Consider the following 72089-nt stretch of genomic DNA (forward strand, 5'->3'; position numbering starts at 1 on the left):
TATTTCTTTACGAGAACTACAAAGTAATGGCAACGTATAAAAAAGTTACAGGAAGTATACTGTGATAGTAACCGCTAAGATTAAGATTGTAAAGATAATTTTTATTTTTTTGGCATTACAAGAAGCTTCTTGTTAATAGAATTATCGTAACCTTTATTCTATTAGTTGTAAATAAAACTAGAGTTCTCGTATATGTAATTCAAACAGAACTGTTTAGTGCATATTAATGTTTGCTTAGTTCTATTGAATTCAAAATATAGTAAACGTAACAATACAGTTGTTTTTATTACGAGATTGTAGTATCAGTTACGATAAATCTATTTTACTAAACGTTCTGGTAGTATTGTTAAAATATTTTTTTCCGTGTTGCCAATGCTCCTAAAATAATGATGCCACCCATACCTGGAGATACACCTCCTACTCAAGCACCGGCAAATGATCCAGAAAAAAACAAAACCGAAGAATCAATAATTGAAAACAGACCCAAGACACCTATGGCAACGCGCCTATTGAAAACGAATTCTGAACCCCCAATGCCAATTAAACACAATTTACCGTGTACAGTATTCCCACATAAGGGAAGTTACATCAGAAAACCAACATTTGTGATTAAAGAGAAAACTCGTTCACAGACGACAGCCGAACTAGAAACCCAAACCGAAAATTATTTTAAAACCGAAGAAGAGATTCATATACTAGACATAGTAAAAGACAGTGGTTTGTCGAGTGAAGAACTACAAAATCGCCTTGCCGATAACATGCAGGAGAAAGAAAAAAATAGCGATGATAAATCTATTACAACGATAGATTTAGAAGATGACTCTGAAGATGCAAATGATTTATATGCTAAAGTAATGAAACATAGCACTAACAACAAGTTAGTGTTGAATAAAATTGCTAAGATATTTCAGAAAAGCAAGCCCTCGTTACCTTCCTTCGACCCAAACCCACCTTCCACGTCCCCTACTGCAGAGCCCTGTAGAGCCCTGGTAGAGCGCCCTACAGCGAGTCCCATCTCTGCAGCTGGTGAGCTGGCAGATACATTAAAACCCACAATTGACGATTTACAAAAAGGTTTAGTATTCTCAGTGATGTTACAGCAGATGGGTTTTCGCCTTGTTCGAACAGAACCGCAGACCCAAGCAACTCAAACAGAAGAAAATAGAGGCAACATTAGAAAGCGACGGCGGGTGTTTGCGAAAGATGATAATCAATCAGTCAATGAATTGATGGGTCATTTTGAGCAGAATATCCAGCGCACGCCTGTGGCTCCTGTCCGACCGTCTCATGAGTTGTCAGCGTTGGCGCCTGAAGTGCAAGATGTGGCAGTGTTCCAGGCACACAACTCGCCGCGGCAGCAGCAGCCGCAACAGACTCCGCCGCACTACGTGTCCGAGCACGAGAGGCCGTCGCAGTACTACCCGCACATGTCTGCCTTGATGTCGCCGCAGGAGCAGCAGCGTGCACAGAATACAGCGCCGAGAAGTTCTCATTTGAGTTCAACAGCGGCACATAATCCCTTTGAGCAGAATCAAAACAACAATACATTCAGTACATCACAATCTGTAAGTATACTTTTCGAAACGTACATCTACAGTTTAAAGCGCACTTCTTAATTAGAGAGCTCTGTAGTATTATGTCCCTGAACGCCTGATGACTGTATTTAATATTATAAATAACAATCATAAAGTTACCTGTCTTCTATGTTACTTTTTCACGCTTAAACCACTAAATAATTGTAGCTGAAATGTGGTATAATGAGAGTTTGAGGTTCAGGTAAGGACATTTTACTAGTCAAGAAGGCTCTAAACTTTGAAATACCGCCTGAAATATATTTATTTACTGAAATTTTTTTCTTTGTTCACAGCCAGTCCAAATGCAGAACCAAGTCCAGCGGTACCCCAGTCAAAGACGGCAGAGCGTGCACGGGCCGCCGCACCTGTCCCGCGTGATGTCCACCCAAGAGGCCAACATGCACGGTTCACAGGCGCAGCAACCGAGCTGGGGCTACCCGCCTTATTACGAGCAGAATGTCTACTCTCAGAGACACCAGTAACTTTGTTCACAGCCACAAATGGGGTACCCCCATGCCCTAAAGACGGCGGAGCGCGCACTGACTGACGCACCTCTTACTTGATGTCCACCGTTATTGAGAAGGCCGAAGGCTGTGATCCACATAGGGCCAGTAAGTAGTCAAACACAGACTAATAGTAAGTGTTTATTGTCTCGTAAGGCCGAATTCCTGAATCTTCCAGGCTTCGTACTGTTGAATGTAAGAAAAAGGCCACGCCACGAGGCCAACATGCACAGCTCACAGACCCAGCAACTGAGTTGAGGCTACCCGCCTTATTACGAGTACGAACATAATGTCTGGCCTAAGAGACACCAGTTAACTTTCTTCACAGCCAGTCCAAATGAAGAATCAGACCCTGCAACCAGGCCCACCGAATAACTATAGTCAGAGAGACTTCATGGTCGATTCGGCCTTATGGTTCATTACGATGTTAACTGATTTCCGCAACATGTTATGTTGTAGGTATTATTTTAAGTGGGAAAGTAACTTATAAGTACTTACATGTTATAACAGTATTGCTACCGAAATATATATTTTTTATTTATTACGGACTGATCGGCGATTGACCCTAGTCACACCTGATGGGAAGTGAAGACAGAGTCTAAGATGGAGTTCACCGATTCAGTAATAGCCTATTCACTCTATTTACTATTCAATTATTATAATTAAACCAATTCTACCAAATAAAATCGCTAATTTGTCGCTTTGTAATTTAAGAATACTTTGCTCATATTTTGTCGTGATCGTGACTCGTGAGGCAATAGTTACATATAAATAAATAGTAGGTAAAGAAGGCACATATTAAGTGAAGATATTATTATGTCTGTTAAATCTTGTTGGCAAACAAATATCCTTGTGAAAAATTACATGATAAAAATTAGACCTAATTTTGAACTTTGCGTCAGCAGTTTAATGAAAAAATTGTACATACATATAATTAAGATAATTATAATATTCCCCAATAAGGGGGTTGGCAGAGCACATGAAACTGCTCAATCTTCAGTGCCACTCTTAGCAATTAAGGGGTTAAAATAAAATGAATTTGTGGTATTGCAGTGACAGGTTCCTTTCCTAGCCCATCGCCCACACCACTTCTACGATACCCGGGTGCTTTTAAAAAAAATCCTGAATATTGAATGTCACCAGATCTGGACATGTTTGGGATAATTCTTCTGAGAACCATGAGCCAATTCGATCTCGACGATAAAAAAAAATGTGTTTTAATTTTTTTTCCTTTACGTCACGATTTTAGTATTGTACTTACTGCGAGCGTGACGTATTGGAAACTCGAATTTTGTATGGAAAATTTGGGACACACACGTCCAGATCTGGTGAAGTTCAATATTCGGGTTTTTTTTTTTGAAAAACACCCACCCACGGTAGGAAAGGGGGTGGCGAAATTGTTAACCCGGGGAAATAATTAATAAAAATAAAATAATTACAATACTGTAATTCACTGTAATATGCTTTAAATAATGTACAATTTTCAATGTTGTGATGTAATACGGACATATTTTCAGAATTGACGGAAAATTCAATTTTCTGGTCACCTGTTCATAAATGAATATATTTGTTAGAATTAAGTACAGCTGCTAGATAGCTAATAAATGTTTATCTTCTTGTGTATTTTTCTCATTTAAGGTAACTTGAGGTAAATGCGTCTTTTAAAGATATCTCCTAAACAGAACTTTAAACTTCAATGTAGAGCTTTATTTACCTGTTGTTTTGCGTTTAGAATATATCTTTAAAAAGACGCATTTGCTCCATGTAACTCCTTTGCATCCAGTAGATCGAGGATATGGTGCAGGTGTATTCTACGGCAACGTGTTACCAAGACGTCGATTGAAACATGAGTGATTGTTTTGAAGTAAGCACTCACACCGCATCGTTTTCTGATATTGGTGATCATATCGTTTTCTGATATTGGTGCTGATTTATAACAATTACCTATAACAATATAATTGTTCGTATATACATCAATTTCAAGAGGAAAGGCCTGTGTGCTACCGGGTTGTTAAAACTGAAATAAAGTTTCTAAAGAACAAAACAATACCTGTCTATACGATGTTATATACTTATGTCTTTCCTAAAAGTAACCACGCGCTGGTCTCCAAACAGACGGCGGACTTTTAGTGCATCCCCGCTCTTCTCATGGAGAGAAAATCCAGCGTAGCTTGATCTCTGATTACGTCTTGATTTTACTTATATCGTGTTTCAATTTATACTGGTTTTTAAAGGATATATGTATGAGAGTAACAGTCTAGGATTATTGAGGGTGCCGCTGCATGAATGGATCGGATTACAGAGATGGAAATGTAATGGACGAACTAAACAAGGGACAGGTATTTATTTCATTTCATGGACGCTCCTGTGTGAATGTATGGAATGGAATATGGAATGAAAATATTCAATACGAGGCGATGTGTCCTTTGCATATTTTTACGAAGAGTAATTGAATTCTAATGAATAGGTGGTTTTGTTTTTGGTAGTTTGAATAAAATGTGTTCATACGTAATTACGTAAGTAATACATATATCGAACATTAGGGGATTAGTGAAGAAAATGATGAACTATACATTTTATGAAGTCATCCTACCCCTAAAATTACGATGTACGAAGGTAAGTGCTATAGAAATGGAAGTACTTATAAGATTTGTCTTATTTAATTAATACAAAACATTAAACAAGGACACAAAGTACCCGACCAAAAAGTCCCTAAAAACACCTTCAGTTTTCGGCTGAACCAAAGTATAGACTATATCCGCATTTTCTTAAATAGGTACTTACATAGAACATCTTTGCTCAATCACACAAATAAATGACCTATGAAATATGAATTAGGACTATAGATTTTTCAGGCATGGTTAAAAACGGTCGTCAATTCATTTCAAAACCCCTTGTTGCCCGGAGCAGTAATTTGCTCGGCCCCTGCGCTGGTAGCCAAATGCAGAAACGCTCATGATAATATCGCTTTCGTAGCTTAACTATCTCTATCTCTACCGCTCTTCCCTATTGGCGCGAAAGAGCGAGACTGCATTTCGATCGGCGTCTGGAATCAACGATTGCCATTTGTCTAAGCCGGCTGGTGGAGAATCGTAGACCATTGCAGGACTCGCACCCCTTTTCCGATGAACTGACCTATATCCAATTAACCTATGATATTACATAATAAAAGGAGAAATGAAAAGTGCACTGTTTCTGCGTGGTGAAGCTTTAACCTTCTAAAATATTGTATAATTGTTCTTAAAAAGTTAAGTTACTATAATCTATAAATATTGGGGACACCTTACACAGATCAACTTAGCCCCAAACTAAGCAAAGCTTGTACTATGGGTGCTAAGCGACGATATACATACTTAAATAGATAAATACATACTTCTATGTATATAATAGAAAACATCCATGACTCAGGAACAAATATCTGTGCTCATCACACAAATAAATGCCCTTTACCGGGATTCGAACCCAGGACCGCGGCTTGGCAGGCAGGAGCCAGACCGGTCGTCAATTGTGATTGACTGTCAGTTTTTTTAAAACGTTCAATATTTGAAAGGAAACAAATGACTGATCGATGACTGCCAATCGCAAATATGATTCATTCTTCTGGGTGGCTAGCCGAATGGCACAATCGCTCACGAAACGCTCACGAAACGAAGCGCTAGTAGATATCTATCTCTATCGCGCTTGCGTATTGGCGCGACAGAGCCAGCGGCGTATCGCTTTCGTTTGGCGTCGGAGAAATGCCATTCGGCTACGGGGCCTGAACAGATCGTTCTAAATTTGAATGTAACGATTTCGTAAAATTAAAATGTAGGTACTAGCAGGTACAGTGAGCTGCAAAACTGCATGGAGAAATTAAGAATAAATTCATGGATAAATTCGCCATGCACTTTTGCAGCTGATAGTACATCAGGCCCCGTAGCCGAATGGCATTTCTCCGACGTCAAACGAAAGCGATACGCCGCTGGCTCTGTCGCGCCAATACGCAAGCGCGATAGAGATAGATATCTACTAGCGCTTCGTTTCGTGAGCGTTTCGTGAGCGATTGTGCCATTCGGCTAGCCACCCAGATTTCCTAATATAGGCGTTTTACCTAACGCTCCTAAGCATATTATACAGGGACATTATAATACGAATGTAGATACCTACCTAAAGTGATTTAATATCACATGACATCTCCTTTCTCTCAATGTTTTAGGTACTATAGGCTAGTTTTCCTACTAGTCAAATCAGCATCTTTTTAAGAACTGTCAAAACGATTTGCTAATATGGAATTATTATGAAATACTCAGGAGTCAGGAGTGACGTAACGGTCAATTCATTTACTTTATATCTTTGATATCTTTCTCTTTGACTTATTAAATAGAAATTATGTTTAAACATAATTACGGTCCGCATTTTTCTTCTAATTATGTGGTGCTTTATTTCGTGCACTGCATAAAATATTTTATGTATGTATGTATGTATAAGCTTTATTGTACATAAAGGAAACAAAAGAGACACAGTTACAGAGTCAGTAATATACAATGTAGGCGGACTTATCCCTTAATGGGATCTCTTCCAGTCAACCTTTGAGGAAATGAGTAGAAGCGAATTAACGATGAGTGACGATTTTATTTTAAGTATCTATAGAAAACTAGCCTATTAAAGGTTAGATTTATAAAATCTGCATGTCGTGAATGGCACGCCAAATATTTACAGGATTACAATAGTTCGTGACTTTACAAGCGTCCCAGATCTTATCAAATGGCTAGTTTACGCTGCAAGCTGCAATCTGTTTATTTCATTCCGTATTGTTGTTTGCATTAATTATTTTCCTAGGTTGCATCAAAAGCAACGTCAAAGGACAAATAATATTGGACGACTAAGGACTGGAAAGCATTCCTAAAATCGGGTAGAATTTCGTTTCGGTATTGTTTTATTGGTTTTATCAAGGACGATGTAATTAATAGGCTTAAATTTAGGCGGCTGTTTCTCAGCCTGGAAGTGGCCAAAATCATATTTTCCCCAAATATGTTTGCGTGTTTTTATTTTTTATAAGAACAAGTGACATGCTTCTTTATTTCAATATCATGATATCACGTCAATACACATTTTGAAAAAAAAAAAATTGTAGGCATCATCAGTGTAGTTATGATAGTATTTAATAGGTGGCGCTAAAAATCGAGGTACGATTCTTACGCCGTGGCTTGCGTGGGCGACGGTCGCGCGACGGCGATGCGACGCATACGAAATCAAACCTTATCGATATGGAACTATCATAACTACACTGATGATGCCTAAAAATTTATTTTTTTCAAAATGTGTATAGACGTGTTATCACAATATTAAAATAAGTACGCAATTGTGCATGTCTACTACATTGAGGTTCATTGCTCCGCACGTGGCCACGCGAAGGTGGTCACCACTGGATGGGCCGCGAATGCACGGCCGTCGGCATGTGCGAGTACTTGTAGAACGGCGAAATAATCACGGTGTGAGCCGGCGAAAAAGTCTCATGCTCAACAATTTTTAGCTAATATTACAATAGTATTAATCAGTACTCTGTTTTCAATTCCTTCTGCTTGTAATATAAGTTGTAAACTGTTTTAATATTACATTTTTGGCAGACGCAACACTCTTGGCAGTCGCACCTAGTGTCGATTAGTGGTACTAATAATTTACGCTATTATTGATTATTGATTGACGCTAGATGTCACTACAAATAACTTGCGTTTACTGATGTATGGAGTTACAACTCTTCCCTTACTTATTCCTCTATGCTACAAGCAAACAGTGCAAACACTCATCTAAGTCCATATTTGTGACGTTATCTGGGAAAAGGGACCTTATTGTCGATGGCGCTTACGTCTTATTTGTACACGAGCATCGCTCATAACGCCGTAAGCGCCATCGACAATAAGGTCCCTTTACTCAGATAATGTCACATTTAATTCCAGTAAACACGAACACTTCATTGTGCAACCTGTTGAAAGCCGTCTGCCTTGTTCCACGGGAAAAACGCTGTAAGGGCCACTTGCACCAACAAAAATGGAGAGCTAACCCGAGAGTTAAGCCACCATTTAATATGGAATTTGACAGTTCACAGCCCACTAACCCTGAGTTAAGTGGTTGGTGCAAAGTGGGCCTAAGCGACATTCGAAGACATCCAACATTTTAAAGGTATGGTTAGCAATGCACGGTCGAGAAGTTTCCAAAGTTGCAGAACATTCCTCATGAGAATTTTCGGTAACTTCTGAGAATGTTCTCGAGAACGAGAATTTATCAGAATACTTAGTAACTTCGTAGTTTATATACCATAATTTCGTCGAACTTAGCAAGTCAAGACGTAGTCCCGTGGTAGTGCGCTGGCTTCGTATGCCGATGTTCTCAGGTTCGATCCTGACATCTTTTTTTTTGTTTTTTTTTTGTATATACATATATTGGCATGACCAAAAACAGGCATCAAGAAATAATAGTTCGGTACCAAATTTAAAAAAGTCAGGACTAAAACTGTGAAGTCTGAAAGTTGAAATGTTCCCTGAAGTATAGTGAGAATTTAAGCAACTTATAGTGAGAATTTAGGTAACTTATCACTTATCAACAAAATAGCTAACTGTAATAGACAATATTATACCTATAATAACATATAGCTTTATATTATGCCCATTTAAACATTATTTCAAGTATATTTTCTTGTTTAAATAATAAATTGCATGTTGCGGGAATATCCTGCGAACATTCTCAAGAATTGCAATTTCTACATTACTAGGTATGGTGCAAAAGCGCTGGTGGCCTAGCGGTGAGAACGTGCGATTTTAACCCTTTATAGGGTACTTGGTATATAAAAATCATCCTGTAAGATTATCTGTTTTAGGGTTCCGTATCAAAATGGTACTAAAAGGAACCCTTATGGCGTGGCGCGACTCTGTCCGTCTGTCTGTCTGTCACATTCCTAAATATCTCGAGAACTACTTATGTTATCGACTTGAAATTTGGCATTGAACATTTGTAACCTCTACACATAGAAAGTACTAAGTTTTTTTTTTCTTGCACAGGATGGCGATGAGATTTTTTGAGTCTTGCCTGTTATAGGATTAATCCGGAGGGCGCGGGTTCGAACCCTGGCCTGGCTCGTTTTCGGAACTTGTGCCAAATGTCGTTTGATATTTTGCCAGTCACTTTTCAGTGAAGGAAAACTTCGTGAGGAAACAGGACTAATCCCAATAAGGCCTAATTACCATTAGGCTCCCATGAGCCGGCCGTGGCTAACGCCTGGATAACGCCAGGAGGATGATTCTAGTGCAATCTGGGGGGTTACCATGACGTGCTAAAGCCGTTCAGTTTAAGTTGAGAGAGAGGGACGGAGCTATGTAACTGCTATAGCTGTGTCCCTTTCTCTCAACCTAAACTGAACGTCTTTAGTACGTCATGGTAACCCCCCAGATGTAAGTTTTCTTGAGGGCCTACCGCAAATCACGTTTGACGTGCTGCCTCTCTGTCGCACTTGTATATTTTTAAGTGTGACAGGCAGACAACTCGTTAAACGTGGATCGCAGTAGGCACTTACGACTTTCATGATTGGCGGAGTAAATTTTGCAGACGCCGCATCCATGTTTGAAAGCTCTTCAAAGTTGTTGGCGTAAGTAGCTAAGTGTGTGTGATGGTCGGTCGTTTCTCATTTGTCTTCGTAAACCTGAATTAACTAATAATGGTTTGTCATTATCTGTCATGTTGACTTATGTATTTTTGAGAAAGGGACAAAACACTTCTTATCTAATCGGTTCAGTAACTTTTTTAAGAATAAGGTAACCCAAATGAGATTCGGTTTTTGGCATATGTCACACATATGCGGCAGTTATATGTTACAAACAATCGAAGTGGCTTATTATTGCCAATTAGGTATTGTGATGGAACTATTTTATAAGAAAATGCAGTAAGCTTCTTAGAGGCTCTTCAACTGATACTGCTGTCTAACTTTGTTACGTTGTAAAGTTTTCGCTGAGTATAAGTACTCTCTCGATGTTCGATAGCAGTAATCTGTTCAACAGAGCCTCTTGTGTTCAGAATTGGCTGGTTTCCTGCTAGTCAAATCAGTGTGCGTAATAGCCGAATGCACAAACGCTCACGAAACGCTCACGATAATATCGCTATCGCTCTTGCGTGTTGGCGCGACAGAGCCAGACTACATTTCTGCGGCGTTTCGGTGGCGTTTCGCGTCGCAGTAATGCCATTCGGCTACGGGGTCTGATTCTTTTTAAGAACTGTCAAATTTATGAATTTATTATGCACACTATTGGCGCTTTGTAAATAATTTTTAATTATTCAAAACTACTTATTTTCATTCATAAAATATTGTATTGTGTAGTTACTAAATAGTCATAAGTTTAGCATTTCAATATGTGCAATTATTTACTTTTATGTTTAACATAGTAATTGTTATACCTGTACTTAATTGTGTCTTCTGTTGTATGTTTTATTAAATATTGTATGTTTGAGCTGATGGCCAAGTTGCCAATGCTCCCAATATATTAAAAAAAAATTAAGAACTGTCAAACAGCTGTCAATGTCAACTCATTTGGCCGCTGTACACACATGGCCAACAGTTCCACCAACCCCCTTGGCCATGTGTGTAGAGGGCTACTTGGCCGTAAGTTTGCAGTTGGCGCTTGCGCTTGCCGGCCAACCGATTGGTGTCGGTTTTTTGTCCACACATCAAAGGATCTTGGCGCCAATGGCCAACTGCGTTTACACGTTGGCGCTTCATTCAGTTGGTCGTCAGCCGTCAGAGAGGACGGTAGTGAAATATTTACGAAAATAATAAGTTTGTCTATGTCAATAATAGTGTAGATTTTAGGAAATAAAATAACCTTGCAAATGTTTAATGTATTTCCTAAAAAAGATAAATGTTCTTATCAGAATATTCAAAAAATTGTTAATATTTCAAATAATTTAATTTTACTACGGGGTTATTATTTTTTAATCAAATTTTTCTGACAACATCTATGACCTAGAATTTCCTAGACTTTTCCATTCCACGTCCATCTTCCATGAAGAGCCAATGCCAAGTGATTGGTTCGCCAATGTGTAAACAGCGGCTCTAAAGCTAGGTTTAGACGAAGCCAGTAACGCTAGCGCCAGTCCTCAGACAAGCCAGCGCTGGCCTGGCCCGTGTTGTTTAGATGAGGCCAGTGAGTTCATTTTATTACTGGTGGCTTTCTTGTGGTGAGCACACGTCTGTTTTTTGTAAAATGAATTCGGGACTGCGGCGGCGCTTGAAAAAACAATGTATAAAAAATATCTCCGCACTATTAAGAGAGGAGTTGATCACTTTATTAGAAGAAGAAGTCGGAAAAGGAAAAAGGATTTGGACGAGAAAATGGCTACGCGACAGATCCGTAACTGGAGCTTCTGCTTTATTGCTACAACAACTAAGATTAGAAGATCCTTCTGAGTACAGAATGGCATTGCGAGTTACAACTGAAAACTTTGACGAGTTGCTTTCACTTGTACACAGCAAGATTCAGCGTAATGATACTCTGATGAGAGATGCATTACCAGCAAAAATAAAGCTAGAAGTAACGTTGTCATTCTTAGCTACTGGAATGAGTTACAGAAGCCTGAGTCATTTTTACCGTGTCTCCAAACCGTCTATATCAGTATTTATACCAGAAGTTTGTCGAGCAATTTATGAAGCATTAAAACAGTTTATTAAGGTAAGTGTTTATTTCTAATTAAATCTAATAAGTACACAGCTGTATTAAATCAGATAGGTTGGTAAGGTACACAACTGTATTTAAATCAAAAAACTAATCATTTTACGCATTATTGAAAGCAAATTGTATCAAATCTTGTTCATTTTCGTCCTGACTATCATTACTATATGGAGTCACTGGGGAAAAAATAGTTGTATTATCGCTGTACTGGAAACTCGTGGAAGAAGAACTTGTATCTGTTGGACTTTGCGCTGGAGGAAGACAGGTTTGAGATACTGGAAAGCTTGTAAAAACTTGTCTAGGATTCCAATGAGTAGATGACATATTTTGAGATTGTAGATTACCATAGGAATGTGCATTCTTGGCTTGTAAATCTGTAAGCCTGCATTGAGTTAATATACTCTGTATCTTTTCTTTAGCGATGACTGCCTGTACTTCTGATAATGTTTTCATTTGTGCCGAGACACTTTTCCCAAATAGATCAAGATCTGTTTCTTCGCTGCATATGGATGTGTTTGCGTTATCGTCGTTAATATTTCTCAGATCTTTTATCATGTCAGATAGTTGTGATAATTTGCTACGCTTAGCTTTCTTTATGGGTGGAGTGAATTGTGGTGTCTCTTGTTGTGTCTCTTGTAGTGTATCTTGTCGTGTCTCTTGTTGTGTCTCTTGTCTTGGCTCTTGTTGTGTCTCTTGTCGTGTCTCATGCTGTCTCTGTTGTTGTGTCTCTTCAGTCTCTTGAGAGTCATTTTCTACCCCATTTTCATTGTCAGTTGACACTTCTGTGTTATTCTGTAATTAAACAAAAGGTAATTAAACAAAAGAAAAATTAATTTAACATTTTTTTGTTACAGGTACCCAATGCAGAAGAATGGAAAAATATTGAAACTGGGTTTAAAACGAGATGGAACTTTCCCTTGTGTTACGGTTCTATAGACGGAAAACATGTACCAATCAAAGCTCCTCCTTCAAGTGGAAGTTTATACTTCAATTATAAAAAAACAAGCAGCATCGTACTGTTAGCTGTTGCTGATCACGATTACTGTTTTTCATACATAGATGTCGGCGCATGTGGTAGCGCATCTGATGGAGGGGTTTTTAAAAATAGTTCAATCTACCGAAAGTTGGAAAATAACTTATTACCTAACAATGGTGTGATTGTCGGAGACGCGGCCTTTCCGCTAAAGACATATTTAATGAAGCCGTATCCAGGTGTTAATCTCAGCACAGAAGAAAAAGTTTTTAACTACCGGTTATCTCGAGCCAGACGCATAATCGAAAATGCGTTTGGAATCTTAGTTAGTAGATTCCGGGTATTAGAAAAACCGATACAAACTAATTTGGAAGCAGTAGATGCCATCGTTTGTGCATGTTGTGCCCTTCATAATTGGCTACGAAAGACAACAACTTCGTACATTACTGCAACTTGTGTAGATGTAGAAGATGAAGAGGGAAATTTTCTGCCAGGTTCATGGAGGAGCCAAATACATGCCCTACAAAGTATTGCCAATCAAGGTAGCAATCATTCGCCACGAATTGCAAGAGAGAAGAGAGAACTTTATAAAAATATGTTCATGAACGAAGGAAGTGTTCCTTGGCAACTAAGGAGTATACATTAATAACATTACTTTTAATATACTTTTAAAATAAACATGATATATACTTGATACTTACTGTTGTTTTTCTCCTCACTGTAACAGGCTTCACAAATGAATCATATTCTTCAAACCATATTGCCTTTGGCTTATAAACGTTCCCCCCAGCCCCAGATCTTGTAGATTTTTCAATTTTATCGAGTTCCAAATAGTAAGTATTTCGAAGACTCTTAATTTTTGCTTTAATATCATTAATGGTCAGTCCTTTATTCATCCCATCGCGCAAGACTTCTAGTGCCGAAGCACGCATTTGTTTATTTTTGTAAGCATCGCAACGCTTATCCCACAAACACTCATGCTCTCTATATAATTGAACGAATTTTAATGTTTCGTCCTCATTCCATTTATTAGACATCGCGAAAAATCTCTGAAAAAAACAAGCGCGTGTGCAATCTACTGACATGCACCAGCGACTGGCGCGACGTGTCTACACGCGTCCTAGCACTGGCGCGGGGATTGCGGGGCATGCGGGCGGGGGTCACTGGCTTGAAAAATAGGCCGGCGCTCTATTTCCGCCAGTGCTGGCAGCCAGCGCTGGCCTGGCTTCAAAAACTGTTTATACGAGGCCAATAACACGCCAGTGCTGGCTGCCAGTGAGACTGGCAGCCAGCACTGGCGTCGTCTAAACCTAGCTTTATCTTGGCCAAGGGGTTTCACAAAGGGCTGGTGGAACCGTTGGCCATATGTGTACAGCGGCCAAAAGGATCTTGGCGCCAATGGCCAACTGCGTTTACACGTTGGCGCTTCATTCAGTTGGTCGTCAGCCGTCAGAGAGGACAGTAGTGATATATTTACGAAAATAATAAGTTTATCTATGCCAATAATAGTGTAGATTTTAGGAAATAAAATAACCTTGCAAATGTTTAATGTATTTCCTAAAAAAGATAAATGTTCTTAACAGAATATTCAAAAAATTTTTAATATTGCAAATAATTTAATTTTACTACGGGGTTATTATTTTTTAATATTTTTTTTCTGACAACGTCTATGACCAAGAATTTCCTAGATTTTTTCATTACACGTCCATCTTTCATGAAGAGCCAATGCCAAGTGATTGGTTCGCCAATGTGTAAACAGCGGCTCTTATCTTGGCCAAGGGGTTTCACAAAGGGCTGGTGGAACCGTTGGCCATGTGTGTACAGGGGCCATAATATACTTAGAAATAACGTTTAAAAATAGCTAAAATACTGTCCACATTTTTCTTCTAATTATTTGGTGCTTTATTTCGTGCACGGTATAAAATATTTTATTTTAAGTATTTATAGGAAAGTACCATATTGTAACTACATTGTATAAAACACCCGTGAGACTCAAACATTTTAAATTATTTTAAATGAGATTTTGGAGAAACTGTGTTACTTGTTGCTTTGCGTACAGAAGTACATATAAAAAAGTTGTCTGGCAACTAGCCAAGTCAGCTCGACAATCAACCAGGTCCCGCGGTATACATACGTATAGTCATACATACACCGGTAAGTTTATATGCAAATTAGTTTCGCTACCTGGATGGAATAGTTGAAAAAAAAGGCTATTTGAAAAGGATTTATTTTGCTAAATATATCCACCATACATATTATGTGATCTAGATGCTTACGACCGACGAAGTCGTCACTTCAGACTTTCTTTAATAATAAATATTTTGACTAAGGTCAAATGCCGTAAGGGACAAGAAAATTCAAGACTCAACGGGCGTAATGAACAAAAAAGGTCTAGTCCTTTACGCTCTTTAGGTCTTAAGCTATCTTATCCCTTACACCGTTTGAATGTAATTTACAGGAAACATCCATTTATTTACGGCACAATTATTTTCTACTATCTTTTGCCCTCGGCTTCGCTCGCGTTGAATTCGAATATTGCGGAATGTTCCATACAAACTTCTACCCCCTATTTTACGGAAGTTGGGGGTCTGAAAGAGACAAAAAGTAGCCTATGTCACTCTCCATCCCTTCAAGTATCTCCACTTAAAAAATCACGTCAATTCGTCGCTCAGTTTTGCCGTGAAAGACGTACAAACAAACAGATACACACTTTCCTATTTATAATAGGTACCAATGGATGTTCTCACTTTGCAGAGTCTGCAGTCTTTCATTCATCTTATGCTCTCCCGTTAGTCAAAGAGACTCCGTATTCTATGACGCAAATAATTTTATTTTAAAGCGAAAGTTCACTTTAATTATTTGAAGTTGTATTTATAAATGTATTAAAACTAACTTCAAATAAATAATGATATTATTTGAAGAAAAAGAAAAAAGATAGTCTTAGTGATTATTTGATACCTCTTGCTCTATCACCTTAGTAGTGAAGTGTCTGATATAAATTTATTAATGCTTTTTCCATTCACCAAAAACAAAAAATAATAAACACACTTAAAAAAAAATTCGCATGTATTGAAAACTAGTGTGGCCATTCAAAATGTGATACGTGTAAAATAATCCCTACAAAAATGTATGAACTGGACTGGAGTGACGACCTATTAGCATGAGGAACATGTACTGATAATCGAGTTTAACTGACATGACTTTCGGTAGACTGACCCGGGCTAGGGTTCCAATACTTCAATTTAGGTATACATATGTAGTTTTAACTCACGAAAAGGAATTGATTCCAAGGTCCTATAGAGATTTTAATTAATAACTCGTTCATCACAATCCAAGCGACGCTATCGATCCGTCCGCGTAAATCCAAGATGGCGCATGCCGTCTACATAGTGATGGGATGGGGCATGCTCGAGTAATAGAATTGTGCCTTGATTGTGTACAGTAGAAAGCATCAAGTGATTGGTTTATTAAATTTATTGATTTAATACCAACTCTTGCGGGCTTACCGATCAGCCTCAACACTCATAGAAAATAACAAGTCAGCGCCTCGGTAAGGACCCGAGGCCTGTGCAGGTCTTTGTGAGTCATCCTTTATTGATGTTACGAACTCTTACGTATGGTAGTTATATTGTTCTTTCCAGTTTGATTCCAGAGGAAGCCTGTGAGGAATAAATAATAAAAACCGTTCAAATCCCGATATTAGGTTTGTAATTTTCGCAAATAGTAAAACGCAAGCTACCCTCCACAACCTCTCTGTAAACCTTATTTTCCAGAGTTCATAATTTATACGTAGAACGTAAAATAAAAATACGTTGAAGCCAGGTAGGTAGTGGAAATTAAATCTTGTAGGGCCAATGTTCGTTGAAAAGCGTTTTGCGCGCATCGTGTACATAATACCAACTTAAGTGACTTCAAGGTGTGTATTCTGTACATGTTTTCTGGGATCTGACATTAGCTGGTTGTTTGTAGTGTGGTATCGGAAAATTTTGCGAATAAACGGTTGTCCGAGCAACCGACGCACGCCCCGGGCATTATGTCTGACGCGCTCACGTTCTGATGCAATTTTAAGGTAAATTTTAAAGTAAATATCAGTTGGGAGTGTTTGCTTCAGTGACATAGGTAAGGACAGTTTTGTAGTACGAGTGATAAAAAGTCGAATGCTGATGAAATAATTAATAATACTACGAAATACCTGGCTGTTATGATACGCGGCCTACGCGTATCTAAAATGGTTAACAACAGAAAATTATGAACACTCATAATATATTTTACTTTGGACATAATTTGATACCAATTTTTTTTATATGAATATATGTGATATTTAGAACAACACTTTAGGGCTATATCAAAACCAGTTAAACATTAAAATAAATGTGAACCATACTCCATGACCTCCGTGTTTTGCTTCAGTAAAAATTCACGATAAACAAGATAAAATCTATCGCTTTTTTAGGGTTCCGTAGCCAAAATGGCAAAAACGGAACCCTTATAGTTTCGTCATGTCCGTCTGTCCGTCTGTCCGTCTGTCCGTCTGTCCGTCTGTCACAGCCGATTTACTCGGAAACTATAAGTACTACAGTGATGAAATTTGATGGGAATATGTGTTGTATGAACCGCTACAAAATTATGACACTAAATAGTAAAAAAAAGAATTGGGGGTGGGGCCCCCCATACATGTAACTGAGGGATGAAAATTTTTTTTTCGATGTACATACCCGTGTGGGGTATCAATGGAAAGGTCTTTTAAAATGATATAAAGTTTTCTAAAAACATTTTTCTTAAAGTGAACGGTTTTTGAGATATCAGCTCTCAAAGTCGTAAAAAGTATGTCCCCCCCCTCTATTTTTATAACTACGGGGTATAAAATTCTAAAAAAAATAGAGGTGATGCATGCTAATTAACTCTTTCAACGATTTTTGGTTTGATCAAAGTATCTCTTATAGTTTTTGAGATAGGTTGATTTAACTGTAATTTTTTTTTTTGCTGCTACGGAACCCTTTGTGCGCGAGCCCGACTCGCGCTTGGCCGGTTTTTTTAAGTCTGTCTTATTATCTTATATGATTAAATACTGTCCAATTAACCAAAATAAAATATTACCATATTTTATTATGACCCAAAAATAGCATAACATATTTTTAAAGTAGGTACACTTACGTACTTGCCTAATCAGGCGAAAACAACACAGTCATGTTAATCTATAGATTGTCTGTGTCATTCTATAATACTCGAAAACAACATTTTCTGACTTTTAAGTATGAGGCATAAAGTTCATTATGTCAGTGATTGTTTTGACATGACACTACATCGCTGACAGCGTTTTCGGTGGCCAAAATAAATAAAAAATTACACACATTTTTAATCGAATACATCATACACTTTTAATACCCAAAATCTATAAATATTGGTTTCTTATATGAAATACTATAGAAGATAATCATTTATCTTACCAAATACGACATGAATTTAATAGAAGCCTATTGGGTTTCATTACACTAATTGGGAACCACCCACGACCCAGAATCAGCAACAAATATTCATGCTCATCACACAAATAAATACTCTTTCCAGGATTTAAAGAATTTTGCCCTTCCCACTAGGTCAGACAAGGTCAGAACAAAAATAGACGTATTTTTACAAATAAAATTTAATAAACAAATACCTTGGAAAATTATATTACGAAAATAGGCTTAATCTTCTTAAAGATTTAAGACAATTATTTGAAAACTTAAGAGAATAACGATCAAAATAGGCTTAACTATTAAACGGTAAAATAGATAAATTTCTAGGAAGTTCTTTCCTTTTTTTTTTCTTTCATTTACTTGCTCTCGTGAGCTACAAAACATGCGACTAAATTGCACAATATTTTAGAAGTCCTGACGACATGCCAACCATAACCAAGGACCAAAGATATAGGATTTAATATCTTCATACTAGCAAAGAGGATCGAATATTATAGAGAGTTACTGACTTATTGTCGAAGTAAAATGTGTAATCACAGTGCATAGACTGCCATCTGTTGACACAGGCTTAAAACTTTTGAACCTCAGTTTTGACAATTTGGCCCATATTCTTAGCTTGATATGTGTTACCATGTCAAATATTAATATTAGCACCATCTAGCTGAGCATACCCCAAAGATGTAATGCCATCTAGGCCACCGTATCCTTTTCTGTATGGTACTGAGGTACGTTTTTTTCTTAGACTTTATCTGTCTATACGGAGTTATATATGTCTTTGATACTAGGAATGCTGCTTGAATTTTTTAGCGCCACCTATTAAATACTATCATAATTACACTCATGATGCCTACTTACAAATTTATTATTTCACAAAATACAAAATACAAAATCATTTATTCAGCAAATAGGCCACGGGGGCACTTTTACATGTCAACATTACAGAGTATTCATTAAAGTTAAACAAATGAAATTAATAGAAATATTAACTAAAAATATTAATCATAAGCAAAGTAGCTATACACTGATATAGAATTAGAGATGTATAAAGTCTCTAAATGTCATATTATTACTAACTATAATCAATACATGTAGATGTAGATGTAGATGTAGTGTAGGGACGCCTGGCCGGATACAGGCGGGCTGTCGATCGCTGGTGCGTTCATTCAGCCCAATTCCCTGGAGTTGGAGCTGCAGGTTACTGTCCCGGCTGCCCTCCCACACTTCTCTCCTCAAATCTTCTTGTTTTCCTGCAGAACAGAAGGACATAATCAATACATAAAGAAAGTGCAAACAGATACAAAGATAAAAGAAATCTATAATACTTCAATAGTTGTAAAAGACTGAATATTACAAGTAAAAATATTATACTTAATCAAATAATCCATGGAGATGTATAGCGTCTCCAAGAGTCAAATTTTATAAAATTAAAATATTTAAAAGTAAAAACCTTTGTCAAATAATACAAAAAAAAATACAGAAAATGAACAGCTAAATTACACATTTCAAGAGATGTACAACAACAGAATGTGAATTGACGTGATATCATGATAATAATGAAATATGCCATTTGTTCTTATAAAAAATAAAAACACGCAAAAATATATGAGGAAAATATGATTTTGACCACCTCCAGGCTGCGAAACAGCGAAATATAGTTTTAAGCCTAAAAGGCCTATACATTTCAGGGGTACGATTTGTTGTATGGGCTTTTTCAGTCCAGTATAGTAATGTAGAAATTGCAGAACATTCCCAAAAAGCGGATACATTCTTGAGAATGTTCGCAGAACATTCCTGCAACATAAAATTTATTATTTAAACGAGAGAATATATTTGAAAGTTTAAATCGATGGAAATAAAGTTTAAATGGGCATAATATAAAACTATATGTTATATTGTCTATTACAGTTAGCTATTTTGTTGATAAGTGATAAATTACCAATAAGTTGCTTAAATTCTCACTATACTTCAGTTCAGGGAACATTTCGACTTTTAGACTTCACAGTTTTAGTCCTGACTTTTTTAATTCGTCGTGCATTGCTAGTCCAGTATTAAATCGTCGTTGCCATAAGAACCTTCACAATACACAGGGTGAACAGGCATCTTCTGGGCGAGCTCACTCCATCGTAGGCCATGTCTTTGCCATTGGCTTAGTCTGTAGTCAAGAGTACCTAAGCCCATTCATAATAAAAAAAATGACCGCATGGTGGTAACACACTGTATATAGGATGTGTCATTCACGAGGACGCGTGCCTTGATCGTATTATCACGTCATCAAAGGTTGGATTCAGATTCAGTTGGACCGTAATGTACCTACTCGTAAGCCTAATAGGCTAGGCTAGGACATTCCAGATTGTATTAACTCTGAATAGAGCTGGGTACTATCCAACGGCACCATCGCTTACCCTTCGTAAGCGTATCGTAGCTAGCCCTCCTTGCTCTTAGGGTTAACCCACCATTTTATATGGAATTTGACAGATGACAGTCCACTAACCCTGAGTTAAGTGGTTGTTGCAAGTGGGCCTTAGGCTTGTAACCGATTTAGGAAAAAGAAGGGACAAAGATGGTCCCAATATTGACTATTATTTTGCATTAAGTACTTTCCACTTTGTAACCGCTGTACAAAGTGTTTGAAAAATGGTATCTAACGGAGTTGAAAAATTAAATTTGGGACGCTTTTTTTCACCTAGTATGATCGAAAGGGCTCATAATTTTGAGTAGGAAAAACATAAAATTTACCTGCCTTATAAATATTTTTTTGCTACCTCTTTTTGCGAAAATGGCCTCTTTATGTAGTGGTACGAGCGTAGTCTTTCGATCGCCACTCGACGATTGCTTTGTCTAGGTCAGATACACTGCTGCTTTTGCCTCGGTGATTCTCTTAATTCATTAAGTTGGTCAAAGTGCTTTTCAGTACTTGTTGACATATTGACATTATTAATTCCGCTATGTGTAGGTACTTAATCATTAATATGCTCAATAATTACAATCACAAGTACATATTACTAATATACTCGTATTGCTAAATATTACAAAACTTTGGTTTCGTCATTACCAAACTAAAATGGAGTTGGGCGGGATATGTTACTAGGTAGAGTGATGGCAGATGGACTAAAATGTAAACGGAATGCTGGCCTCTTACAGATGTATGAAGCGCTTGGCATCCGTTAGCTCGTTGGGTGGACAAAACCCGTAAAATTCCGGGTCACAACGGATGAGACTAGCTCAGGACTGGGACAAGTGGCATATTAGTAGAAGAGAGGCCTATGTTCAGCAGTGGATGATAAAGGGCTGATTTATAATGATGATGATTGAAAAAGTAGTAAAAAGGCCGGATTGTTGTGAAAAATAGATCGTTTTTATATACCACTCTGATAACTTCAAAGGTGTAAATAATTGTAATATTTGTAATACCAAAGGTTGAGGCGTAGTAAAGGTTAGGGAAAGGTGAAGGTGGTTAAAGGTTACTTATGTAGGTTTTCATTCGCACCGTCGTTGAGCTACATTTTATTTATTATAATCAAAGGTATACAGTATACATTTCCACTGCTCCACAAAACTACTGTCAGTTTGACTGTGTAGTCAAATGAGTATGTCAAGCTACTTCTGTCATTATTTACCGGCAGGAACACAACACCATGAGTATGGTCTAGTATTTGACCGCGGACTTCTGCAAAGACGTACTTCCATGATTTTGTTTTGTATTAATAAACTTTTCATCGCAATCGCTCGTAAACGGTGTTTTTACATGCCTGCATACTGATACGTAATGAGCTCTATTACCGCCATAGGGCGGTAAAGTGAATACCTGGGTGGGGCCTTCCATGACCTGTCAAAAATAACAAGATGGCGGACGAATGTTCGAAATGTCAGCGTAGGTATTTCGATACAATAAATGAAAATACATTGCGTTTAAAATTTTGGTATTATTTCGCGAAAGCGATGAAAAACATTGTGTATATCACGGGCGGCTGAAGGATTACAAACTCGAGTTATTAAAGCCGAGCCACTTTCCGCCCTTAATTCACAATGTACTATTCTTTCTTTTACCAAACCCATATAACCATAATCGGTCGCCGTTCCTACGCAAATCCTCCTATTTTGTGTACACACAGGTCTTCGGGTCTCAATGCTTAGTCGCAGTACGGTCGACGTTTAGTCGCGGCGACCCAAATGGGGACGATTGGTAACAGGCACAAATGGTCACAAAAGTGACAGAAGTGTGCACTACGCGTGCACACATTGTTACCGTTTGGCGACTACTTTCCCAAAATCATTCGTTCATTTCATTCTTTTCAAATGGCGACTGTCAGAGACGTCAAAGTAAAAAAGAAATAAAATCATTTGACATTAAAATGTAATGGCGTAAGAATTTGTTAAAGACAAATATTGTTTGCATTTGTAATATAATGTGGGCTAATTACCATGGCCAATTAAATTGCTCGAGTGATTTCATAAAATAAGTCTAAATTTATCAACGCGCCATCAATTTACCTCAGTTTAACCAGTAATAATATTATTGACTACTCGGTGTTTGCGTGTTATGTATATTGATTGGTGAAGTTTTAGTGCTCCGGTGCATATACTATACTGAAATAATAAAAATAATGCCTAGAAAACCAATCAAGTTGTTAAAATATGGATTAAGACGGTAATATTCCATGTAAAAAACAGTCGCCAAACGGTCACCAAACGGTCGACAAACGGTCGCAAAATGGTCGCAGCGTACACGCGTGACCGAAAGCAGTGAATATTTATTGGATTTTCAAAATGGCTAATGTATTCATTTTTTCCAGGTATCCTCAAACTTTATAAACAATTAAATATGCCGTCGTACTCAGTTGTCCTCACTAAAGAAGATTAAAAAAAAATTGTAACGTGCGTACCGAGCTGCTGGGTTGTAAAGGATCGGGGATCATATTATTATGGTCTTCTATAGAGCAACTAGTATTTTGCGGCATTTCACAATTGACACTTGTTGAAGTAGTCTTCATTAATATTACTATCAACATTCATTTCAGCGATCTGTACTTCTTTTGTCAAGATTTTTGTATAGCACTTATCTATACAAATACATCTACAAATTTGTAATGTTAAAGAGACATAAATAAAACGTAGTAGAGTAAATAATGTGTTTTTTTTTGTAACCCAAACAAAATACTTGTAGATACGAGTGCGGAAAAGAGGAAAATCGATACGAGTAGCGATAAATTAATACACGATCGAAGGGAGTGTTTTAAATCGACACGAGTTGTGAATGTCCTTTTCGCACGTGTATCGTACGACGATTTTCAGTACCTAAATCTAAGCTAAAAGTTTCGACCAGACAAGAAATGAATCATTGCTTGATTTGCTCGCACTACTGCGTTAAAAAAAGCAGCATCTGTACTGAAAAAAACTATCATTGCGCAACAGAAATTCTATTAATATCACAGTAAATAGGTACTCTATTTCATTTGATTCCTACTTTTATTGTGTAAAGCAACACTACACTTCATTTTTATCAATAAGAATTAAAAATTATATATTTAATACATTAAGTAACTATAAAGTGCTTATCTATTTGTATTATCATTCTGCACTTTTCTTAACTTTCCCACATTTCTATAAAATGTCGAAGAGTGCTTAAATGGTCGTCGTCGTTTATTATTATTTAATTCGCTCATATTTAAATGATTCAAAGCAACCAGTCCACAACTTCACAAGACAGTTTGAGAAACCTTCGTATTTCAGATTGTCATTTGCGGATACAGTGGTTTAGGAGCAGTTCGGTAATCAGACCTACACATGTGTGTACAAATTCTGTCAATGTCACTGTCAGAAACCGTTCTGACAGTGACAATGACAGCCACAAATTCGTCCACATGTTGTTACCGTTATGTGTGCAAACGTCGACTAATAAAGTGTCGTTAAAAGTCATTCTGACAGTGACATTGACGGCCACAAATTCGTACACATTTTGTTACCGTAACGAGTGCACACGACGACTACATTTTGTTATTGTATCAATACGGTCGCATTGTTTGCACGACGTTACCACGCGTTATGTCACATTTGACAGTTAGTTACTGATTTGAAGATTTTGCGACTGAAATGGTTGTATGGGAAGTGTTTTCAAATAACAGTGAAATATTCACATCTGGCGACCGTAACAGGACTGATTTAACGTTAGCATGGTATTCAAAATTATAATAGGTCCCTCCCCAGGTTAAGTCAAATCAAATGTATTGAAGTTAACAATTGAATACTGTCCATGGAGCCTCTGTCACGCACACGTCAGTTCATGATTATTATTCCGCCCAGTCAATCGCAGTGACTAATCAAAATCATCCCTGGAAGCCAACGTGCCTCAAAGCATTCAATGGCGGATTAATTGCAACTGCGTCCAGTACACCTGCCACGAGTTAATTCTCACATTTGATAATGATACGAGGCGAATGAGGAGCCTAAGAGGCTCTGTAACCTGTAACGGTCAACAGTTTGACACTTTCCAATACAACATATTGTCTTCGGTTACCGCGATAGTTACTCATGAAATCCGTTGACCAACGAACGCTGTAAAGTGTTCGAAACGTCGGGATGAATTGTAAATTCATTATACGCGATATAAAATCCGTTTCCATACTTTCCAATACGTTACTTTATAGGTATCATCATAAAATGATTCCATAACATTCCACGACTCTTCCTTTTCCGAACAGACTGTAGCGTAAACTTGTTGGTCAAAAACTAGCTCTAGGTCTATACGTTATGGATCAGATTTGTCACTGTCAAAATAGACAATTGAATACTGCCCATAAAGCAAAAAGATCTCATTGTCACTGACATGACCTATCTATATTAACCTTTCGAGGCCCATACGTCAAAAATGAACACTCAATTTTGAATTATGCCAAAATTGATTAAGGTGTCATTTCAATTTTTAAGCTGGCTCCCCGGGGAGCCGGCGGGTCTTGACTTGAAAGGTTAAATTTGGAATCAGGATATTCGATGGCGAATAATTCAATTCAATTCAATTCAAAATAACTTTATTCATGTAGGTAGGCCTAATTACAAGCTCTTATGAATAGTTCCTTACCTACATACATTAAGATCATAATATTATGATCTTAATCTAACCTAATTATACGTATCAGAGCAATTTATTGTTGTTCATAGTAATATTGAGTCTATAATATACAATTTCTACTTCTTTGTCACATGAGTCACATCACGTTTTTTTTACGTTTGACGAAAAACTTGAACAATAACTTCCCATGTTCATCATTTGGACGAGATTTTTAATAACTTTCGTCAAGGAAATCCAGGTAAATATCGATGATTTATAATAAATTGTTTACAATTCGAATTTACGCTTCAATATTTGACAACTATGACAAGACACCTAGTACCATGTTAGATTTGCTGTTAAGTAGTTCCATTTTATTTAATTTCTACTCTTTCTGGTCGGACTGTAATATCACCTACTTTCGGTAACCGGCTACCAAACATCCTGTATAATCTGTAATATATCAAAGGTTAATAAACAAGAACAAATAACAAGGCGAGGGCGAGTCACCGTCTGTAGGCCTAGCACATGATGGCCGCGGGAGTATGTCGCCGCGAGATAGACTACCCGTCCTTATGTCATTAATACAGTTAGAAGAAGACGTGGCATCTATCTCGCGGCGACATACTCCCGCGGCCATCATGTGCTAGGCCTACTGGTATAAATAAAATAAAATTGTTTACCTTACCTTAATAGGCAGACGTCCTGTTTTTTTATCCCATAGCCCAGTATAGTACTCACGCAATAGGCCGATTCAGACAGTCTTAAAATTCATAATGTAACTAAACCGCCGCTCACCTTACTTAGTAACCAACAGTATGGATCCATTACTTTCACGCAATAGGCCGATTCATTTTGGGCCGGCAACAGACAGTCTTAAAATTCATAATAGAAATTGCTACCACAATTATTAATTGCACTCAGATAAATTAAGTATTAAGAGATTTTATGAATTACCAGTTTATCACATATTTTAAAGATAGTAAACACCACATTTAAAGTCCATTTAATCCATAGAAATACACGCCTATCAATTATACTTCAAGACCAATCGTAAAACAACCCTATTTCATAGTGATAGTGTGTGACTCTACCCTACTCCTATAGTTTTCCCTAATCTAGCATATCTGAACCACAGATCATCACTTACCATAGATCTTGAGTTCAGAATATGTACAAGTGTATCCCTACTAGAACTGTACAGTTCAGCCAGCGAAGCTGAGATAGGCAACCTATAGGCTTGTGTTTCTGATCCCCCTCTGCGTCCGTAGACTAGGTAGCAGAGAGTAGATCGCCCTATCTGTGTATATATCCAGTATTCTAGGACACGCCAACACCAGTCACTTGAGGAGACCCAGCTGCGATCAAAACTTTGTCGTTTAAGTATGGATCAATCACAACCGAAATCCCCAGCAACCAGCACCATCGTGACCCAGAGCACCGAGTAAATAAATATATATAATACAAGACCTAGCCTCAATTACTGCTGACTTCAGTGAGCAAGGATTACTCCTAATGTCTTTCTTCAATCGCGAAAGTCCTCACTTCCATCTAGCAGCTGGACCTTGAGACCAGGGAGGAATGTTCGCCTTTTGTAAGTATAAAAAAGACGCCAAGCCTCCTCAGGCTTGGAACAAAAAGACTCCTAATCGCTCCTTTTTGGCACCGTTAGGTAAGAAGCGCTTAGTCGGGCAAACTGTCTGCCCAAGCAATGACCTGGCTTAGTAAAATAGCAAAATAACCCCACAGAAAACTAAATTCAATTTTACTAACACAACTCTTTGTAAAATCACATAAATAAACTGACAAGTGAAATTTCCTTTAATTACTATGATCTGGGCTTAACTTTACAAGAATCACTTCCTATAAAATCAAACACAGATGCTTTCCCAAATCTCAGCCATACATCGACCCAGTCTTTGTATTGCTTAATGACACTTAGGAAATCACAGCGTAGAAACTTCACTATACACGTTAAACTACAAATAACTCTGCACTTAATTAAAATGTAACACTACACTATAAATAGAACACTAAAATAACCCCCAACTGACAGTAAAGCAATTCCACTACAAGCCTAAGTTCAACTGTACAAAGATATTGTCTTCGCACAACCAAACAGAGACACAATTTCAAAGTTTACAATCACTTAGAATAATTTCCAAGTAAGTACAAACAGAGAAACAATAGCAGAATAACTTCACTCACCAGTATAATACACGATAGCCAGGGACACTGTTAGTCTCGTTGATATTTGAAGAATGCCCTACGACGGTTCGCCCCGACCCTTTTATAGATAAAAATGAGCGACAAAAGAGCGACAAAAGGGCTACAAAAGGGCTACAAAAGAGCGACAAAAGAGCTACAAATGGGCTACAAAAGAGCGACTGGCGACAAAAGAGCTACAAATGGGCTACAAAAGGGCTACAAAAGGGCTACAAAAGGGCTACAAAACGGCTACAAAAGGGCTACAAAAGGGCTACAAAACGGCTACAAAACGGCTACAAAACGGCTACAAAACGGCTACAAAACGGCTACAAAACGGCTACAAAACGGCTACAAAACGGCTACAAAACGGCTACAAAACGGCTACAAAACGGCTACAAAAGAGCTACAAAACGGCTACAAAACGGCTACAAAGAGGCTACAAAAGGGCTACAAAAGAGCTACAAAAGGGCTACAAAGAGGCTACAAAAGGGCTACAAAAGAGCGACTGGCGACAAAAGAGCTACAAAAAGGCGACTGGCGGCAAATTACAATGGATAGCCGCTAAATTACACTTATAAGAAAAAAGTCGTAACTGTTTTGTTTACTAAGTCGTACGCCTTAGGCATTAATGTTCAAGACATCTCAGCATGTACGTTTTTTGCTTCTCAATAGTAACATCTGCTTGCCTGCACGTGTTTTAGAGTGAGATGGAGATATCTTTTGTTGATTCCTAGTACGTAATGAAACATTTTATATTGTGGTAAATATAAATATGCAAATATTACTTTATCAAAGGTTTTTAACTAGTTTTGTAAATCAAATACATAATAAAATATCATTTCTGTTTCTAAATGCTACATTAAACACACCCAGAAAGTATATTACTAATCATTATCAACTTTCATGACCTGTGATTGAAATCAAGATATAATATCGGAACGCTACGCAGCTGACAACTGTCAGTGTCAGTTTTTCATCCATGTGAACGTAGTTTGTTGATAAATATGTTTTTCCGACCTGTTTTGCATCAAATAATAGTGAATTTTATGTGAGATAACATGATAACACATACGGACAAGTACCACAGTGAATTAATTAAAGTATCCAGTGAAATAAAGTTTAATAAATGCTTTCCAAGGATCGAGCAAAGAAGTCTCCAGTTGCCTTGACAATGTAAGTCTCATTTAAGAAAAAAAACAAGAACAAGACCACGAATCGAATGCTTGTTCTGTTACATTTCGGCCCCGATTGATAAATTCTTACAAATTACAAAGTTAATTTTGTAAGAATTTTCAATCTACTCTAACAAAATAATCGATACCATAAAATAAAATATTTTTTATTTCTAGATTGGTCAGGAATGTTGACTCCCTTTTTTTTTTATTAAACGCGTAGTGTGTATTCCAATACTATGCGACTGCCAGCGACTTAGCTTTGAAAACAGCTCAACAGAATTCCGACAATGAGCCATGATAACCTTTTTCCCAGTAATCCTCAGCCCGCCAGGGATACCAGGTTGTGAATCTGATAGGTCCTATTAACCCGTTCCTACGCTAACTTGTCTCTGTTCGCTACGAATATTCATTCCATCCGCATTGTTGGACCAGAACCACCTTTCTTAGTGTAAACAAGTTTCGCAAGAACTTCCCATGCAGAATAAAGAAAACCTTTTGAGCTCTCATTATAAGTCCAAAGCCTTCAAATCTCATTGTCGAAACTCGAACCAGTTTCTCTACCCAATCACTCCCAGCCACATGTTTTGGCGCATGTCTCATACTTGAATAAAATATAATGACTTAAGGTTTGTTTGGGTGTGACTTTTTTTTTTTTTTTTTTTTAACAAACCTTAAATGACATAAGCATGTACCTTGACATGGTACGATATCATTTTTTTCATCATCAAAGATTTATTTAGTCAAATGAAACAATATTCAAAGATACTACATTTTTCATTTTTGAATACTTAACAAGCAAAACAAAATTCATAAGAGCCTTCGTTCTCTCCAGACGATTGTGGCTCATAAATATGTCAAACGTCATATACATCCCAGTCAAGATGAGGTGTGTGGATTCAGTGTGGGTCTTATTACCTTGTAGAGTGAATAGCCACGAAAAACTACCCTTGAAATGGGTCTAATCCAAATGGATTTTAACCTAACCGATAAGCTTTTTATGGCTAATGTGTTTCCCTCGGCCCCCGCTGTTTATTCCCCTGAATAACCCCGACCAACCTAGTTGTGATCACTTTCCAGCACTGTCTATCTGTATCAATCCATTTATTCCGTAACTAATGCAATCAAAGCACCCACCACCTCTGAACATGCATTAAGCACCAAATTTGTCTATAGAGCTTCAACTACACACACAATCATCCCTCCTCATTTTCACTTTCTCACGATATCAACACACAGTCAGCACCTTCAAAAATGATCACAATAAATAATACTTCAAAAAGGAAATGAACTACTGTACAAATTAAAAAAAAAATATATATATCTAGCCCATCTTACCCCATTTTCCCCTGTCATTCATTTTTTTTTTCTAATAAATATTAATTTAAAGTAATCCGATTACCCGACAATTTTTTTTTTCCGACAAAAATACTTTAAATAAATAATATAAATAAAATGTTTGTACAAAATAAAATTTGCCCCCCTTGTAATAAATCGTTCATTATTAATAATTTCATGCTATTATCATTTTTTTTTTTTTTATACTTTATTACAAGTCATAATGCAACGTCAAAATAAGTTATGCAATAAGTCGTATGAAACATACGGTCAGCTGCAGAAATAGCGACTCGTCCTAGGCTGATGTTCGTACAATAAACTAAGCAAATAAGGATAGGAACAAGGATCTGTATTCTTGCCTATATAGGCATCGTACAGAGGAAAGGTTTTGGGGTACAAAAATATCATTTTCAGGTTATAAGTCCCTCATGAAAAATTTATAAAACAATTAAAACGTGAATGATATAACACATTCCTAACCATACTCATCCTTTTATAATGTGTACTCCAGACAATCTGGACTTTACTATGTACCTACAATTACTATTATGTCAAAGACCAATCAAAAAGTTGTTTAATCTGATACTAAAAAAAATTGAAAAGGATATATGACCATTTGACCAAGCATGGACTGGCAATTCTTACCGTTGGAGAGGTATGTAATAAGTTTTTTTTTTTTTTAATTAATATTTTAAAATATTACCAAACAAAGAGATTAGTATAAAATTAATTCATAATAAAATTGCTACTTAATATCCCCATAATTTTTTTTTTTTTCAAAATACTGCATTCCAATATTTTTTTTTTCGAAGATCCTCTTTAAGTATTAAAAATGGTAATGATGAAAAATACTAAAAGATAATTTATCATATCTGTGTGCTGCAATAAATAAAATTATGTATTATTTGGATTTTTCCGTGCATTTCTACTAGAGGTTGTTGACCCATGTGGTCAATGTATTCATAAAATTTACATTACACCATGTAATAACAAAACCAACATGTAGTACACTTATTTCACATATTACAAACAAATTTTATTAATTATGTGTCATTCCAAGCGGTGGACCCGGGCATCCTGTCCGTTCATGGAAGCAGTCCGTTGACAATGGGCTACCAGTAGTTGGTTTGAGCTGCAGTGGAGCCACGAGGATCGCTGAAGATAGGAAAGTGTGGCGTGAGCTTATGAAAACCCTTCGCATTTATAGGCGTTTCAGGACTACAACATGAATCTTCCTTTTGAAGTGGTTTTGATACCTCCACAAATCTTCTTACAAATTAATTCCTTAATTATAAAATTCTAAATTTTCATTAATCTCCTAACACTGGCACTCTACACCACCAGTAGACTCTGTAACTTGTTAACAAGTAGGAAAATGACTCAAAAATCATACTGTCACCTTTTCTTCCGAACGCCTTCCTCGTATTTCAAACTCTTTGGAAAACCAAAACGCTACACAAATGTAATTTCATCACATTCACTAAATGTTGGTATCACACTGTTAAATTTTCACTATAGTCACACTTCACACACCGATCAATCTTTACCAATTTTCCAACATACCGTGCACGCTTTACCCAAAAATTAATATTCCTGTGGTATCTTGAACATGTTTCGAAAAACTCGAAAATTCACTATTGGAGGGTTTAGTTAATTAGCGCAAAAATGATGAAAATGAATGGGAAGCTACGTTATTTACACAGAGTAAAGGAATCGGAGCGTTCCATTATATACGCAATAATATTTCAGAATTGGCTATTAATTTTCATTTATTTTCAATTTTCCTTAAAAACACAATGTTATTGTACAAGGTACACAACTTTCTATCTCGTTTGCTTAATGTAACAGAAATGGGGCTCATTAATAAAATTCCTGAGCACTTACCACATATATTTTCTTTCGGTTGACAAATTCAGTTCCAAAACCGCATTTTTAGATTTTTTTTCGTGAAAACTGACACATTGCACTAGTATTGATCTGCGATTTCCAAAGTCTTCAAGAGCTTGTTGACTCCATGTTCAAGTAGAAAGACCAGTCTGAACGTATGTTCACTTTTCCCACTTAAAAATGTAATATACCATTATGGACTAACTCACTTGAACATTTCACTTATAGGGACACTTTCACATTAATTCACTGTCTGGTAAACTTTTCTGTGATCAATTATCTCTTTTACTTTCCCTTATTGCATACACAACATAAAATAAACATAATGTTCATAACCTCAAACACGGTCACTTCGGTTTCCGCGTCTCCGTAAACCGACATCACATATTATGATCTAATTTATTGTTTGCACGTCGGACATTAACTTTTCTATAACTACACTAATTTTACTTATGAAGTTCCCGAATAAAACTGCTCCAAATATTATTATCTTCCAAAGGAACGATAAACAAAACCGATTCTTCTTTGCAAAACATTTGCGACTGTCAATGTCAATCTGACACTATCACATTGACATACGTCATATGTCAAACGTCAACTGTCTTACGTCATCTGTCATATTTCATGGATTATCGACTATTTTACTCCATCTAGCGTTGAGTAGCAGCATCACTTTGTTATCCTTAAGCCAGGAACACACAGTCACACCACATCTGTAAACGAATGATCTCGATGCAGTGGTTCGGTGCTTGGATGTTTGTGTGTGAGAACCCTTTACTTTGATAGTAACAAATTTTGTCTATTTTTAGAGCAAGTTACTTTCCAGAACTTATATAAATCAATTTTATGGATAACTAACGTAATTTTTTACAACAAATGAATTTTTAATTTGCTAAAATTGACAACCATTTTGTAATTTAAATTTAGCGCCAAATTTTCAATTCAAAAGCATTTAATTGGTAAATGAAATGCACTTTCGGTTATTTTTCAAACTTAAAAAAAAACAAATCTTGAGTAAATCTAGCCTCCAATGTTATTGCTGTTTCTTTTTTCGTTGTAAACGATAATGAATCCTCTGGACTTTTTAGAAGATAATTACCCCATGCTGTGGGATGTGACTCACCCTAAATCTAAGAATCGTAGATCACGTCAAAAAGCCAAAGAAGATTTCATCCAAGCCTACTCTATGAGATATGGTATCTCTTACAGTTTCAAAGATGTGCGCAAATTTATACGTTCTGTTCAACAGCGACGACGCCGCAGCTTGGTAATTATTTAATCAGTTTTTTTTTTATGAACAATATTAAGTATATGATCAACTGAAATGCAGTACTGTGTAATTTTACCTTTATTACAAACTATTTGAAATCTTTATGTATATTTTTTTTTCTTTATTAGAAACAAATGAAACAACTTCCAAAAGTTGTGTCTGCCACCGAAGAAAACGCAACCTGTAATACACTTCGGGTAAGTATTTGTTCGAAATGTATGCTGTTTATTTGTTTGCTGACCCTCATTGCTATCCGGATCGATAACTCGCCTTTCAGTGCAACCGTATTCCCTATCTGTATTGACACTTGACAAAATATATTAGTCATTACAAAATATATATGTATATACATATATATTTATTATTTTTTTTTTTTTTTTAGACCACGGAGATTGAAGTTTTCCTTCCGAGTATTGATGAGTTTAACCGAGGACTCACAACTGAAGTAAGTAATATAACCATCTTTTTGTACATGAATTATGAGTACAAATAAACTAATAGTAATTTATCTATTTTATTCCATAAACAAACAAGCCCGAAACGATGCCGGCCTGCATTCCTATGACAATTATTCCGGATCAAGTTTGTCAAGAACTAAATCAAGAATTATTTATAGATCCATCTCAAGAGCTTTCAGAGCAATTAGTTACAGTAAGTATACACAAAAAAAAATATGCATACAGATATGTGTATGATAATTGTAGCATCACCACCGGGTCACATTGTTATGTTAATCCACCACTGATTAGTTATATGATTCTAGGGTAAATGATACTACAAATTTCTATTCTAGCACCTCACATTTATTTATTAAAACTAAACACCAATTTTCTTTTGTCAGGCAACCGAGCCGCAAGGTGAAGATAGTATAAATATAGATGATTTTCTTGAGATAGAGGTAACGTATTCGTATCTTCTGTCTTCTTCTTTAACTTTCAACATTATATAATATTATTCTTTTTTTTTCATTTCAGTTGGGCATACTTGGCACTGATAGCAACACCAACTGGCCAATACAAGTAAGTATTTATGTCCATTTTTTCTTTACACGCTAGACGCACACATCATTAATACAAATGATACTAGCACTCATGTGGATTCCTTCCTTAATCACTCCTATTTTTCTAGTAGACTGAGTTTCATTGCACCATGGTATTTCCAGAATGCCAAGGTCTCACTGTTTCCTGTCTGTAGTTTACAAGAGATGTGATATTGATGTTCCTTGTTTCTCCCTCTTAACTGGTCCATTATCGTATAATAGTTCTTAAAAGTACATTCTCTACATGATTGTCCTAATAACCATGCAATAACCTCTCTGTCAATCATACGTTATTAATTTCATCTCTTATCAAATCTTTTGCTTTCAGGATCTTTCAACCTTTCAACAGATGTAATTACATTTCATCTCTTCACCAATCAAATAGAAGGTAATTATTTTATCCTTTACGATATCAAAAAATCGGAAAATCTCTTAAAATTACAGAATTTACTAGATCTGACAGCCTGACAACTGTCATGTCTGACAGTCTTTCATGCAACATAGGACATCAATTCCTTTTGAATTTCTTATTTTTCAAATTTATTTCCCTTTATTTTATTCCAATATACATATATATATATTTTTTTTATATTTATTTGTTTCTACATTTTACTTGAGGATATTTCTGTGAAATCTTCTTTCGACAATTCAGGACGGTTTTTTAATTACTTCAAACAGACCCAATTCGTTCAAAACTCAAAACATGATAATAGTTCAGGAATGCGATTCTTGTTTTTCTCCTTTGTTCCGTATTTTTATTGATACATAATTGTTAATGTGAAATTACTCCTTTCTAATGATATTGAACGCCATATAGTGTAAAATTTCATTAATTATTTATTTTTAATCCATCAAACCATATTAGAATTCTTTTGACGTTTGTAAATTTTCGAACGACACAAAGCTTAGGTTATGGAGAATATATGTAGGGAGGAAAATTAGTCGAAGTAAAACAGCCGCAAAAAATTGTAGTCACAAATCTCCCCACTAGGAGTGCATATCTCTCTCAATGCTCAGCGTATTGGTATTAGACGTTTTATTCTGTATATTGATTGAGCTACTCAAAATGTATTCCCATAGCTGCACGCTGGCTACGTTTGCAGATGTTTCCTGACTCGATCCTGACAACGGTCTTTTTGTACGTTTTAATTATGTCTAGTCGTTGTTTTATTTATTTTACTTGTCTGCCCCATCTTAGGTAAGTCTTGCGAATGAATCTTCGAAAAGCTGTAACAAAATATTTCAGGATAACTATAGAAATAAAAATTAAAGTTTTAATCAGGATTTTGAACCCGGAACCTTTTTCTCCGTAAGTGACGATACTATCGAGAGATTTGAGAGATCGTTGAACCCTTAAATACTTGCAAATGCAGTGCCATCTACTTTTTTCTTTCATATGTACACTCTTGATACATAAAAAGGTTGCTCCTTTATCTTTATTCTCCATGTCCCAGGACGTACAATGTCATGTCTGTTTCAACTCCTGCGCCATTGTAAAAATAGGAAAATATGTGAAAACGACGGAAATTCCCTTTTTTAGAAGGTTCCAAGCGAGTTTATCCTAATTGTTCCTTTATCACAACATGTGGAAATCGTGAAAGTAAGCATAAATTGTCTTTGTAAGCAAAATATTTTCATAGTGAAGTTTGAGGTTATGACGGATTGCCTAGATTTGATGTTGTGTGTTTATCTCATCTTTTATTGCATTTCATCCATATGTTATCGTATTTATATATACATTTTCTCTAATTATATTCTATGGACAACGTATTAACGAACTTTTCGAGCCAAATTGGTGTCAAAATGCTTTATAATACTTATAACCTCTCTTTGTTTTTCCCTGGGTTACTATGCTTGATGATTATTACTTTAAATGCCGTTTCCTCTTTTAGACTGTCATAATGTCCCAATTTTCCTTTTATGTGTGTCAATATGTACCAGTTTTGCTCGATTTCTAAACAACTTTACAGTAATTCTCTTACGTTCAATTCATGTTTGTTCTTGTTTCAGATTTGCTAATTTCCAATCAAATTAATCACATGAAAACGAACATTATAATCAACTTTATTTTCGTTTAATTGATCACGATGTTATAATCAAATCACAGGTAAATATTTTCCTTTTTTAGATCTCTTTAATCTTTTGTGGAACAATGAAACTTTAATTTTCCACCTAGTCCTAATTGTTCTTAAATTACCTTTTTGTATCCTGCTACTTGTAACAATATGTTCCTAATTATTTATATCCTGAACACTCCGGAAAAATAGTAATTTTTCATAACGCCAAGTGTGACTTCCCGATGGCTGCGTGCTTATTGTCTTGTCCTTAAAGGATAACAGCCTCCTTGTTTCACCACAGAACTCAATGGCGCACGTAGTTCTTGAGTAGTTGTTGACAGCGATCCTTCTGTACTTGTATAGACCGATTGATTGTACTTTAATAAATATTTTCTGTTGTACTTTTCAGGAAAGAGAAGAATCCTATTATATTTAGTTGACGTTCTATAATTTTACAAGCATGATGAAAGCGATGTCAACTATACTTGATGTCTTTCTTCAGATACTCTTCTTGCCTATATTTTTCATCTAGCTCTGAGTAAGTATTACCCTTATTATTTAAAACAATTGTTTATTTTGCACTCACTTCTTCCTTAACTAGGAAATATGTCTTACAAGGACTGTTATTTATTTTCAGATCATCAAGTACTACTATTTTGCATGTTCTGAAAATCAAGTGTATGATGCCGGTGTTTTTCCTGACTTCAAGAAGCTGCATTCATGAAAGATGTATTCCACTCGGAGTGCGATAACAAATTTGTCGCTTTCAATCAGGTACTTGACCTTATATTGTTTTAGTAATTCAGTAGTGGTCCTAAACCAACTCTTAGTAGTCGATTGGTCCTGAAGAAGATATTTTGAGAGTGTCTAAGGCTTCATACATTCTTTTCGAGTAGTTACTCACCTTTTACTCATACTTTCCTGTATAATTTCTCTCTTTTCTCCGGCCCCTCTGCTTCAGTAGACTCTGGAACGCCGCTCTCGTTCTATTTGTTATTTCCTTTTTGCCACACACATATCCTTAACGGTTCTCTTAAAGTTGATCAATGAAAACATGTCTGTGATTCTCAAGGTTCTCAAATCCTTTTATTTCTCAAATAAATTACAGAAGCTCACAAACATATTCCCGTCTCAACGTAAAGTTTAGGGATTCCTATCTAGGAGTGAAGGGAAACAAAGTAATATAGAAAACAAATTATTTATTTCAAATACACATCAGTAGTGAAACTTTCGATGCTAGGACACATTCCAAAATGTTGTGAAATATGGGAATTATTGACATTAGTAGAAAATATTGTATAATATTCGTAATATTTCTGTTTTCAATGTCCCAATTATTTTTAATCAGGCTTAATGGATACAAAATTAATCAATTCTTACACTATAAGGTTGTACATACCATTTTAACACACTTAATCAAAATACAAAAAATAAAAGAAATCTACAAGCTGTCAAATAATCATTAATCAATATTTATCCAAAGACATAGTTATAAAACACACATGAACTTAAGCTACACAAATAAAAATTACAATCATTAATTCAATCAACAGTTAATCACTATATGTAATCAAAAAAAAAATTTTTTTTTTTTTTTTTATTATTTATTCATAGTTCTGGTTTAATTCAGTCTTTCGGCCCCCGGATCAGCCTTTCCCGTGTAGTACCTGGAGAGGTGAATCGTGTTGAACTTACCCCTCACCTTGTTGGTATACGGATCCACTAGAATGTGAACATTTTGGAAGGGGATTGCGGCGATGACGTATGGGCCCTCATAGATAGGTTCAAATTTTTTTGTGATTTTCTGCTGAGCGTTTGACTTATTGATTTTCCTAATTTTCACCCAATCTCCTACTTGGTATTGAATCAATCTAAAATTTTGGTTAAACTTAGCCTGTCTATATTCCGCGGATTTTTTTAAATTTAATTTTACTTTGTTTCTAATATCTTCAAGGTTCAACTGAATTGTTTTTCTTATGTCTTTATCAAAAGATAGTTGAGTAGGCTGTCCGTACATTACTTCACATGGTGTGTATCCTATGCTGTCATGAAAGGTGTTGTTATATAATACCTCTAATTTTGGTAGGATTTTAACCCAGCTTTGATGCCTTTTCTCACAATATGTCCTAAACAGTCTTCCAAGCTCTTTGTTCACCCTTTCAGTTGTATTCGGCCTTGGATTGCGAACTGTAGTGTAAATTACCTTTACTCCTTCACTTTTCATGAATTTACACCATTGGTCACTTGCAAATTGACTGCCGTTATCTGTCATTACTGCTTTTGGTTTGATAATTTTGAAGAATTGTTTCATTTTTCCTACTACAGTTGCAGCGGTTGCTTTTCTTAGGGCGTATAGTTTAACGAATTTACTGAAAGAATCCTGAATTACTAAGATGTAGCTCATACCGAATTGTCCTGATGGTAAGGGTCCGTATAAATCTGCCATAATTAGGTCTCCAATGTTGCTAGTAGTTATCGATTGACAGGGTCCTACGTATTTTACATGATCAGTTTTCACCATTTGACAGACAGGGCAACATTTTAGTATATACTTAATATGTCTTGTTAAACCCCTCCAGTAAAATCGGTCCTTAATGTATTTTATGACCTTATAAGCACCCTGATGTCCCATTTCTAAATGCACCTGTTGTACAGTTTCATTTATCAATTCTTGTGGCAAGTAAATGACCTTCTCTGCCGTCCCGCCTGGGCTGAAATACAAGATCCCATTTTCTAGCGAGCATCTCTGTATTATTCTTCCGGCTCTGTTCGAATGGGTATTATTTTCTAATTCTTGAATTATTTGGCAAATCTCAGGATCATTTTTCTGTAATTCGGGTATCTTTTTCATTCTGTTTATTAAAGCTTTGTTTACACCGGTTTCTGTATAAAGTATTTCTGGCAAACGCACCTTATCTTCTTGCAATAGGTCACTATGAGGAGGATATCTAGATAGAACGTCGGCCCCCACATTTTCTTTACCCTTGACATGTTGTATTTCATACTGGAATTGTTCTAGATAGTTTATCCATCTTATGACGCGGGCATTGTACAACTTCCAATTCTTCACAAACAACAAAGCCTTATGATCTGTTCTTATAGTGACCTTTGATCCTCTCAGATAAGTCTCGAATTTCTCTAGACATGCTATTACTGCATAAAACTCTTTTTCAGTCGTGGTGTAGTTGAGTTGGGCCCCTCGTAAGGATTTACTATGAAAGCCTAGTATTCTTTTTTGTCCCTTTTCATCCAGTTGATATAGCACTCCTGCCAAGCCTATACCTGAACTATCAGTTTCCAGGAAGAACTGCTTTTTAAAATCTGGATGCTGTAGCTGTACTATGTCAATAAAGCTAGCTTTTATTTTGTCAAATGCCTGCTGCTCTTCGAAATCCCATTTCCAAACTACGTTTTTCTTTAAAAGGTTGCACAGGGGTTGAATGTAATTATTGTAGTTAGGTACAAATCTCCTATAGAAATTGCAAAGACCTAAAAATGCCCTAACATGCTTTATTTTTCTTGGGACTGGAAAATCCTGTATTGATTTGATTTTTTCAGGATCAGTCCTAATTCCATCTGTGGATATTATATATCCTAGCATATTAACCTCTTTACAAAGAAATTTGCATTTTTCTAGATTGCAAGTAAGCCCTGCTTTCTGCAACTTTCCCAAGACTATGTCCAGGTGCTCTAAGTGTTGTTGTAATGTGCCGGTTGTTATAATTGCGAGGTCATCTAGGTAATTGACGCAAAATTCTCTCACGTCATGACCTAATATACGATCCATCGCCCTGCTAAAGCTACCGACAGAAGTCTTAAGCCCTTGTGGTAGTACGTTGTACACATATGATTTTCCATTAAAAGTAAATCCGGTATATTTCCGACTTTCCTCCGATATGGGAATCTGGAAGTATGCATTGTTCAAATCTATTACGCTGATGTAATTAGCCCCATGAAATGAGTTTAGTACATCTAGTTGCAGTGTCGGTTTCTCTGTTTCTGCAATCATATATTTATTTATTTCCCTGGCATCTAGTAATACCCGTATAGAACCATCCTTTTTTAGAGTAAATGTTAGTGGGCTGCAGTATTCTGTTTGTGAACGGCTTATTATTCCCTGTTTTTCCAATTCTATCAATTTATTTTCAACTTTATCCCTATAAGCATAAGGTACAGGGTAGGTTCTTTTGACAATAGGTGTATGTTTTTCCATTTTTATGAGATGTTTATAACAATTTGCTCTACCGAGCCTATCCTCAAATAGTCTATTGTATTTCCCCAGTACATTTTGCAAGGCTTTTTGTTCATTATTTTGTAAGACTACTCCAGTTGTATAAGAACCACGTGGTCTAGGATCTTCTATTTGAGCTTGATTTACCCAATTTAATTCGTCTTCCTGAGTATGAAATCTAATCCACTCATTTTTACCATCATGACGAATGTTTACACCGCAATCATCTTTACAGAGTTGAATGGTAGCTTCCTTCTCTTTTAACCAATCAAACCCAAATATCAAAGGAAAGTTCAAGTTAGGTATTACTACAAAATTAACGTCCAATTCAAGAGTTTCTAAACGTACTGGTAGCAAAACCATGTATTTGATTTCTTTACTTTTATGTCCCGAAGCTGATTTTATGAAAAAGGTTTTTATCGGCATGATTGGAATATCAGGGTGTTTGTGTTTTATTTCATCCCATAATTCCTGTGATATGCATGTGACATCACTACCCGTATCGAGCAAAGCCGCTATATCATAGTCCCTAACGTGAATAATTATTTCTGATCTAAAATTATCGCGTTTATTTTTTTCATTATCTAACTCTTCGAAAACAGAAGTAATAACCTTTTCATTGCCTATTAGTTCAAGTTGTTCTCCTTTTAATTTCAAGACGTTAACGATGCAATCTAGTTCTATAATGTCTGATTCATTATTTTGGTGATATCCTAACCCTTCATTATGTTCCCTATTAGATGGTTTAATCTCTATGGGCGACCGCAACCCCCTCCCATTCACACCTAGTAACTGCCCGGGTTTCCAATTCATTTTAGTCATTATTCTTAAACTAGCGACCCTGTCTATAGCTGATCCGGGGACGTTTTTGACAGCCTTTTCTAGTTTTCCGAATCTTCGACTTCTATCGCCGATGTCTTGCGTTCTGGATTTTCAGGTCGTCGCCAGTTCTGGTAGTTATTTGGTGGTTGAGACTTCTTCTTTTCTGCAGGTTTTGTGGTGGTACTAGCGCTGGGGCTGTTGAATCGAGGTTCCTGCTTATTGACGTCGTCCATGGATCGAAGAAATTCTGCCGCTTCCAAGATGGTCATAGCTTTCGACGTAATAAACGCTTGTTGAATGTAACGTGGGAAGTGGCGCATGATGTCAGTTACTAATTGCGTCTCGGGCACGACGTAGTTGAGTGTCTTCGCTTGTCCCACTATCTTGATGAAATAGTTGTGCATTGAACCTTCATTTTTGTCATAGAATCCATGTACTATCTTTCTTCTTAGTTCGTTCTGCTCGAATTCCCCCCAATGTGATTTTAGAAAATCTTCCTTGAAATCTTCAACTGTGTTCCATCGGTCCTTGTATACCCTGGCCCAGTCTCTTGCAGTTCCTTCTAAGCATTCGATGATAGTCTCGAGTTCATGGCCTTCTGCTGAAGTCTTTTTTAGGTAGACTTCTAGATCTTCGAGGAAGGTGACAGGGTGCGACGATGTTTTCCCAAATTTAGGCCGCTCCACGTTGATATTTTTCAGATTATAGATTATATTTCTTCTTTCTTCGTGAGTTAGTTCTGGCTCGCTCGTGACGTGTTCATTTTGATTGATAGTGTCTTCTGTGATGACCTCAGGTATAAGGGCTTCTTCTTGAGGATAGATCGCCGCCTGCAGCTCGTTCCGCAACTGGCTTAACCCGGCGACCATTTTTTGCTCAGTCCTTCGTAACATATTGTAAAATAACCCTCTCCCCGTGGTAGTTGGGGTAGACGGTTTCTTCTTAGCTGGTTGTGCAACTGGTCTTCGTAGTCTCACTGGAGCGAGTACCGCTGAAGTTGTTTCTGTTTGAGTTGGTTCCTCCGGTATTGTAGACAAAGTATTTTTCTTGGTTTTTCTAGTTGGCTCATTCTCTCGAGCTTTGGCTGTTGCCACACGCTTTCGGGCTGGTCTGTTCATTTTACTTTCTTTTCTGTACCTTAAATGTAATCAAAGTCCGGGTCAGCTATAGTTAAATTATTTCCCACACCTACCCCCTTTTAAATGAAGCATTATAATTGATAAATTAGTAAGATGGGTATTAATTTTGCTATTTTTTTTTTCAGGTATCAAGAAAACAAGGAGATATTAATTTTAAGTAATGAAAAATGATATATGGAAATATTATATATGTTTTTATTATGTTTATGAATAATAAATGTTTCTTATTGTTTTAATTTTATTTAAGAGTTCAAAATATAGTGTACACACTCCGCCTCACAGCAACAAAATGTAGCCTTGTAACGGCTACTTTCTATTATTTATTTGTAAACCTTGGTATCCAAGATGTGTTCTAAAGAGCACATCTTAGATCCCTCGGTCACGGAACCAAAATGTAACTAAACCGCCGCTCACCTTACTTATTTACTTACTTACTTGACTAACCAACAGTATGGATAACCTCCCTTTAAGTATACCCCGTAAATTTGGCCTTCATCATCGTCTAGTGCGAGTATGTAGAACCCTTCAATGTGAACCGCGATAACCCAGATCCTTTAATGAGTAACGACTATATTTTGAACTCTAGTTATTTTTTAGTTTGTAAATATAAATAACCTGTTATTAGAGCATAATATAAATTAAAACGTTACAGAAATAGGAAGTTATAATAAGAATAATGATGTAATGTAAATATTTTGATTTTTGAACTAGTTTATTGCAGCACTTAGAAAATGAATATTTAAAATATTTTTGTAATCATCCGCTACGCCTTATTAGTGGTCCCGGCTTGGGCAAGGGCTTGCGATGCGGTATGGGACCCCTGACCTGACCAAACCACTTTATCAGGATCCTAGGCAAGTAAGCCTGAAGGGCTATCTATCTACGAACTAACCCCCTGTTGTTTTATTTCTTTTTCCCTAGCTAAACCCCCCTTTCCCCAATACTGCTAATAGACCATAACTTCTCGATCCTTCTAATGTTTCAACGAAACACCGAGTAGTCACTAACTTTTATAAGAACTAAGTCTACTAACTTTTCTAAGCTTTTGACTTGTCATCAGTGGACGGCGCTCGCATGCCACTGGGCCCTATAACAAACAAATCCTTTTATTTCAAAGACAGTTTGTTTCCCTAGCCAATTTGATAGAATTTACCTTGAATAAACAGTTAGCAACACTTAGCGTTCCGCAGCTACACCGAGAGATCAGAAATTGCTACCACAATTATTAATTGCACTCAGATAAATTAAGTATTAAGAGATTTTATGAATTACCAGTTTATCACATATTTTAAAGATAGTAAACACCACATTTAAAGTCCATTTAATCCATAGAAATACACGCCTATCAATTATACTTCAAGACCAATCGTAAAACAACCCTATTTCATAGTGATAGTGTGTGACTCTACCCTACTCCTATAGTTTTCCCTAATCTAGCATATCTGAACCACAGATCATCACTTACCATAGATCTTGAGTTCAGAATATGTACAAGTGTATCCCTACTAGAACTGTACAGTTCAGCCAGCGAAGCTGAGATAGGCAACCTATAGGCTTGTGTTTCTGATCCCCCCCTCTGCGTCCGTAGACTAGGTAGCAGAGAGTAGATCGCCCTATCTGTGTATATATCCAGTATTCTAGGACACGCCAACACCAGTCACTTGAGGAGACCCAGCTGCGATCAAAACTTTGTCGTTTAAGTATGGATCAATCACAACCGAAATCCCCCAGCAACCAGCACCATCGTGACCCAGAGCACCGAGTAAATAAATATATATAATACAAGACCTAGCCTCAATTACTGCTGACTTCAGTGAGCAAGGATTACTCCTAATGTCTTTCTTCAATCGCGAAAGTCCTCACTTCCATCTAGCAGCTGGACCTTGAGACCAGGGAGGAATGTTCGCCTTTTGTAAGTATAAAAAAGACGCCAAGCCTCCTCAGGCTTGGAACAAAAGACTCCTAATCGCTCCTTTTTGGCACCGTTAGGTAAGAAGCGCTTAGTCGGGCAAACTGTCTGCCCAAGCAATGACCTGGCTTAGTAAAATAGCAAAATAACCCCACAGAAAACTAAATTCAATTTTACTAACACAACTCTTTGTAAAATCACATAAATAAACTGACAAGTGAAATTTCCTTTAATTACTATGATCTGGGCTTAACTTTACAAGAATCACTTCCTATAAAATCAAACACAGATGCTTTCCCAAATCTCAGCCATACATCGACCCAGTCTTTGTATTGCTTAATGACACTTAGGAAATCACAGCGTAGAAACTTCACTATACACGTTAAACTACAAATAACTCTGCACTTAATTAAAATGTAACACTACACTATAAATAGAACACTAAAATAACCCCCAACTGACAGTAAAGCAATTCCACTACAAGCCTAAGTTCAACTGTACAAAGATATTGTCTTCGCACAACCAAACAGAGACACAATTTCAAAGTTTACAATCACTTAGAATAATTTCCAAGTAAGTACAAACAGAGAAACAATAGCAGAATAACTTCACTCACCAGTATAATACACGATAGCCAGGGACACTGTTAGTCTCGTTGATATTTGAAGAATGCCCTACGACGGTTCGCCCCGACCCTTTTATAGATAAAAATGAGCGACAAAAGAGCGACAAAAGGGCTACAAAAGGGCTACAAAAGAGCGACAAAAGAGCTACAAATGGGCTACAAAAGAGCGACTGGCGACAAAAGAGCTACAAATGGGCTACAAAAGGGCTACAAAAGGGCTACAAAAGGGCTACAAAACGGCTACAAAAGGGCTACAAAAGGGCTACAAAACGGCTACAAAACGGCTACAAAACGGCTACAAAACGGCTACAAAACGGCTACAAAACGGCTACAAAACGGCTACAAAACGGCTACAAAACGGCTACAAAACGGCTACAAAACGGCTACAAAAGAGCTACAAAACGGCTACAAAACGGCTACAAAGAGGCTACAAAAGGGCTACAAAAGAGCTACAAAAGGGCTACAAAGAGGCTACAAAAGGGCTACAAAAGAGCGACTGGCGACAAAAGAGCTACAAAAGGCGACTGGCGGCAAATTACAATGGATAGCCGCTAAATTACACTTATAAGAAAAAAGTCGTAACTGTTTTGTTTACTAAGTCGTACGCCTTAGGCATTAATGTTCAAGACATCTCAGCATGTACGTTTTTTGCTTCTCAATAGTAACATCTGCTTGCCTGCACGTGTTTTAGAGTGAGATATAATCAACAAAAAAGATTTGTGTACAATCTGTCAGATCAATCTGAAAATTCTGTCAGATTGTATACAACTCTTTTTTCAGATTATGAAATTTAAGACTGTTTGTGGAGAGCCTTAAGCCCGCTCCCGGGTTTTAGATAGGTAAAACTCTTAAAAAATAGTTGTTACTTGTTACAGTTGTTACACACTACGCGTGATGTGTCTGCGTGCGTACTATTACTATACCAGGTAATGGCACCGTCCGCTCGATGTACCTCTCACATTTCATTACAGTGTCAAAAGGGATTCTACGTATTGGATTTGGCTCAGCTCAGTCAGTTCACGCCTCCCAAAAGCACGGAACACCATTGTTCCGCGATGGAAGAGCCACCGACAAAATTACGTCTACTTAATGAATATTTGCGTAGGTATAATTGGTTTTGTTTTTGTTAACAAATTTTTTTTTCTTGTTTTTGCGGTTATTTTAAGCTGAAGATTATACATGTTTACTTGTAGGTTGTTTAATGAACGGTTTCATAAACATCCTAACGGCAGACTGTACGTGGGCAAAAATATTAATAACACCTTATAACATAAATAAAGTCCAACAAACAAAAGTTTTTTTTTAGAAATCATCTCTCGAGAGGGTAAAAATTGTTTCACTTCACCCCGAAAGTGAGTTGATTGAGGCAACGCCTGTTAATTGATGTATGCATAGTGCACGAATTGAAATATTGCTTTTACTTTTTATCAGGCGCTATCCGATGATAATTCTGCAAAGACGGAGTCGTGGCAAAATATAGTATAACTTAATAAATACGAATATTTTCCCCGTTTGCACTAAGTTTTTGCCCCATTGAGTTTACTTCCTCGAGCTGCTTAGGTTCTTATTCCTAGACGATCTAGATTGCGTAAACAGCGCTAAGCTTTAAGTAGTGAAGTATTTTTCTAAGTAATAAGGTTTCTCATTTAAGCTCAAAGAAAATCTGATTTCAGGTTTAAAATATGGTTCTTAATAGAGTATTTACTGGCATTAAGTTTTCCATCTTTTCTAGGTTTCCAAGTAACTTTATTTATAAATGAAATAATATCATGTTATCGTTGCCGATAAGATTTTAATTTCTGTGAACTATATTTATTTGTTTGTTTAGTGTTTGTTCTCTCTATAACGGGTTTTTTGGTAGGTAATATTTTTTTATATGTAGTTTTTATTATTGCTTTTTTGTTATTTAGTTTTATTTATAGGTTTAATTTTAGTTTTAATGTTATATAGTTTATTATTATTTCGTGTTAATTGAATATTATTTTATGTACCTGTAATACTGCCATGTTTATTTCGATACATGTGTAACAAAGAAAATCCTCACTATTAGTTACCAAACAGTTGTCTACGGGTGACAGTAGGTAATACAAAGAATATAATATCAAGCAAGTCATGACATGGAGAGGCAGCCGTTCATTTTCCCCCTTAACTTAATTTGTGCTCAAGAACCACCCTTGAATACAGCTTTTTGCTAGTTTACTAAAAACTTATAAAAGTACATTACATCACATTGTTTTGATTCGACATGTATAGTGCTTTTCTCAAACATACAATGTAAAAAAAAACTAAAGGACAATATTTTATAAAAAAAAGTTTTTGCAGGCCTAGTTACTAGTCCTCTCGAGTTGTTGCGCCCAAAAAGCGTTACATCCCAGCCCATTTTAAGGAACGTAAAGACAATATTTCATTGCATGTTTGAGAAAATACTATTAGATACAAAACAGGTATCTCGAGTGTTTTGACGCAGTCAAAACATTTTAGTGCCAACTTTGATCGATCATCCCTGATTCACCATTCCAGGAATCTCAAATCCAAGTGGTTAGACACACCACTCCAGGCTATATGCGTTTAGTTATTAGGAATGTTGTCGCGTGTAAAATCATTTATACTTTGGATCTTTCTGATTCTTCAATACGAAATTACCAGTGGATAAATGACTGAATGTAATGGAGTATCCTGTAAATTAAAAGGACGTCAAGGACTATTAGGTGGATATTGATTTCAACAAAAGGTTTAGGTCTGGATTAGTTATTATCTAACTCTCAAAAATTTATTAAATTCTGAATATGGTTACTATTTATTGCTTATGTTAAATACTAACCCCCTTATTCATAAACGTATTTTAAAGTTATCAAGCCGATAAAGTTCGTTTGTCCCTTTCCGACGTATTAGTGTGATAGAAAAGGACAAACGAACTTTATCGGCTTGTAACTTGGTACCAATCTCAGCCGAAGATTGTAAGTTACCCCATTCAGTGGCTACATCACTAAAATATTTTTGTTACTGTGTTACATGAGGGATTGTTTTTTACTTATTGGGGTTAGTACGACGAAAGGGCAAACTTCAAGAGGTATAAGTTAGTAGTTAGTGAAAATGTCAGGGCCAATTATATTGTAATCGTAATAATGAGACATTTGACATATACATATCATTTGCTATGGGGTGGGCATTAGTTATTTTTGCTAGAAGTTTCTTCGCGGCAACATTGTCATACTATTGTAGAAATTAATTAAGGGCGCAACTTTCGTCGTATCTGTCACATTTTCGACGTAAAACGCTTAAAAATGCCTACATGTGACATTATCTGGGTAAAGGGACCTTATTTTCGATGGCGCTTACGTCCCGCGGCGTCGTATTTGTACACGAACATGCTCATAACGCCGTAAGCGCCATCGACAATAAGGTCCCTTTACCCAGATAAAGTTAATTTGAAGGTTTTTGATTCAATTTAAAGTAGGTATTTAATTTCTACAATATAGCACGCAAAGGATTTACTAACGTAATGCACATCATATAAAACATAATCAAAATGTCATGACATCAGTGTATGGTTGAATGGGGCTGCTAGTTGGTTTGCCAGACTATTTGCAAATTGAATGTGTGGTCTCCCGTGGTCACGTTCCCATAGACAATAACCTATAGGTATATGGGTATATTGGGTATTACATTCTAGCCGACATCGTGTTGCAGCCTATTCATTTGCGGACGCCCACGAAGGCATTGTGGCCTTGATTGCTGACCGGGGCGGAGCATATATTAGAGCTTACTAAGATATTTCAGGTATCAGAATTAAAATGTCAACCTGACAATCACTTCAGCCTGCGGCTGTCGCGAATTATAACACTCGTTATTAATATCCCCCTTTCTTCCCTTGTTGCACAATCTACTATTTTCAACATTTTTGTCCTAGATTCGAGCCCTAAAATTCAAATCCTGTAGATCAATACTTAATATACAGGGTGGCCCATTCAAATCGGTCAGTATGGGAAAGTCTGAAACTATAAGACATACGAAGATTTGTTCTTAGGAACCATGTCACCGATTTTGATAAAAAGAAAAACTGCATTCATACAATTAAAAAAAAAAAGTGTACCCAGCTGGGGAATCGAACCCGGTTGTTTTGAAAAAAAAATAAACTTACACTATTTCTATTCAGATATCGTGGTCACTTTGAACACCTACTATGATAAATTAAAGTATGTGAAAAAAATGCATTTTATTCATTTTAGACATTATGCTTCTTAGAGATATTTACTGCTTAAGACCTACATCTTAAGCAGTAAATATCTCTAAGAAGCATAATGTCTAAAATGAATAAAATGCATTTTTTTCACATACTTTAATTTATCATAGTACGTGTTCAAAGTGACCACCATTCAGCAAGTTCACTTCATCTTTACAACAGTGTACAAAAATAGCTATAACACCGTTGAAGACCTAAAAGTAGCCATAGAGTCAACTTTAACGCAGATTCACCACATGAAGATACAAAATGCAATAGTAAGATCGTTACCTAGACGTGTTGAATATTGTATTGAAAAAGACGGTGGTCACTTTGAACACCTACTATGATAAATTAAAGTAAGTATGTGAGAAAAATGCATTTTATTCATTTTAGACATTATGTTTCTTAGAGATATTTACTGCTTAAGACCTACACAAACGATATCTGAATAGAAATAGTGTAAGTTTATTTTTTCAAAACAACCGGGTTCGATTCCCCAGCTGGGTATACTTTTTTTTTTTAATTGTATGAATGCAGTTTTTCTTTTTATCAAAATCGGTGACATGGTTCCTAAGAACAAATCTTCGTATGTCTTATAGTTTCAGACTTTCCCATACTGACCGATTTGAATGGACCACCCTGTATAGGGTCATTTCTTATGTACTTTCACGGTCACCAAATAATTATCTTTTGAGCACTAAATTTCCTTACGAACGGAAATATGTCGATGATTATTTTTAATCATAGTTCACTGAGCGCCACCTCGTAGTGCGGAAAGCCAATTAGTTTTTAGAGTCCTTGCTTTGATCTGCATCGATGGCACGTGCATCCTGCCAATAATCCACTTTGGATACCTGCTGTCCTGTGTGACGCAGATTTCATTTCAAAAAGTCCGCGAGCGTTTCATAACAAAGTTACTTCTCACTGACCATGTCTGAAGCCCTCTGAGCACTCAATATAGGACTTTAAAAGATGGTAGTAAAGGTGTCAGTGCGTGCATAAAGGTTGCCTGTGTGGGTATGATGCAGAAAGTGTTAAAGGTAGGGTCAGAGCAGAGTGGACCCGGTAATGCAATTGGTGTCGTGTCCGTGCGTTTAATTACAAGCTGACGGGGTCGAGTGCCAGCCGGGCCAGCCAAATGACAATCGTTGACGGTAGACGCCGATCGAAACGCAATCTGGCTCTGTCGAGCCAATACGGGAGAGCGATAGAGATAGCTATGATAACGATATTATCGTAAGCGTTTGGGCGTTTGGCTAGGTACCCGGGTGTCGTGACTATTACAGATTTTGGCGAGCCCTAGGGCTGTCTGACTAATTATACCATTTTGGTGACGGAAACCTTAGATTTGTTTGTTATTTTTGTAGACTTTTATGAGTAGTGTGCTGTGCCTTTTGGGTGATCTCGGCTCCGCCGTTCAGCTCAGCATTGCTTCGAAAAATAAGAGATGGTATTAAGTTGTCTCGTGTTTGCAGGTACAACTGCAAATAAGATTTTTTCTTGAATTTGAACACATTATTTAGACTCTAAATTTTAGAGGGAAAATAGGATTCGTCGCAGAGTCGCTGCCAATTTCAGATTTATAAGAAGCGTCTTTTTAGGCACGCCACTGACAGTCTGAAAAATTCATAATCTTAAAAAAGATTTAAATAAATAAAATAAATAAATAAATATTGGGGACACCTTACACGGATCAACTTAGCCCCAAACTAAGCAAAGCTTGTACTATGGGTGCTAAGCGACGATATACATACTTAAATAGATAAATACATACTTAAATACATAGAAAACATCCATGACTCAGGAACAAATATCTGTGTTCATCACACAAATAAATGCCCTTACCGGGATTCGGGATTTGTATTCAATCTGTCAGTTCAATCTGAAAATTCTGTCAGTTTGAACTGACAGGTTGCATAAAATCTTTTAAAATAAAATTATGAATTTTGCAGACTGTCTGTGGCGTGCCTTATTGTTATTCTGTTCTACGTGGTTCTATTAGCTATATGTGGCTGTTTTCGTCTATACATTATTCCTACTCTGTATTAACGTAACCAAAAGTTCAGTTATTACGGTTTATAAGATAGACTAGCTTTTGCCCGCAGCTTCGCTCGCGTTAAATTCGAAAATTGCGGAATTCTCCATACAAACTTCCACCACCCATTTCAGGGAAGTGGGGGTTTAGAAAGAGACAAAAAGTAGCCTATGTCACTCTCCATGCCTTCAAATATCTCCACTTAAAAAATCGCGTCAATTCGTCGCTCCGTTTTGCCGTGAAAGACGGACAAACAAACAGACACACACACTTTCCCATTTATAATATTAGTATGGATTGACAAATAAACAACCATAGGGACGAACAGAGGCTTAGTAATTGCGTCCACGCCACCCTAGCTTTAACACACCCGAACCCTAAATAGAGCAGCTATATAAGTACTAAGTGTGTGTGTGTAGTAAGTGAAAATATAAATCTGAAATAGACACCAAGGATGCTCGCGACATTTTCTCGCTCTATAGGCTACTTGCCTCCTAGTCAAATCAGCTTCTTTTTAAGAACTTTCAAAACGAATTTGAACGACTTGTTAATATGGAATTTATATGAAATTGAATTGAGTGACGTCACGGTTAACTCAGTTACTTTATAAATAAATAAATAAATAAATAAATATTGGGGACACCTTACACAGATCAACTTAGCCCCAAACTAAGCATGGCTTGTACTATGGGTGCTAAGCGACGATATACATACTTAAATAGATAAATACATACTTATATACATATTAGAAAACATCCATGACTCAGGAACAAATATCTGTGCTCATCACACAAATAAATGCCCTTACCGGGATTCGAACCCAGGACCGCGGCTTAGCAGGCAGGGTCACTACCGACTGAGCCAGACCGGTCGTCATATATTATATATATTTCTACCTGACCTATTAAATAGAAATTGGTTTTAAACATAACTTCTGTTCATGTTTTTCTTATAATTATCTGATCCTCTATTTCTTGCATAGTATAACATATTTTATTTTAACTACAGTCATGTTTCCTATTGCAATATGCCGATACGTTAAGCTAGGAACATACTACGCGGACGTCCGTCGTAAATCGACCGCGACCGCGACCGATCAGTGTGCACGGTCACCAAAACATCCAGCGAGCCAGATTTCGATCGGACCTCCATGCGCTCAAGGCCACGTCCACGTCCGTCAACCGATAGTTTGCACGGTTAAGTGTATATTCATTGTCCAGATCCCCGTCCGCGGTCGTTTTACGACGGACGTCCGCGTAGTATGTTCCTAGCTTTATGCGAGGAAGTCGCGAGCTATTTGGTCATCACTATATAAATATATCATCAGTTACAGTCTGACCAAAAAGTGGCAACATTGTAGAGGTAGTGTCATCCCTTTATAATCAATATGTGTGAGAAAACGGGACGACACTACAATGTTGCCACTTTTCAATTTCTACTCTTCTTGGGCAGACTGTACTGTACAGTGTACGTCAATCAGACGCTTCGCGATTCGTGTAAAAAATGCGCGCGCTACGATCCCATGGTCCTAGAGTGTCGAGTGGTGTCGACGCCGAATGTTACAAAGTAGTGCGAAAAGATTTGCCTTCGAATTGTTACGGAAACGTACGAACGTGTCATGCTATTTCAGTCAGTGTCAATACAAGATGTACTGACATTGACTGAACTATTGGATTGTACATTCTAGAAATATGTAAATTCATCAGAAAAAATATTGGCATGTTTAAAAAACGGGAAGAAGTCTTATCTAGGGCCCACTCAGTCAGAAATAGAAATATGCTTATGCTGCCATCATCAAAATTAAAAATTCACTCAAAAAGTACATATGTAATGGCAATAAAAAAATTTAACAAACTTCCAGACGATCTTAGAAATGAAGAACTAGACTCTACTTTCATAAGGCTCATAAAACAACTACTTATTTCAAAATGCTATTATACAATTACTAAGTTCTTTGATGACAATTTTACTTCCTCACTCTAGCACTAATTAATTGACTTTTTTATTAACATTGACATTTAACTTATTTTTAAATTATTTTTAATATTGTTTTTTTATAGTAATAATTTTAATCTGAAAGTTGGAAATTGTAAACTAATATTATTAATTATTGACGGAAAATAATAAATGTAGGAGTAATGTAATACTTTCACAGCTTGATATTCTTTTATTTATTGTAATGTAATTTTTTTAGTTTTAAGATAGTTTTTTATAAGACAGTGCTACGCCCTTGCAGGGTGACCATGTACCTAATCTATGTTATGTAATACCTCTTGTAACCATGGTTTTGCATGAAATAAATGAAATGAAATGAAATGAAACTAGCATGACAAATACGAATGTTTCCGAAGGAAACCCTTTTGCACTACATCTGTACTCTCGGACTTTTCAATTTAAAAAAGTAAGTATTACCTTTGTAATACCCGCATATTGTTTTGGCACCCCTAGCACCCAGTCGAGTGTCAGTGGCTTAAAATCAACGCAGCCTGCCCGCCGTGGATCCATCACACCGTGTCAAAACCAAAGTGAATTACTGACAATGAACTATGACTTTTTAATATATTTCCCGCAAATAGGTATGTGCGCTGGTGGACTAGCAGTAGGAGCGTGCTACTTTCAATCCGGAGGTCGCGGGTTCGAACCCCGGCTCGTACCAATGAGTTTTCCGGAACTTGTGTGGGAAATCTCATTTGATATTTGCCAGTCGCTTTTCGGTGAAGGAAAACATCGTGAGGAAACCGGACTAATTCCAATAAGGCAGTTACCCTTTGGGTTGAAAAGTCAGATGGCAGTCGCTTTCGTAAAACTAGTGCCTACGCCAAATCTTGGGATTAGTTGTCACAGAGGACCCCAGGATCCCATGAGCAGCGGCAAATGCCGGGATAACACAAGGACGATGATGATGATGAAATAGGTATGTAGGTACAGTATTTCGCGACTAAACATGAAATTAGGTCAGACAGACTTATAGTGCGTTTTCACATTATCTGATCCGATATCGGATGACGGACACATTACAGGCGCCATCTTGGATTTTTTCCATTGAAATCCTTCCGGCATCCGACATCGGATCGGATAATGTGAAAATGGACTTAGGGCCAGTTGCATCAACCACATTTGACAGACACATCATCGTCACGCAGTAGACGTCTATGGAACTTGCCAATTGCCATACAATAAAATTTTGCGAATGCTTTAACGGTGACATACGGTTTGATGCAACCGGCCCTTAGTAAAATCGACTCTTTTGTGGACAATATAAAATTAATGACTCTCTGATAACTTACGTACCTATCCCGTTTTTCATCTCAAGTAAGTACCTACTGAAAATAATGTCTCCGGCTTGTTGAGTGTAATATTTAGATTTCTTGAAGAAAAAAATTCCTCAAGTTTTGTTATGTATCCAGGAAAGAGACTAATTAAATGTACTGTATTATTAACCGCGTTAAATATAATATACTTACAACCTGTTTTTATTGATTTCCGTTAAATTTAAGGGAACGTTATTTAGGCCAATTTATTACGAGGAAGCGTATATCGGGTGGTTCCTGTTAATGAGCCCAACGACGTATCGAATTTAATGAAAAAAAAAAAACGGTGTCTTACCATGTTTTTGTAGGTATGCAAATCATTTTTAGATTTAGAATAATTGTGAGAAAACTGACATCTACAGCTTATAAAAATCAATAAATAATTCTCAAACGCTTAAATAATTCTCATACGTATTAAGAGAAACTATTATAAGTATTGCATGTAAGATGTTTGAAATATTTTGTAGTAAAACAGACTTTAATTCAGTTCTGATTGATTAAATGTCACTTAAAAATAAGTTGATAATTATATCGCTGTAATATCTAACTCTCATCTTAGAGGCATTGTTCGAATACAGAAATTCAATTCAATTCAATTCAATGCAATTCAATTCAATTCAATTCAATTCAATTCAATTCAATGCAATTCTTTATTGCTTCCATGTTGGTACATGATTATTACAGGTTACAGATATAAAAGGCCCGTTTGTATGGGAAATGTTCTCTCAAGAGAATATTCTCCACAGTAAAATGAGAACGTTCTCGAGAACGGCACAACTCTAGGCACAACACAACATGAGACCCTGTTAGGGTATTGCAAATAAGTTTTTTTGCAAAAATGTAATTTTTGGTACAAGTTTTTATCGCCGACTGTACCTTTCTTTCAACAGTCATCTACTGCTCTCCGAGACGTTTCTAAAAATCCCTTACTCGATGGGGATACGACATTTCATGACGGAGTTCCTATGACCACCTTTCTGCTCCATCATCAGATCAGCTCCATGATACCATGATATTGCATTGTCACGTGATTTACATATGGGTGAAAAATTTCAGCTCAATCGGAAATCGGGAAGTGGGTCAAATTTAGCTTCTACGTTTTGACGTACACTAACATACTAACAAGGCAAGTTGAATAAAAGCTTGTAAAAATATAAAAAAAAAGACTATAACTAAAATATACACAAAGAATAAATTAATAAAATACATTATTGAATATGTTATTGAATACATTATTGAATAGCTATTAATATAAATACAGGTCATCGAATACCTATTTCAGTAAAGCATTTGATAGAAGCTTTGCAGGCTTTCCCTTGTACCACGGATTCCACGGACTCCTAGACCTCCACCTATAAATATTTCATTTCTGTAAACCGAATTTAAAATTTTGATATCATACCTATGCAAAAAAATAATAATTATGTATGAAAATAATAAAAAAATAGACAGAATAAAAATAGTGGAAATAACTTAAAGCATAAATATTGAACATTCAATAACATCCAAACAAGTCCTCTTATAAACTGAAAATATTCAAGCCAATAACAGCCCTGCGAACCTGTTCGAATTCTAGGAAAGCAAACAAAGGACAGTGCTCACTCACACAGCGATACAACTTGCAAACAACCATACATAATCTCCGTACGATTTGCTATTGTATTCCTAAACCCATGAAGTTACAGGCTGAGAACCACCGGTGTAAGTTGTGACCCGTAATGTCTCAGTTCATCAAGAGGGCTCTTACACTGGTCTATCAGAGCGCTCGACTCATCTAGCAATTTGAATAACAGGGCTGTACATGAGTGCTGCATCGATTGCATCACAGCTGTACCCAATAAAGCCAGAACGTAGTAAGTGCCTAAGAGCCGCGAACATTCTTAGGACTATTTTGTAACTCTGCGAAATTGCCCGGGCAAATGCTGCGAAAACGAAATTAATTTTATCTCCATATCAAGCCCACCAATCAGAGGATGGTTTGCGGGATGCATTTGAAAGGAGGAAACAATACTCTACGAGCAATTAGGCTGTGTATACTTTTGCATTAGGTTCGCGGTCGAGAATATGCAATGAGTTAGAATGAATGCATGTAAGCTTCTTAGCGGATGAAGACAGGTTAGGAAAATGGAAGTGCATTTTACATCACTTCTTCATTAACGTAATGCAGCAACGAATAACACATAGTGCATTCAATACGAGTATTATTATTATCTTTTGTAAAACCAGCCCTATTCGAATAATTATTTATAAGATACCGATACGTACAGTTGTTTGTGTGAATATACTCACGTTTATGGTTGAAGAAATTGAAGGACAAATGATAATCTCTTGTGCCCTTACGTGGAAAATGCGAGAAAAACTAAGGAAAAGTTAAGCTGAACATAAAGAATTGGCGATTGGTCTAGCCTATGAAGTATGACCATGTTGTTGATGGCCCTGCGTTCTTTGTGTGAATCTTTGTGAGGGCTTTTATTTGTGTGATACGGTATATGCCTATATAGGTATGTATAGACAATGGTTTAGAGTTACGTCGCTATACTCTCTATGAATGTTTTAAATGTGTTTAAATATTTCTATTTTTGTGATTATTATGAAGTCTCTTTCTAAAAAAATAGATGCCTATCCCTTAAATCGAAACAATATAAAGTATAAACATGTAAGTAGATATTAATCTGATCACAAACCAATTTTTTGCCCAATGCTTTTAGAAGAGCAATAACTGCATCGAGCGTATTACCTTTGATGGAGCACAGCTTTCAAACAAAACAAACGTACATGCAATATTTGTATGCAAAAAATAAAATGGAATTGTGGAGAGGGTTTTTTATTTGAAGATTTTTTTGCAGTGGAATTCCTGGCATTCGTCTTTTCCTTTTGTTTTTACAGTTTGCCGGGAAAACGTTTTTTAATAAGGCGGCTATATTTTCGAGCTCATATAACCCGGCAACCTTCAAATCAAGAGTGAACAGGCATCTTCTGGGCGAGCTCACTCCATCGTAGGCTACGTCTTTGCCTTTGGCTAGTCTGTGGCCAAGAGTAAGCTAATTTATATATAAAAAAAATGTGTAAAAAAATATTCATAAAGGTACATAAAATAACATTAAATTATCACAAAAGAATATAATACATACTTATATTCTTTTGTGATATTCTAAATAACTGAAATAATAATATTAAAACTAAAAAGATTGAAAATGTGTAATTATATAAAGTATAGACGTACAGTCTTTTTAAATATATAAATAAATAATAATAAATAGTCTGACCAAAAAGAGTAGAAATTAAAAAGTGGCAACATTCAATTCAATTCCATTCAATTCAATTTGTGTAATAGTGTTATTGTAGTGATAGTGACATCCTTTTGAGGGTGTGAGAAAACGGGACGACACTACGATGTTGCCACTTTTTAATTTCTGCTAGTTTTGCCTGCCATGTCAATAGGAAATATTTATTTGAATGACGATATTACCCTTATACAATTTGTTTTACATGGTTGCCATACAGACATTCCTTAAAATAAGAAAACTTGTTACTTAATTCGATCGTACGCAAAGAATACACCGTGTTTCACTTAACACTAAAAACCTGAAAACAGTTTGTTCAGAATCGAGAGTAGAATCGATTGAGCTATATCTTGATGGGGGTAATATTTTTATTTAAATTTGGACGATTATTTTTTCCGCTACTAGTTTGACGTTGTTTGTCAGTTTAATCTTAATGTTCATCATAAGTCATAACAAATTGAACTCGTACCTAATTACAACCTTGTCATTTTGAATATTGGGTTTAAATTTGCTTACTGCGATTACCTGTCCAATTTGAAGTTTACTGTGACAAAGCTTTAAAATGTTTTACAGTGGCATCTTAGCTCTCTATTGGTAAACCTTATGTCGTTGCAGTAACGCACACAAATAAATAGTTTTATGGTTTATGATGGTAGTTAGCAATTATTTTATTGAGTGTAGAGCTAAAAGTCAAGTAGAGCTGTACAGAAAATTAAAAATTCAATTTAAAAAAAAGTAATCATCAGATTAAAATATGAATACTCTAGATGAGTTTAATAAAATAAAAATCAGTTGGGGTGTCTGAGGTTTTGAGTGGTACCGGAAACACGTTGTATAATACTCACCAGGAGATTGTACGAGTAAATGGCAGGTGCTTTTGCTGACAGTTCATGCCATTGTGCATACTAGAGATGGGCCGAATACGGACTTTGCCGAATACAAATATTCGGCCGAACATTCGGTTCAGCTGTTACCGAACCGAACATTCGGCCGAATATTCGGTTGAGCCATATTTTAATTAAATCCTGACTTCGAGTTAAAAACGCTTCAATGTTCTTCAAATGTTCCTATAATTTGGTGCATAAGAAAATTTTGGTTTTTATTTCTTAAGATACGTTATTTTTACTTTTATACAAAATTATTGCATCACTTTGTAGTTCCTTAGGATGCAGAAATAGGATGTCATTATGTGATGAAAATTCGGTAAATTTCGGCAATGTAACCGAACTAATTTTATTTCGTATTTAAGATACGTTATTTTGGCTGGGACTTGCGTATCGTAATTAGATATCTTTCCCTATCTCTCTTCTGTAGGCTAGTGGCGCGAGAGCCAGCACGGGAAGCATGGTCGCGCGATAGACGATAAAATAGCAGGCCGTCCCTATCGCACTATTTGTAAGTGCGATAGGGACGGCCTGATATTTTATCGTCTATCGCGCGACCATGCTTCCCGTGCAGGGGGCCGATTTTTGAGTCTCACGGCGTTCGAATTCAGAAAATTGTCACTGAAAATAATAGGCAATTCACTGTTTTCAACCGGTATTTTAGTGAAAGTGAGTCTCGTAGCGTTAAGACGATACGGTAGGGTCAATTCTCCATACAAACGCTCTCGACTATTTCCTCCCTGGTTTTTGAAGATAGAGCAATGATTTTTTCAACACAGATTGTTATTATTTTTATCTGTGTCGGACCGTTTTGATTTTTTTGATATTCTGCTTTTTAAAAATTCTAGAGCCAATCAAAAAAAGGTGTGATACTCAAGATTGGTAACAAATGTAACGCTCCGACATAGATTATTTCATTGTTATTCAATTTCGTTTCGATTGATTAAGTTTTGAAGGAGGAAAGAGTCGAGAGCGGAACCTCGATTTTAAAGATTTTTTTGAAATATCTTTTGACTGAGTGGTTCTTAATGGACAACTTTTTTTCGATAAATCTAGTTAATAACACTTGTATATTTAACTAAAATTCCCAAGTTGAAAGGGGGGCTCCTTTCCAGTTTAGCATTTTCGCTACCGTATCCTCTTAACGGCCCAGCCACGACATTGGTCTAAGCGCGACAGCGGTGAGCGGCTGCCATACGTGCGAATGAAAAGTCCCATCGCTGTGTCTCGCTCCAATGTATGGCCGCCGCTCACCGCTGTCTTAGACCAATGTCGTGGCTGAGCCGTAACGATTGACACTTAGGCTACGCCGGCAGGGTGCAAATATACTCTGTCAAACAAGAAAACTAAATGCATCCTTTTCTCTATGGTGCTAGAAAATAAGGATACCTATAGTTTTCTTTGTTCTTATTTACTGACAGACTTGTTTGTCAGAGTATACGATGTTCCTATGTTATTGGCTACGCTCGTAGCGCGTAGCTGGCGCTGGTACTGAATTTGAATTGGGTAGATAAAGTTTTTTAAAGATAGGCAAATAATATATTTTTCAGATAGAATACGTTATAACGAACAAGAAAAGGTGGTATAATATTTACCACTTAGGGCCACTTGCACCAACGAAAATGGAGGGTTAACCCACCATTTTATATGGAATTTGACAGATGACAGCCCACTATGCCTGAGTTAAGTGGTTGGTGCAAGTGGGCCTTAGAGATAAGGGATCTCATTACAGTTAATTTCTAGATGTCACTGTAATTACAGTCAACGGCCATAAATAACGCACGTCGGTCTTTGGAAAGAGACAATTAAACGTCACATAAGCAAGAAAGAGAACGCTCTACGAAGATTCTATGCCCGTTTACTGTATAGACAACCAATTGGAACCCTAGGCCACTCTACAACCATGTCAAAATGACAAGCAGTAAGAGATCTCTTACAATCTGATTTATAACGTCACTATGACATAGTTCTACAGTGGCCTAGGGTTCCAATTGGTTGACTGTACCTGACTATTAGTCACTCATTGACTAACGCCGTGTCTTGCGTGGGCGACGGTCGCGCGACCGTCGCCGTCGCGTCTCATCGCATCGTCTACTTCCATATCGATAAGGTTTGATTTCGTATGCGTCGCATCGCCGTCGCGCGACCATCGCGCGACCGTCGCCCACGCAAGCCACGGCGTCTTAGTTAGATACAGTCATTGGTTGACTATTAGTCAGGTACAGTCAACCAATTGGACACGGATCCGTGCGTAGAATTAGGTCATCTTTTTGTATTTTTTTCTGGTACGATTTTTTTTTCTCTTCATGGCATGCTCTACATGAGGGGTTAAATTTAATCCCAATACTTACTGTTAGTACTTACTTTTTGTTAACTTTGGATATGGATGTAGATCAAGGACGATATATACCGGGACTGACAAAGTCCATACAAAAAAAAACCGGCCAAGTGCGAGTCGGACTCGCGCACCGAGGGTTCCGTACAAACCTGCAAGGTTTACAATTATTAAAAAAAATATATTATGTGATGTAACTAAAAATTTATGGTTTTCGTAATTTTTCCTTTATCTATGCTATAAGACGTTGCTTCGTACCAAATTTCAAGATTCTGAGTTCACGGGAAGCACCCTGTAGGTTTTGATTCCCTTGCAAGTGTCGAAAATTTGCGGCATAAACGGCTGTATCTTTTGATTGCGTTGGCTTAGAAGTTTGATTTTTTCACAGCTTCAAGGGACAGTAGACCTGAGTAATTGATATAAATTTCAGCTTCATACCTCCACGCGTTCCTGAGAAAAAGGGTCTTGACAGACGGACGGACGGACAGACGGACAACAAAGTGATCCTATAAGGGTTCCGTTTTTTCCTTTTGAGGTACGGAACCCTAATTATACCCCTGAGCTGTATGGGCCATCTAGGGATAAAATTAGATGGCGCTGTTTCGCAGCCTGGAAGTGGCAAAAATTATATTTAGTTTTAATTGTATTTTAATGTGTATTCTCTGACATTCATATAACTGCCTGTTTTTTTGTGTATGCCATACGATTAAATAAAGTGGCAAAAATCATATTTTCCCCATGCGGGAGTTTTGCGCAAGGTACAGTCGAGTTCATAAATAAGTGTATATTTTTTCACACATATTTATGAACTCGACAGTACAGTCAACAACACTGCTGTGAATACAAAAGTGCCAAACATAATATGTATACACACCTTAATATACAGGCAACAAAGTTCTGTATACTTTTGGCACTTTGCATTAACAGCTGTGTGGTTGACCTGACTGTAGGTATTTCGTTTAACTGTGGACTGAGCTCTCTACCAAGGATTTCCCAAAGGTATTAACACAGTATGGGGTTTTTAAAAAATATGTGCATATTGGATTTATAAATAAAAAGCACAGTTGATGATAAATGATCTATAATTCTAAAACATATCGTATGACTACATTTAAAAAGTATTAATACATTATAATTTCCAAAGTCCCAGTGTTTTCGCATAGATATTGTGAAATCTTACCAACATTACTTAGGAGTATGTTTGTCATTTTAAAAGGACACTAGGACTTTGAAGGTTAAGTTACCTACATAATACGAAAATACTTTTAAAATATATCAGACTAATATACTTAATTGATGATAACTCTACTAGCGCTTCGGAAGTGATTTCTGCTGAGAAGAAACGCCGGAAGAAACTCAGCAGTTTTTAGGTACAGTCAGCAACAGAAGTAGCGGCTTTTCGTTGACAAAATAATGTTGCACGCTGTACAATGAAATCAGAACTCAACGCGGATGTGGGGTGTCATGTAACACCTCTTGCAGGCGTTTATAGGCTACTGAGACTGCTTAGCATCATGTGAGACCTGGTCAAAACGTCGGTAAAAAGGTAAAATATAATGTTATTTTATCGCGATCGACCCGTGAGTGACTTCTATACATTTTCGGTAATAAAAAAAAGGAAAGTTTCATAAAAACTACCTAGGACATTTTGGAGACCTAGTGGATCTTGCTCAGCATCATGGACTCCATTAGCCTATCATTTTTTATCAAAATCGGAGACGTGATCCAAGTGTACAAACTTTTCGGGAATTACTCAGATAATGGTTATCAAATCAGATTTGAATTTTAATTATAGGTAACCGAAGACGGGGTCTTAAGTTCTTTGCAATCTTAGCCAAGACTACCTATAGTTGACACTTTAGAACGAAACACAAATTCCTTTGCAAATATTATGGAAGGGTGATATTACGGCGCAAGCGACTGCTATTTTATCAAGACCAAGATGTTATTAAAAAGCTCAAAGTAGGATTTTTTTTAACAATCCGTGTAGCTACTTCTGCTGCCGACTTTATAAGGTCTCATTTACACGGTGCAAGAATTCAGTACATTACGGTATTTAATTGGCGTGCTGAAAGTATGTGACCTGGGTACGTAGCCGAATGGCACAAACGCTCACGAAACGAAACGCTCGTAGATATCTATCTCTATCGCTCTTGCGTATTTGCGCGACAGAGCCAGACAGACTACCTTTCGCGGTGTTTCGTTTTCGTTTCGCGTCGCAGAAATGCCATTCGGCTACGGTACGGCACCAGAACCGTCCGCAGTGTAACTAAAATCGTACGAGTTCGTGCGTCATGTAAATGGGCTCTAAGAATTTGATGATAAAACTGATAGTTATATTAATTAATTTAAAAATACATACAGTTCATTTGAATGCTGATATCAACATGATATTGAATATTTTTATTGTAAGTTTTTTTTTTTTTTATTAATTTACAGATGTAGCGTGAAAAGGTTCCTTCGTATTTTTCCGGAAATGTTCGTTTTTTGTCATGCTAGTTCAGTCCATGTCAGTACATCTTGTACTGAGACTGGCTGAAATAGCATGACACGTTTGTACGTTTCCGTAACAATACAAAGGCAATAGGGATGACGACTACATAAATAAATGGCATTCTGTTTAGTCCGTCAGTTACATCGTCCAATAATACTGAACACATATTTTTCGCTTTTTCTAATTAATGAAAAAATACAAAGATATGGAGCATCAAAGTTCCGGAGTGGGGGCTTGTGACGTCACTTCTAAGTAAAAATTGTAAAATCGCTGTCAATAGAAATTGTCAACAATGTAAACAAACCATTCTATAAAATATCAATATTCTAGCACAATTTTATTTCTTTAAAGGTTGAGGATCATAATGTGATATGAATTGATTAAATAACACATGGATTTAGCCAGTATCTGATGAGTTAGAATGGAAATTAAAGACATTTTGACTGCAAGGTTTGTTTACATTGTTCACAAGTTCTATTGACGGCGACTTTACCTAGGCGTGACGTCACGCGAAACTTCAACGCACTGTACCGTCGTCATTTATTTTTTCGTTTACGACAAAAAAGAAAAAATACGTGTCTAATATCCTTTGATAATCTAGCTGACGGACTTTTGTTTTTTTTAGTCGTCCCGCCTATTCTTTTCGTACTACATCTCTAAGTAGGTACCAGTTTCTAACTACTATTTTCATATCCTAGAGGGAGAGATGTTGTGATCGTCAGATAATAAATTGATTTTTTTAAATACACAGTATAGTATAGGCTACCAATTTATAACTAAGTATGTACATTTATTACTTATTCTGCATTATTCATTAACCTCTTGAACGCCTTGTTCCAAATCTGTCACAGACAATTTAAACTGTAACTAACAAATTTAATAAAGTTATTAATTCAGTAGCAAATTTGACATCGGCGTTCCAGGGGTTAATCGATATTTATTCATAAAAGTTAGCAAGTACTATTTGTAAGTGCGATTTGGACAGACCGATGTTTTATCGTTTATCGCGCGACCATGCTATCACTGCAGTCCTCTGGTCACCCGTAGCATGTAACTACTTAATACTTATTCAACTTACGCACTAAAAGGTACAATAGTATCCAAATATCTATATACACGCCATACACGGCACGGCACAGCACTTATAATAGGCTAGTTATATACCTATACTTAAAAAAAAAAGTACCTATTATGCAGTGCACGAGATAAAACAACCAATGAATAGAAGAAAAATATGGACAGTAGTTATATTTATACATCATTTCTATTAAATAAGTCAAAGAGAACGATATAAAGTAAATGAATTGACCGTGACGTCACTCCTCACTATTTCATATTAATTCCATAATAGCAAATCGTTTTGACAGTTCTTAAAAAGAAGCTGATTTGACTAGTAGGAAACTAGCCTATTCTGTATGTACAGATTTTTAATTACCTCCTTTTTTAGCCGTATTTACACGAATCACAGCTCAATACTACTCGGCTCGAAGAAATATAGCACTTACACGTATTTAATACGACCGTAATTGTAACAATTTCAATATTTTTTCATACTTATATACTAATAGATTATAACTATTATAATAAGCAAAAAATTCGCCGCACTTATACTTCGTGTTTTTTATTGTCCGTTAAATCCGACATTCCTAGTTAAGGTGCTTTTTTTACATCGTAAAACTTATGGTTCGAAAAAAAGTTATTTATTTTACACTCCGTGGTAAAATTTGTTAACCTTCATGCCTTGAAGCCCTCGCAATGCTTAAACTTGAACTTTTTAAAGGACTCGCTATGCTCGTAGTTCAATATTGGAATCTTTCGCTTGCTCGGGTTTAAATTAACGGAAATCAAATACAACACGGTGTTTATTATATTATAAGATCAAAAAATATGAGAAATGTCAGGAAATGACAGTTAACTTATATTACAATATTTTAAAATTGAATTTGTTATAGCGATATAAATAATATTTAATAAATACAGTCTTATGACAGAAAATAGCGAGAAATTATGTAATAATACCAATCATATTGTCAAGTTGTTTTATACATTATATGTATTATGTTATGTGTTAATTACTAATGTATAACTTTTTTCCAATACTACGCTACATAACATAAAAATAAATAAAATTAACTAATTTATTTCCATTCAAAATGATTGTTCTGACTAAGTAGTTCAATAACTTAATTTATACTCTTTTGTGTCGCACTAATAAATGCAATTAATAATGCATATTAATAATTACATTTTATATTATAATATTATATTTTAATTGTCAGAGTACACAAGATTGTCTTAATTATTTTGATATGAGGTTATCATCCTACATAAGCTATAATAATATTTAATTTGGCTTATCGTTCACTTAAAATACTAAATAATAGCTTCGGTCTGAATAAAATTACCATACATTTTTATACGATCACAAATCATCATGATTAGGACTTTTTGACTCTTGCCATGTTTGGATTTCAGCTATAGGTACCGCTTAAATAAAATAAGTATTAATATCTAATAAAAATGATATGGGTTCAACTAAGCATATAATATTATCAATTTTAATAAACAATAATCCTATTTTTATCTCATGTCCAAAATTTAGTAGGTAAGTATATTTATTTTAAAGCATTTTAGGTTTTTTATGATCATGATCGTGATTTACGAAAATTAATTTCAATACACAGTTTCTTGAGATATGAATCAAAAAAGCTAAGTTAATGGAAGCCGTATTGTAACTCAAAAGGTAAACTTAAAGCATTTAGAAAAAATGTTAGATCATGACCACTGGAAATCGAAAATGAAATGTTACACATTGAAATCGCAAACCAAAACAATTTAGCATAATATGGTACAAAACGCCGCGAAAGGTAGTCTGGCTCTGTCGCGACGATACGGATAGAGATAGATATCTACGAGCGTTTCGTTTCGTGAGCGTTTGTGCATTCGGCTACGCACCTTGTAAAGTAAGAAATATCTCAGATCACATGTGACGGACGTGTAAGTGCGTTTTCACACTATCCGATCCGATATCGGAGGTAGGACCTAAATCCCATACATTGAAGCCGCCGTCTTTGATTTTTGTCTTTGAAATCCTTCCAACATCCGATATCGGATCGGATAATGTGAAAACGCACTAACTGTCGGCCGGGCTCAACAACATGTGATCTGGGTACGTAGCCAAATGGCACAAACGCTCACGAAACGCTCACGAAACGAAATGCTCGTAGATATCTATCTCTATCGCTCTTGCGTATTGGCGCGACAGAGCCAGACTACCTTTCGCGACGTTTTCGTTTCGCGTCGCAGAAATGCCTTTCGGCTACGGCAGCTACGCCTAGCACATGATTGCCTCGTGAGTATGTCGCCGGGAGATAGATCGCTTACCATCAGGCGACCTGTTTGCTCGTTTACCTCCTATCCCATAAAAAAAAAGATCACACGTCTTCTTCTAATCGTTATTAATTACATACGGACGGGTAGTCTATCTCGCGGCGACACACTCTCGTGGCAATCATGTGCTAAGCCTGCTGATGCTTTCTAATTTACTGGCCAAGGTGTGTAATTGTGTGTACTATTTTTCTGTTCGATGGAGCCAGGAAGCGGTAACTTCGTTTAGCGCAGAGGCCTGAAATTAACGCTTTCCGGCCGGAGAGCAGAAAAATGAGTTTGCCGCAAGCCGATTCTAACTTGAAGATAATGTAATGTTAAGATACGTCAAATATTACTTCAAGACAGGGATGTAACGGAGTTCTGCTTCTGCTTCCGTTACTGCGGAACTTCCGTTTTGTTTTACACATCCGCTTCTGTTCCGGTTCTGTTATTTTTCAAACGGAAGTTATAACGGATGTCGGAACCTAGCGCGACGGTGGGACATGAGCGGCGTACATCAAAGACCAACAGGTCTATACCTATCATTCGCTCATCTCTCCGCTTGCCACGTGCTGCGATACTAAACATTAATCGCTTCATTCCATTGCGCGCCAATATTTGTCCTGTCCACCTAGTTAGTAGCGAGTGAACAACTATTCAGTGGTGCAGGGCTTATCTACGATCCCCTTAGAAGCTCCCCTTAGATTTGTTTATTAAATACAGTTTACTTCTTTTACAATCACTCCATTTAATTTAAAAATTTAATTGTGTGCTAACAATTACACATATAATTTTTACTGGTTAGTTTTGGATTGTATTATACTACCTACGAGTAAGTTTTCTTTTCGTTTCTAAAACCTTTTACGGCATAATAAAGGTTTAAAAGGATTCTTATGTGATTTTTAGTGATTACCTAAACAACAAACAATCTTAAAGTTCAAGGTGATTTAAATTTTTGGATTGTAATGAATGATATACTTAAGATAAAATATCAGGTTACTTTTCTTTTCGTTTTTAAAACCTAAGTGGGCCTAAAGGCTGATTACAAACTGCTGATTACAGGCTGAACAGTAAACACCTAAAAGTTCTAGGTAATTTAATTAGTTTTGGTTTATGTTATACCTATGTGGTATTTTTTCATTTCGTTTTTAACATCTATAACTTCCGCTTCTGGTTCCGGTTCCGCTTCTGCTTCCGTTAAACTAAATTCAAAACTTCCGCTTCCGCTTCCGGTTCCGTTAAAACCACATCCGTTACATCCCTGCTTCAAGATAAGTGACGCTTTTTATTTGAAGAAACTTCATTTTTATGATTTTATATCGTATCTATGTAGAACGAATATTAACCCCCTTATTCATAAACGTTTACTAAAGTTATTAAGCCGATAAAGTTCGTTTGTCCCTTTCTGACGTGTTGTGATAAAACCGGCCAAGAGCGTGTCGGGCCACGCTCAGTGTAGGGTTCCGTAGTTTTCCGTATTTTTCTCAAAAACCACTGAACCTATCGAGTTCAAAACAATTTTCCTAGAAAGTATTTATAAAGTTCTACTTTTGTGATTTTTTTCATATTTTTTAAACATATGGTTCAAAAGTTAGAGGGGGGGGGGACGCACTTTTTTTTCCTTTAGGAGCGATTATTTCCGAAAATATTAATATTATCAAAAAACGATCTTAGCAAACCCTTATTCATTTTTTAATACCTATCCAAAAATATATCACACGTTGGGGTTGGAATGAAAAAAAATATCAGCCCCCGCTTTACATGTAGGGGGGGTACCCTAATAAAACATTTTTTTCCATTTTTTATTTTTGCACTTTGTTGGCGTGATTGATATACATATTAGTACTAAATTTCAGCTTTCTAGTGCTAACGGTTACTGAGATTATCCGCGGACGGACGGACGGACGGACGGACAGACAGACATGGCGAAACTATAAGGGTTCCTAGTTGACTACGGAACCCTAAAAAGGGACAAACGAACTTTATCGGTTTGATAACTTTAGTGAACGTTTATGAATAAGGGGGTAACGGTATCCAACTTACTAACGTACGAGTAACATCATGTAAATGTTAGCGTTTTTGAAGTATTGTTATACTTCGTTTTATTTAGCATTAGAGAGAACGTAAAAAAGCACGAAGCACGAGGTCTGTCGAGGTGTTTGTAGATCGGCGTTATGTGTCACTTTCGAGCCATAAATCTATGTCAAAAGTGGCACTTAACGCCATCTACAAGTATAATCGAAAGCTACAAGACATTTTTTTGTGGCGCCATCTATGTGTGGTATAGTGTATGCGCATTGTTAGGTGGTCGCATTTTAATGTATGGAATTGTATGATCTTCTTATATTTAATCTATGCTCACACGCATAAACGTCTTCATAATACTAACGAGCGATTTCAGGTTTAAGAAGTTTTATTTCTCAAAGAAGATATATACAACTTCACTTAAATGAGAATTAAATTACTTATAGTTTAGCATGCATAACATATTATTGTGCGCTATGTATTCGTTTACAATTACAAAATTCCATTCGAGTGACTGTGTGTAGGTACACTTATTACAATATATAAGCAGTAGTTAGATTTCTCATAGATAGCTTTCTGTTCTACGCTGATTGGTGTGTTTCCATAGAATACTCCGTAGAGTCCGTAGCGTTACAAGCAGTGCTACGTAGACACGAGTTCGTCATCACCACTTTGCTACGGTTATAGTACTTATAGTGCTACGAGCTACGCGCCTACGACAACTAACTAAGCTACCTACAGTTACTGTAGGTAGCTTAGTTAGTTAGGTAGCTACTGTAGCTCACTCTAGACACATTCCATACGAATTCTCTGTGTGACCAGGGGCCCGTTTCTCAAAAGGTACAAGCCTTGTATTATAAGTGCGCGAACTGTCAAATCGTACGGGTTGTCATAGAAACACACTTGTAATACAAGGCTTGTACCTTTCGAGAAACGGGCCCCAGGGGCGGCTCACTCCGCGATTCTATCGCCGCGCTACGAGTACATGTCGGCGGCCGCGAGTTCGCGGCCCATTCAGTGGTGACGACCTTCTCGCGGCGCAATAAAATTCAATGTCGGCTGCTCGCGTGCGTTCCGTTTGTTAATGTAGGTAAGAATTTAGAATGACGGCATTTTGTAAACATCAAAGGAGTGAGCCTTCTGTACTTGTACTATTATATATTCTGTGGTGTGACCAATGTCTTTAACACTTTCGTAAAAAGAACCCGTCTGGCGGGCACTCGTGAATTTTGCTCAGGTGCCGGAAAACCCGCTGGGCGGGTTGTCGCCAAGAGGGCGGCTATAAATTACGACCGGTTTCTGACGTGCATAGTGTGCCATTTTTGTCTGGTAGAGAATGTGTAAGTCATTCGATAGCGTAATTATCGCAGTGATATAATAATAATGTTGGAATCATAGCTGTTATTCGTGTAGGTCCGTGGGTGGCTCGCAATTATAATTGTGCGAGCACTATTAAATAGTGTGTGGGTGGATCGCTATATTGCTTTCAATTCTTCTCCGAAAAGGTGAAACGGTCATGTTGCTTATTATAACTTGAAAATACCTATCAATTACAATGTGTAATAATTTTACCTAATTATTTTTTTTTTACTTTTTTTCTAATTATCTACAGCCCAAGAAAGGTTCATCATATTTAAACTATGTATAATACAGTTATAATCTCCTTTTTAACGACCAACCAGATTTCTCAGGCTGATTAAGTAAGGAGTCGACAAAACGATCGGCAAAACGTACCAAATTGTAACGTTCTTAAATAAAAATCATTATATTTTTATTGTATCTTATTCTTCACAAATTTAATAAATATAATTTATATTGTATTACTTTTGGGTTAATAACTAAGTAATATGGGATATCTACTCTATAATGAGTAAGTAATTAAGTACATGTTATACACTAAGTTTTATGTTACATGTTAGATACACGTAGATAAGTATAGATAGGATAGACAGACATTTTCCTCCGTACCCTAATCATATGTATATGTACATTGTACGGGGATATTACTTATATCTAAAATCTAAATAATTTTTAAAGCGAATGTTTGACTTGCATACAATAGTAATAGTTAATCCAAGATTAGTTGGCAACGATTTTGACAGCTACGCTAGTACTGATTGACAAAATTTAATTTTTTTTACTTGTCTATATTTTGATGCGGTTAAATAACCACTAAAATTCTAAACCCAAATGTGTTTTTAATTTTTCAATACGAATCCGATAAATGCTGTGACGTCATTTAATATGATATTTGGAAGCACAGCATTACTTCTTAGTAAACTTATTATAAAACGGTACCTGCTGTATTTTTTTTGTATGCATGCGATATTTTTATATGAAATCCTCGTCGTATTGAAAAAATAAACACATTTTTAGAATTTTAGTAGTTATTTAACCGCAGTAGTTACTTAAAATTTATAAAAAACTATTATATAGTTAGTAATGCTGTAAATGAACTTACTACTAATGAGTTCATACCGTTAATATTGAAGATAGTTATTTTGTATCAATACCCCATGTTATAATAGTATATTTAACCGCATCAAAATATAGACAAGTCAAAAAAGTGAAAGGTTGACAATTTTATTTTAAATGTAAAATTTCGATGAAATTAGGAAGTTCACTTAAGCCTAACAAAATCGTTGCCAACTTACCTTGGTCGACTCTATAATTGTTTTACTCTTACCGTTTGTGAGAGAAAGTATTATATCGTAATAATATCATATACAGACTAATTATCTTTTTGTGGTTTGTATTTTTATGCACAGCACTGCTTTAAAGCTTATATCTCAATTAAAATACCTTATAATATATAAGTAAGTAAGCAATCATATGTAGCTTATTACTGAATAACTAATGTTCTATTATGACTTAGGATATTACGAATATCTAAGACGGTATTATTTGAATTTGTAATGTGAAAGAAATTCTTAACACTTAATTATGTACATAAAATAAAAAATAATATGTTTTTGTGTAACTACTGTACAAAATTCGCTACTTGACCACAGACTAGCCAAAGGCAAAGACGTGGCCTACGATGAAGTGAGCTCGCCCAGAAGATGCCTGTTCACTCTTGATTTGAAGGTCGGGTTATACTCAATAGCGAAAACCTTAAGGAAAACACTCAGCATCATACTCTACGAGTATCAATCGCACATTGTCACCCAAATGTAGATAATTT

At 36.5% G+C, this 72089-nt stretch overlaps 4 protein-coding genes across 5 annotated transcripts; 3 read left to right on the plus strand and 1 right to left on the minus strand.

The window, feature by feature from the left end:
- The first annotated feature begins 401 nt into the window (after positions 1–401).
- LOC125230578 lies at positions 402–3383 on the plus strand. The gene is made up of 2 exons (XM_048135775.1): positions 402–1565; positions 1868–3383. Exons 1-2 carry the CDS (start codon positions 495–497, stop codon positions 2054–2056), a joined length of 1260 nt encoding a protein of 419 aa, XP_047991732.1. The 5' UTR covers positions 402–494; the 3' UTR covers positions 2057–3383.
- A 7852-nt stretch (positions 3384–11235) lies between these two features.
- On the plus strand, positions 11236–13438 carry LOC125230462 (protein ALP1-like). Its single transcript, XM_048135605.1, has 2 exons — positions 11236–11769; positions 12624–13438. Exons 1-2 carry the CDS (start codon positions 11236–11238, stop codon positions 13386–13388), a joined length of 1299 nt encoding a protein of 432 aa, XP_047991562.1. The 3' UTR covers positions 13389–13438.
- LOC125230463 lies at positions 11766–13803 on the minus strand. Its single transcript, XM_048135606.1, has 2 exons — positions 13444–13803; positions 11766–12561 (listed from the first exon to the last, which is right to left on the minus strand). Exons 1-2 carry the CDS (start codon positions 13777–13779, stop codon positions 11872–11874), a joined length of 1026 nt encoding a protein of 341 aa, XP_047991563.1. The 5' UTR covers positions 13780–13803; the 3' UTR covers positions 11766–11871.
- A 19119-nt stretch (positions 13804–32922) lies between these two features.
- On the plus strand, positions 32923–43238 carry LOC125230651. Of its 2 annotated transcripts, XM_048135879.1 has the most exons (11): positions 32923–33118; positions 33250–33318; positions 33504–33566; positions 33656–33772; positions 33963–34019; positions 34096–34140; positions 34489–34548; positions 36171–36267; positions 36627–36755; positions 36855–36991; positions 42535–43238. In XM_048135879.1, the coding sequence occupies exons 1-7, from the start codon at positions 32954–32956 to the stop codon at positions 34513–34515; spliced, it is 543 nt and encodes a 180-aa protein (XP_047991836.1). In that variant the 5' UTR covers positions 32923–32953; the 3' UTR covers positions 34516–34548; positions 36171–36267; positions 36627–36755; positions 36855–36991; positions 42535–43238. The 2 variants fall into 2 exon arrangements, 1 of the variants encoding a protein (XP_047991836.1); XR_007177542.1 differs by lacking the exons at positions 32923–33118; positions 33250–33318; positions 33504–33566; ... (2 more) ...; positions 34096–34140; positions 34489–34548 and adding an exon at positions 35627–35760.
- The last annotated feature ends 28851 nt before the right edge of the window (positions 43239–72089 follow it).

Source organism: Leguminivora glycinivorella, chromosome 10, assembly GCF_023078275.1.
Source record: "Leguminivora glycinivorella isolate SPB_JAAS2020 chromosome 10, LegGlyc_1.1, whole genome shotgun sequence".
Taxonomy (NCBI): domain Eukaryota; kingdom Metazoa; phylum Arthropoda; class Insecta; order Lepidoptera; family Tortricidae; genus Leguminivora; species Leguminivora glycinivorella.

Coding starts and splice junctions, on each gene's coding strand:
- LOC125230578 (XM_048135775.1), top strand. CDS start 495: ATGGCAACGCGCCTATTGAAAACGAATTCTGAACCCCCAATGCCAATT. Junction 1,566..1,867: donor CATTCAGTACATCACAATCT/GTAAGTATACTT, acceptor CTTTGTTCACAG/CCAGTCCAAATGCAGAACCA.
- LOC125230462 (XM_048135605.1), top strand. CDS start 11,236: ATGAGGCCAGTGAGTTCATTTTATTACTGGTGGCTTTCTTGTGGTGAG. Junction 11,770..12,623: donor CATTAAAACAGTTTATTAAG/GTAAGTGTTTAT, acceptor TTTTTGTTACAG/GTACCCAATGCAGAAGAATG.
- LOC125230463 (XM_048135606.1), bottom strand. CDS start 13,779: ATGTCTAATAAATGGAATGAGGACGAAACATTAAAATTCGTTCAATTA. Junction 12,562..13,443: donor CAGTGAGGAGAAAAACAACA/GTAAGTATCAAG, acceptor GTTTAATTACAG/AATAACACAGAAGTGTCAAC.
- LOC125230651 (XM_048135879.1), top strand. CDS start 32,954: ATGCTGTGGGATGTGACTCACCCTAAATCTAAGAATCGTAGATCACGT. Junction 33,119..33,249: donor AGCGACGACGCCGCAGCTTG/GTAATTATTTAA, acceptor TTTCTTTATTAG/AAACAAATGAAACAACTTCC. Junction 33,773..33,962: donor TTTCAGAGCAATTAGTTACA/GTAAGTATACAC, acceptor TTCTTTTGTCAG/GCAACCGAGCCGCAAGGTGA.